At 30.7% G+C, this 72,089-nt stretch overlaps 1 long non-coding RNA gene across 1 annotated transcript; it reads left to right on the forward strand.

Annotated features, from left to right (window-relative positions):
• Positions 1-3,210: 3,210 nt before the first annotated feature.
• LOC139427023 (uncharacterized) lies at positions 3,211-44,608 on the forward strand. Its single transcript, XR_011638155.2, has 2 exons — positions 3,211-3,350; positions 44,137-44,608. It is a non-coding gene; the product is annotated as an uncharacterized LOC139427023 (long non-coding RNA).
• Positions 44,609-72,089: the final 27,481 nt, after the last annotated feature.

Consider the following 72,089-nt stretch of genomic DNA (forward strand, 5'->3'; position numbering starts at 1 on the left):
AGAGCAACCAGGGGGGATGAGAGAAGATAAAAACGTGGTTATATGATAAAAAGACTCTGTGACAGTTTTACGTACATAATAAGCTCATTGGATAATGATATACTAATATTTGATTAAGAGATGCAAATATTTCCAGTTGCTTATTAGCATCTATAAAGCAATTTCGGGAATGACATCCAAAACTATAAATCGATCTTCATCGGTAGTCACTTTAAATTCATGTTTTTTATTTACTACTACTAAAAGTAAATTGCCAATATTTAATTCATTATCTTTTTTTTACAAGGTTGTTACAATTGTATTATCTTGATACATATATACATTTTCTGATCTAGGTATATGTGTTTTTTTTTATGCATAAGTATTTTAAAATTGTAAAAATAATGGAAATTACAAATTATCTATGACGAATGTAAAAAGTACTTTTATTAAAGCTTAAAAATTTAAAATATATAATATAAAGAGCCTAAAACATAAGGGGAATCTTCTTAAAAATGAAAACTCTGAATCATGGTATCCGAAATCGTTTAAAATAAAATATTTTTTCCCCAATCAAACTATTCATTCAATTTTATTTAAAAAAACAACAAAATATTTTCAAAAAAATATGTTGTTAATACCTTGAAAAATTTAAAGAGTTTAAATAATATTTCAGATGATCACAGACACAAAAATCTGTTATGGATGGTTGACTGAATGTAAACAAAAACAAGATTCCTAAAACCGGAAGAAATTTAGAAATCTTCCGGTGTATCCTTCCGCTTATGAGGCGGAGTGTGAACAGGCTTAATATTCCAGGAAGTTTTATTATTATGATTTGCGTTAAATTTGAGAGTTATTCTTTATTTGGCTTTATTTGTGAACAATCGCACCGTTTGTTATTCTTTGAGCAGCAAAGCTTGCGGAGTTTCCCAAATTCATTTGTAGTTTGCTTCGTTAAAAGTTGGATTGTATAAACGTGTTATAATAAAAACACTATAAGTATAATAATATAGGATGGAGCGTTTTTTCAAGCTTAGGCGTAAAAATCAGTCGGAATTAGTAACCCGGGTTTTTACGACGAATTTTAACTCCTAGCGCCATCTGAGCTTAGCTTTACACGGTCAACCAACTCACAGTTAAAAGTTCTTCCCCAACCCATAGTTGAGAAAACCGTATGAATTTTTTTTTGTTGGTGGGGAAAGAATATAGCACACGTGGCATGCAGAAAAAGATAATTTTCTGGGACGGGTGACTGCGATAGTGATCTAATGTTACACTTGCATTGGGCAATTGAATAGTGATCGAAAGGGTTTGAAGAAATCGAATCGAAGAAACGCGTTTAAGCCGATCAAACTACTGGTTTCTGCTAAGTTTATTTGAAAAAATGTCTATTTTCTGATTGAACTGTAACGTTGCGAACGTTTTTTGTCATTTGACCAGCACGGTTGTTTGAATTCGAATGCTAAGTTCGATAGAACTATTTCTGACCAATCATAGAGTAGACAGTCTCCGTTTAATGACGGTGCTGGAGAGAAATCAGGGAGATAATAACTAGATTATATATTACAAGCACTCCGTGAGAATTTTATGTAAATAGTCAGCTAATTAAACAATGCTTTTGATTAAGAGATGCAAATATTTCAAATTACTTTAATAACAAATTTCCGGATTGAATGCCGAAACTATGATTCGATCTTTATCAGGAGTTGCTTTTAATTTCTTGTTTGTTGTTGCAATTTATTGCTTATAAATTACCAATATTTGATTCATTATAGTTTTCTACTAGGTAATTGCAATTATATTGTCTCCTTACAGTTCTTGATATGAACTTAATGCTTGTCGATCTGATTAGATGCATGTGCTTTTAAATGCGTTAGTATTTTGAAATTGTAAAGAAAGAATCAGAAATTACAAATTTTTACCTAAGAAGAATGTTAAAAAATAATTTTTATCCTAATTTAAAATAGGTAATCATAATAAAAAGCGTTTAATAAAGTGAATCTTAAAAAAAAGGAAACTCGTTATCATTGTATCCAAAATTGTTTAAAATAATTATTCTATATCAAACTAACTATTCATTCTTTTTCAATAAATATTGCTTTTCTTTAAAAAAAAATATTGTTAATACCTTGAAATATTTAAAGAGTTTTAAATATTTTAGATAATCACAGACACACATATGGAAGGTAAGATCGCAACTTAGCGAGCAGCCGCTAATTTCAAAGTCTCAGTTAAAAATTCGCTTCCAACACATAGTTGAAAAAACGCGTATCCTTATTCAACTGCAAATTACAGTTGAATTAAGGAAACCGGTCACCATCGAATAGCGATCGAAGAAGCTGAAGCAGAAATATCCAAATATGATTGAGAACTTGGATAACATGGTGTGGAGACCAGGTGATTACTACCACCATCTGCCCTGCGATTTAAATAGTGGTAGTGTAAAAGTGTGAACGTGAACATTAATTATATTCTTATTACATATTTATTATTCCATGTTTTGGCAACAGTAGTTCTTGTGTACGATATGGATTTTGAGTTTTTAGAATAACGGTGTGCGTAAATTTTAATAAAAGTAAACAGTAAATGAACTGCGTTTGTTTTGTTTTTCTTTTAAAAGTTGTTTCTTACAGTAGTGCACTGTGCTCATGCGCTGGAATTGCCTTCGTGTTATTCTAAGAACGAATGCCAGACTGTTACCAATAGCCCATTAGTGTATCTGTAGCCTATTAGTGTAGCATATTTCATGTTTTACAAAGTTATTCAAGGTGCAAAATGCAAATGTTAGTGACGAAACATATTAAAAATGAATAGCACTGACTTGACCTGCATTGTTAAATAACTCATTCAAAATTCTCTTTCCTTATTTTTGCATAACTATCTAATAGGTCTAAAATTTATATAGTAATGCTTTGATTACGTTGTTAAATAGCTCACTCAAAACTCACTTTCCCTAGATTCATATTTACCTTTCTAAATCAATAATAAAACAAATGAGTTTTCAATTGTATTATAAATTGAATGAATGCACGATACAACAATTATTCATCAAAATTTTAAATAATTGTCATAACACTATAAATAAAGCAAGTGCGATTTTAATTCAATTGAACAACTTTTGTTACATTTTCTACATTAATGTCACGAGTCATCATCGATTTTTCCATTGTTTTATTTAATAACCTTCTTTTAATTATTTTACGCGTGCTTTTGAAAATGTTTGCATTTCACAAAGCGTGTTCCTAAAAATAACTTTAAAGCACGCGTCGGTGCAACGTGCTTTCCATAATCTCTCAGGGATTCGATTTTAATTTTACATGAAGATGAAAATTATTTCTACCTGCCGCCATTTTATATCTTCAGTTCAGGTAAGTTTTTAAAATATAAATACAAATACGCACATAGAATTTTATTCGATGATTATATTTTGATGCAGGTTGAAATAAGATTATTATTCGTTAACTTGGATTTTTGACTTTTTTTAAAAACCCTTTAGTGTAGTAAAATTTTATTAAAATACTTAAGCTTATAATTTGGAATTAGGAAATTAAATGTATCTAATAATTCTGAATTTAAAATAATAATGTTAGAAATATTTTTCTGACTATCAAAGCCTCTTATCTTGAATTGTTTTGTTGCTAATTATATTTTATTTTAGATTTATTGAAGGTTTGAGCAGTACGAAAACAAAAGAGAGTCACTTCGAATAACTTTTGATCTTATAAAATGATCTTCATGTTCTAGAACTCAATGTTTCGAGGGGGTCTTCAAATATGCTTATTAATTAGTTCTGACGATATTTAAGTTACGATATCAGACACAAAAATGTACTTTCTCTGAATGAACATACCTTTTTTATGATGGATTCCGATTTTTGACCTCCAAAATTCAAGGGGGTAGCTGCTATTTGGGAAATATGGCTCCCATAGTTTGGTCAGGAGAGAGACCCAAAGTTTGAACCTCTTAATGCTAATTTTACTTGTTGCGTAATTCGATATATCTCGAGAACTTTTTAAGTGAATAGAAAAATTTTTGGACACAATTGTAAAATCTGTCCAAAGATAATTCCATACAAATATAATTTTTAAAAAAATATTTATTATTTGATTTAATAATAAACGAAAAATTTTAAATTGTAAAGTATACAATTTGTTACATTATTTTAAAGAATGTAATTTTACGAAGCAAAATGCCAAGTTTGATTGAAATCAGTCGCATATTGGTCTTGAGAAATCTAACTTTAAAAAAATCGTGTATTTAGAACGTTCTAGAGCGTGAACATCATTAGATCAAAAGTTATTTAAGATGATTCATTTTTTTTGCGTACCGTACTAATCAGTTATAGTTCTCATAATTAAATCAAATTTTTCATGAGAAAGATACCTAATGACACATTTTTTACCTTCGTCGCCTTGGCAACTATGTGTCCCGCAGCAGCAACGCTATTCTTTTTATTCACACGGCATTTAATGAGTATCTATAACTCTTAACTGTATATTATTATTATAATAGTCAGCGGTGGACTGCACTCAGTAATTGCCCCAATTCTAACCCCCACTCCTCAAGGTATGCGCATTGCGCTTCTAGGTAGGTCTCTCTACTCATTGACACGTGAGGGGTGCAATTTATAAAAATCATGCACTATCTTGACGATAAGCTTCTTCCTGGGAAAGAAATATGGCGAAATATAATAAATCAAGTTATGCCAGATTTAAATTTGTGATATTGCAGTCAGGATTAGATTTATAATTAGATTATAATGCATTTCGAATAGAATCGTGATTTAAATCATTTGATTTTTTAAAGACAAATTACTGATTTAATTCAGCTGCGATAATTTTTATAACAATTAATATAAACATACCGAGTAAAAAAATATTAATTTAAACTTAAAATATTTTCATATAATATAATTAACATTCTTAACGGTGTCATTTTTTTAAGAGTCTGATTTCATTGATAATGAGCGTTTTTTACTGAAGCTATTTTTTAATACGAAATAATAAAAGGCATATGCCTTGAAATTTATATATTAGTCCTTTCATTATTTCCTTAAAAAATTTATTAATTTAAATTAATAGTGATTCGTTTTACTAAAAACAAATCAATAATTTAAATACAAATATTGATTGAAAAAAATATATTTTATGCATAAAATATTTTTCTTCAATAAAATTAACAAATACAATCTTTTGGGGTGATTTTTTTAAATCTAATTTTATTGATAATGATGATTTTTTACAAAGAAATATCGAACGGGATATGCATCTAAATTATTATGTTTCAAAATAGAGTAAATGCGAATAAGAGTGATATGAAACTTTTAAATTGTAATGTTCTATTAAATACCTTTAAAATATTTTTCTGTCTAAAAACGCATTTCAATTATACCCATTTAGTTTTTTTGCTAATTAAAACCCGGAGCTTTTATATCTTATTAAATATATAGTTAACGTGTATCACCACTTGCTCAATCCAGAGTGACATAATTTTTTTCCTTCCAATTACATTTTCGCATCTAAGCGAATTTACTCTTCATTAGGTATCTAGTTGACAAATTGTCTCCCAATTTTTAATAAACATCAGCAAGTTGAGCTTGTAAAATACAACTATGAATTTTCTTAACTCGGGGATTAGTATGTAATAATTTAATAACAATTCCATCTATTTTAGTAAAAATTTCAAAAATTTTCTGCTCATATTTTTTTTCTAAGTAATATGTGCAGAAGTTTGTTTGATATATAGAATGGTTAAAATTTGTTTGAAATTCACTAAAATGTAACTACTTCGAAAGTATCTTGCCATCTTAAAATTAAAAATTTTTTTTTTCATTGTTGAAATATAGTTTGTATTTTAAAACTGTAGAAGAATGTTTTTTTTTTTTTTAATGGCGGGCACTTGGAGCTATTGTCCATTGGCCACAGAAAGTGCCAGAACTGCTAATTCTCTTTTCGTTACCCAGTGGGCACCTGTGGCGAAGCCACGGCGGTGGAACAGCGTCGCCCACGTCACACTACCACAACCCGTTTATAGGGCGGGTCACATTCACACATTCACACACAAAGGAGAAAGGACATAGAACACAGAAAGAGGGAAAGAAACATCCATGCCTTGCCCGGGATTCGAACCCAGAACCTTTCTGATGCAAGGACAGTTCTGTGCCCCCTACACAGACTGGTCGGCAGAATTACAACACATCAAAAATGTCTATCAAATGAAAACTGCATAATTGACCGATTATTATTGGCGAAGCCATGATTTTATCAGAAACCGTTTTACTGCATGATTGGAGTTGCTGTGAGCGCAGTAACACCAAGGGGATCATAAAATGTTAGCAGTGCAGCCCACTAGGTATTAAAAAACCATTAACACAATCAGCTATCACCGATTATAATATTATAATAATAAAGTACTAGCGTAGGGGAAAAGTGAAATTTCTGGCTAACATGGTAACGAAGCGTGGAAAAGTGGCGCACAACTGTGAAAAGCTTATTCTATTTTCAAAAGCGATAACACTGCATAACACGAAAAATGTTCTTTCAGTGATAATATGTGTAACTTATGTATTTTTGCCTGAAAATAATGAATTAGTAATTATTTTTTGCTTGTTACGTACTATTTCCCACAAAACCCATATTTTATCTTGGCAAATTTACGCATTATAACAGCACATAATAGAGACAATTTGCGGAGTTACGGTTAACATTAACGCTATCTGAACTTCCAAGCGCATGCGAAAATTTCGTATCAAGTCCCAACATCTCTATGGGGTAGAAAATGAGGTTATCGTAATGCTTTTGGTAAGACAACGGTTTGTAAAATCTCTAAATGTATAACTTGCAAACTAGTCAAGTGCGCTCTCATTGCCAGAATGTCCTCAACCTGGCAACTTTAGTGACATTTTCAGCGATGTCTACTTTTCTTCAGTTTTGAGGCTCTCGATGCACTAGGATGTGAGAATTCACTAGAAACTTGGAGAAATTTCTCTTACAAAAACAGTAAGTTATGGATCATTTTAGTTTTGATATACGAATCAAGCTTCTTCCGTTTAGGCAGAATCATGTAGTTTAATCGAAAGAAAAGAAAAAAAGACGTTCATAATTGTTGCAGAATGCTATCGAGGTTATTAAATCAACTCAAAAACGTATTTTTTGAACCATATCGCATCAACAGATTTAAATTTTTGATGCCCTAGATATAGGAGTCAGAAATACCTTCAGGTTTTAGTCATCTTAAGTATTGACGCCCTTGAATTTCATTTCTATTGTTTAATATTTAGTTTTATTTTATTTTATTCGTTGAGCTTTATTTTACACGATTCTCTAATAAATGATTCTTTTTCTGTCCTATTCCAGTATTGCTCATGGCAATGTATTCCGCTTTAATCTACTTATTCCAGGCACCATCGCTTCCTCGATTTCTTTCATTAGTTTCTCTTTTCAGTTTTTTTTAATTGGAAACTGTGCCTCTTCTTTTTTCTAACAATATTGCAACTTTGCCTTTTTTCCCTTTTGTTTTCATTATTCACGTGGTGTCGTACTTCGGTTCTCGAAGCATGTGGTCTTATCTATTATTTCACTATGAAGTAAAGCAAGTTTTTATTTTTATTTTTTATTTTCATGTTTATATGGTCACAAGTTCAGTCATAAGCTTGGACCGATACTCATACTTCTCTAGCATTTCGACTTACATCTGGATCTAATTCTGCCAAAAGACAGTAATCTTTGCATCGATTACGGCATTTTAGCGCCAATAAATAAATAAATGTTTGATTAAATTTGAGTTTATTCTAAAGAAAGTTTTGCGATTAACTGCAAAAGTGACCAAATCGAGAATATGATAGAGTTTCGATTGGTGTTTCGGTATAACAATAGATTAGAAACTTGGTTGTAAATCTAACAAAACACTCTACGGAGTTAAGGGGAAATGTCTATATATATTCATAACATTCATTATTTAAACTGTTCGCGTCATAGCCTTTGCATTTTTGAATATCAATTTTCGGCTCAAAGGAGAGATTTAATTTAGGCTATTCGACTATTCGACAATTGTTCGTTGTCAAATGCAGTTAGAATTTTTCTAATTTAAAAATACTTCCAGATTGCCACCAACGGTTCTGAATTTAAAGACTTCGAAGAAAATTAATAATAGTTAAATAAGAGTAAAACTAGGCAGTCTTAGAAAACTCAATTTCAATATGCCATTTACCATATGTCATTTACCAAGTCCATTTATTCTAATTATTCTTTCAAAATTTCACGAAGAATTAACTATTTAAAAATAGCACAATAAAAAGTAAAATCATCATACAATTTTTATTAAGGTATTTTTTTCTTTAAACAAAATGTTTATGTTGTATTTAATTTCAAATTAATAACAAAAAGACTCTCAAGAAATAACAATTAACGCCTGACATTTCAGTAAAGTCGTGGCAACAGCTTGTAAAACCACTTTCTGTCGAATCAGAAAACTGTGTGAAGAGTAAAAACGATTTTTCTCCGTTGCCAGTACTTTCTGGCTTTTCCATTACTCTGGCTTCAAATCCTTTAGATAATCGCATTTGCAAAATGTAACAGTCAGATTTTTCATTCTACTTTTCGCTTTTAAAGGTTATTTTTGAAGAGGAAAAAAAAAATAAAGATTTCTGCTAGCAGAATTTAACACAGGAACTTTAGTGCCGTCTTAAAATGAATACGTTTATTAACATTTCTCTCTTACTATTTTTTGTTGTTGATATTCTATGAGTAATATTACGGACATATTTAAATAAATTAAATACAGTAAGGCCTTTTTAAGAAAATTTTCAAGGAAAAAAAAGGAAACGTTTTAAACGGTAACACTTTTTAAGCGTTAAAGCTGAAATTATTTAATGAGGAAAATGCAGAAATTAGTTATTCTACAGATTATTTAGTTAATGTGCAAATTAACTAAGGTTATTCGTTCCCCTTTGCAGAGGATCAAAATTGCTGCGATTGCATGCCTTCGGATCATCCTCAGGGATGATCCGAAGCCCATAGCCCTTAGTGCAGCTCTAGTGCAACGTAAATAAAGTACGTACCTACCTACCTCGTATAGTAACGGTTTACCGGAAAATCTCATTTTCAAAATTATAGTTCTTGTTACTCTTTGTACTTTTATTTACGTCGCCCTAGAGCAGCACAGTGGGCTATTGGCGATTGTCATAGTTCTTATTACTACACATTTAGTAAAAATGCAAAAATGGAAAGTAAATTTTTTCCGAATAAATGGATTTTATACCCATGTTCTAAAGGTATCATGATAAAACTACCAAAAAGTTTTTCATAACTGCCATTCATTTCTTATATTTATTTGATAATTTCAACTTTTTGATGTCTATGCCTTTTACCAAATAGAATAGAAAATTTTTCCTAATACATATATTTACCAATCTTAGAGAGAAATCTGCCTAAATAATGTTTTCGAGAGTTTTAAAAATATTATTCTCGGAGAGATGAAGCTATTGTGTTTTTTTATGCATCTTCTAGTGAGTCGTGGGATATATTTATTTATTTACTTACATATGAATTCAAAGAATAGTTAATATTTTTTCAATTTTAAAAACGGATAACTCAAGTTTAAGAGAGACATCAGTAAAATACATCCCGTGTTATAGAAGGATTTGATCCCACAACATCCACGCTCCACAGCGGTTATTAGAACTGCGATATCGCACGTAGGCCCCTGCATTTAGGTAGGTTCTTTATTTACGTCGCACTAGAGCTGTATAATAGGCTATTGACGACCGTCTGGGAGACATCAATGAGGATAATTCGAAGACATGTCATCGCAATTTCGATCATCTGCGAAGTGGAAGGCTCCCCTACTTCGGTAACTCGACGATCTGAATACGAAGTCGAGTACTTTACAGTAGAACAATTTAACGAGGACTGATATCGCGCACCCTCGGTCTCTATGCAGGAGGATCAAATTGGTAACTCACCCGCTTATTGACCGCAGCCAGTGACGATTGACTTCGATGTTCTACTGGGAACCGTGTCTTAATCAATCTTTTGTCAATGCGGGACCCAATATTTTTGATAAGAAAATTTTTATGATCCCAGTAATCTAGTGAAAAATTCCTATCAATTAATTAAATTTAACATATGAAAGTAGCTCTCACATAAAAGTCGTGTTTGCATAATCAAGAATCAAATGTATCACCTTGAAATGTAAAAATAGACAAACAAATGTTATTAGTCATTATTTTGTTTTAAACTAGTAAAACTCTCAAGCTTATAAATGTTTTATATGGATCGAATTAATATGCGAAATTCGGGCTGATGTAAATGGAAGACGGATGGGCACAGATTCGATTTTCTAAAATAATGCCACGGGGCCTTTTAACTGAAAGTGGATATTTTAAAATTCTAAGAGAAAAAAATTTAAAAATAGTTTTTTTTTGTCTGACAATGATTTTTATGGAAATTATAGATTGTAAAAGTTTGTATCTAAGGGCTACTGAGCATATTTTACAGAAATGAAAGAAAAAAAAGATTTCTTTAAGAAAACTGGTTTTAGTATATATATTTCAGAAATTTAATTTAATATGAATTATTGAAAGATGTAAATTACAATTGTATGTCATTCTGTATGGAAGTTAAAAGGTAAGTAATATCGAGTCATAAAGCTTAGCTGTCACTATCTAATCTATATGAAGTTCCTATTGAAGCACCATACATCTGGGAAAAACATACAATAATTAATGTTTTTATTATTGGTACTTTCATAACTTTACTTTTACTTCAGTTTTTTATGACGCATCTACAAACTATGCATTTAGTGAAATCCTTTTAAAATATTTATTGCTCGTCTCACCCATAATCAACAAAAAGGGCAATATTATAAAAAATGTTTATACAGGCTAACTTCGTTAACGCAAAATCGGTGAAACCATAATTATTTCGTATTAACCGAATTTCGTCTTATCCGATACATCACGAAAACAATTTATAACGCACTATGCACTGCTCAATACATTTTTGTTTTGTTTAATGTGCTTTACTTTTGGCCTCTTAACTCTTAATTTCTTGTTTACGAATTCCTGCTCTTAACTTCATTAACGTTTAATTTATGATACTAAAATCTGTTATTAATTTGTGTAATCCCTTAACTTCATTAACGTTCAGTTTATAATTAAATCTATTATCAATTTACAATGTATATGTTTAAATACTGCGTATTTTTATTAATTATTAACTTTTACAGATTATTATTATGCTTTATATTTTAATTATGCAGTATTAATTTATTTATAATTGTTTATTACCGCATTTTCTTTTTTTCAGTCATGCACTGCCTTAAGATATATTCCCAAATCTTTTTCTTCACTATCAGTAACCTGATACCATTTTGGCACCCTATCCTATTACTCCCGTTTCTCCGCAGCTGACACCTGCATCCTCTGGTCAAAAAAAGCGTGGGAGGAATAGGGTCCTTTTGCTGCAACTGGACCCCTTTGCTCTTCACTTTAAAATTTTATGTCTTGTCCCCTTAACCTTGTGACTAGGACTGGGCGATATTAGAAATTATATATCGTGATGCATCGTCAGTTTTGCATCGCGATATAGCGATGTATCGCGATATAGTACTTTTGAATTTCATTTACTTGTAAGGCACAGAAAGTCAGATTTCTATCAAAACTCCATACTCAGATTGATTTAAATCAATTTATAAATTTGAAGATATATATGTTTTGCTTAGGAAAGATATTAAATAAATTGACTGCAATGTACAAATCTTACTTAAAATATTTATTGAAATGTTTGTCTAGAAATTCATAATACGCTTAAAACAAAGTGTTAAAAAACTTTTTTTTAAAGCGTTTTTTACAAATTAATATTTTCTTGTACTATTATGCATAAATAATTACATAATTATTAAGTTCGATCTTAATGTTCAATTTCTAAATAAAAAAGTAAATGCAAGTTTTGTTACATTTTCTAAAAATGATCACGCAAATAAATGAAATATTTCTTAATTTGAAAATAAATAATAAAAAAATAAATAAAATTGAAATTTATCAATATATTTACGTAACAGTATAGAAAGAAAATTTAAAAAATAAGTTCGTTAAAAATTATTTGTATGCTTAAAACAACGTGCTAAATAAATTTTAGAAAGAAAAACGCTTTTAAAACAGTATTTTTCATTGTTATTATTTCAGATAAATAATTAAATTAAATTGAATAATGACCTAATTATGAACGAAAAACAAAGTAAGGTTTAATTTCTTAAAAATAAAAACAAAAGAATTGTGATATTCGATAACATATTTAGCTAATTAACAAATAATATGAAAAGAATATTTTTAAAAAAATTATTATACTTTTTAATAAAACGAAGTGCTAAATGATTTTAAAAAAAATATTTGAAAAAACGAATAAAATACGCAAACCTTTCAAATTTTTTTGAATGAACAAAATTTTTTTGAATAAACAAAGTTGACTGATTTATGTCCAAATCCAAATGACAAAAAATAAGTTTTGTTTTAACTTTATTTCTAAAAATAAAAACAACAAGATTTATAAATTTAAAATCAGTAATAAAAACCTATTAAATTATTAAGAGTTTTATCCAAAAAGTTTTTAATTAATTAAAAGAAAGTAAAAAAATAACCTAACAAATTTAATTCTTTATGGGCGCCTTAAATTAGATTTTCGATAATTTTCTCATTTAAAAATTAAAAAAAGTTTTGTTAAAAAAAAACTTATCTAATTAATGAAGAAACTCCTCTTTATATATTCTTTTCAATAATAGATTGCCTTCAGAATATCGGTAACATCGGCGATCACGAAGTTAGTCCCACTGAAAATAATCTACAAGAAACGATATCAAGTCGCTACAAAAAAAAAAGAAAAAAAAAACTAAGAGGTGCGAAAACGAACATACGAGATTACGATATATGTTCTCAAAACTCTGATTCTGATTCTACAGCTCACCAATCAAGGCCATTTCAACATAACGAAACGAACATCGTCTTCCACAGCGCGAGTCGACATCGAAACGTAAGAGAAGAGTCTTATATCGCTATATTGTTTTCTTATATCCTTGCGTGTCTTTTTTCGCTATATCGTTTCGCGCTCGTTGTCTTTACTCGACGGCTTAAATCAGATTTCTGATGCATCGCCTTGAATGAAAGTCGCTGTATCGTCTTGCCGATATATGCGTTAAATCGATATGTCTCGATACATCGATTTATAGCCCAGTCCTACTTGTGACTTTTTCTCTCACAGAGGGTGAACTTTTAATTGCGTACTGGACGGAAATAACTTTTTTTTTTAACCTTTTAGCCCTTTTGACCCTTTTCACACGGGAGTGTGGAGCCACGTGTTTGTTGCACTGTCCCTTACTAGGTTCTCCTGCCAGCCAATAATTTCTTAAGGGAACAGCCTACTTTTTTTTCTTCATTGGCCTATCTAGTACCCCTTTTTTCCTGTTTGACCCTCATCGGTTATTTTACAATGAGACCAAGTTTTCTTAAGGCGATGCATGACGAAGAAAAGGTGACTGACAATCCTTTATTATTAATGAGAAGATACTTCTTTTGGTGGTGCAAAATGTTTGAAAATACCTTGTGGAAAATTTATGAAAAACTTGTGTTTATGGTTATGCTTAGTGAAATGTCCAAATGATTTCGTTTGAGAGATGAGTGTGAAATTATACCGAAATGTCACAGCAAAAAGAAGAATAAACAATATATATAAGTACAAAATCTTGTGTGTTTTTTTTTCCTCCCATGCAGCAATCACTGTGTCATCGCCATGTTGGATGAGTAGCCATATTTTACTTAATAGTTAGTACAGATAATAATTAAACTCACAGGAATGTGTTTACCTTAGTTTTTGTACATGCATTTCTCCTTATTATTTTGTTTCTCTTCTTTATTTCTAAATTAATGACCCAATGGACCTATTGGGTTATTCGGTGTTTAACAATGCTGTACCACCACTATTCGGCCTATTTAAACGCAATTTAAGAAATAATATATAACCTTACTCTATTGATTTAATTATTAACTTGTTTTTATTCATCATACATTCTTGTGGGTTTACCTCTCCACATACACAATCTGTTTGTTTTTCCTTAAAATTTCATGTGTCTAAAATTCAATTATCTCGCCCGCCATTTTTCGAGGGTTAAACATTCATTTTATAAATCATTTTATTCTTAACAATTTTTTATTGATCTTAACAATTATTTGTTTTTTAATTCCTAGCATGCACATCTAAATAATCAAATATTTAAACCCTTAAGACATTCCTCAAAATGAATGATTGGAATTTTATTCGCATGTGTAGTTTCCTTTCACGATAATCAGCTTGAAAATTTCAAGTTAAACATGTAAAATACAACAATAATTGATTGTTGACTCACGGGACAAAACATGCGTTTCACGCAAAGCGGTTATGCGTTAGTGAGGTTCAACTGTATAAATATAGTTGTTTACTGGTATCTTTAAAATGTGGAAATATATAATCTAAGGGTGTTTGATTTTAGTTTTTATTAATCAGTAATGGTTTGTATAAAAGATATGCCAGTGAAGATGGATGGATGGATGGATGGATGGATGGATGGATGGATGGATGGATGGATGGATGGATGGATGGATGGATGGATGGATGGACGGATGGATGGATGGATGGATGGATGGATGGATGGATGGACGGACGGACGGAAGGAAGGAAGGAAATAAATAAATAAATAATTAAAAAGTAAGACGTTGACCACGACTTAATGATACTCATCATTACATTATTAAAAGATTCACTGAACTTTATAAAGGCTAAAAAATATTCGCTTGGAAATTCCAGGGAAGAACGTAAAGTAAGTTTTAAATAAATTATTACGGAAATCACAAACTGTAGCAACGCTATATTTATAATAAATAAAAAAATGAAAATAATTTATATAAAAATAAAAAGAAATAGCTTGAATTTTGAAAGGGAAATAAAATCTTTTATAAATTCGTGGTGTTAAAGAAAAATTTTTTTTTTCACGAAATAGCAAGCAAAGTAAGAGTGTTATTTTCACGACTCCATTTACACTATGCAATTTCGAACTATACATTTTTGTGCACAATACAATTGATTTAAAAACGCTTTACTCAATAAATTGCTATATTAATAAATTTATAAGATGGTGGGGAGTTAAACATGCAAATAATTTTCCAATGAAAAATAAAGAAAATATTAATTTTAAAGTATGCTGACAATTTATGAAAAATTTCTTTTAAGTTGTTACTGATCATGTAGAAATTCCTAATCTCAATAGAAGTCTTCAGTCCCTATGATCTAAAGACTCAATTCAATACAAAATAAAATAAATTACTTGATGGAATGTGGGAAACAAACTTTTGAACTTTAAACATTCGTTAATGAGCACATTACATTGCGGAAAACTCTTGATTCCGTTTTTCAGCGAACTACCCTAGTTAATCTGTAGATTAGTTTGGTAATATGCATATTAACAGCTTTCGAGTTTTAATGGCAACATATATATTTTAAGATTCATTTACAGAAGTTCTTGTATACGTAATGTTGGGTTGTTCGGAAAGTAGTTTCGTTTTTTCTCCACAAAGTCTAGAATTAGGTTGTTTCTTATCCAATTCCGCTACTAAACCGCTTATTCATTATACGTTTTGACAGCTGATATAGCAAGGTTTGTTATTGAAAAAGTTTGAAAAGTGAAAAGCAGAATTTTCTTCATATACTTTTTTACCTCTTGCACAATCGAAAAGGTAAAAAAGTGGCTCAAGCAAAAAAATTTATTCTATATGGAGAAGATGTATTGGCAGTACGCCAGTGCCAAAACTGATTTGAGAAATTTTGATCCGGCGAAAGTTCGATTATGCTTCACGAGCTCGAAGGTGCATCACACCAATTTAAGCTGAAGAAGACACAATAGAGGCATTAATTAATGCAAAACGGCGAATAAAAATGTGTGAGATAACTGAGACATTAAATTTATCGAATTTCACAGTTCTTGATCATTTGAAAATTCTACGGAAAAGTAAGAGCTTGATATATGAATTTTTCATGTTCGTAAGGAAAGATATTTGCTCCATCGCGTTGATATCCGCGATTTGCTTCTCAAACGTCAAGAAAATTATTCATTATCGGAGAGCATCATCACTGGGGACAGAAAATGGGTTGACAATAACAATTATCTGGTCTCCATAAATTGTTTTCAGACGGTTAAATCTTTACTTAAATGAAGAAGACAAAAGACACCTGAATCAGTTTTTTGCCATCAAAGGACAAAAGTTTTATGCGCGTGGAATCATGCGTTTGCCAGAAAGATGGCAACAGGTATTAGACCAGATACGATTCAATAAAATATTCACTATGAAAAAATCGCCTTTAATTTTCAAAAAAAAAATTTACTTTTCGCACAACCCAATAATATTATACACATATTGAAATTTAACTTAGATATTAACAGACATCAAGTCCCTCGCCTTCTGACGCTTTCTTTCTATGACTCTATATCGTATACTCTTTATACTATTGATTCACACGTTTTTTGAAACAGGTGTAAAGGTTAATAAAGAATAAGTGCTGAAAAAAAAATGGCAAATTTTTTTTTTTTTTTTTTTTTACATTCACTGGAAGTTACTGTTTGCAGTCTAATTATGACCTTTTAATAAAACTGCTTCCAAATGAATCAAAATAAAAAGAAAGTATAATAATAACATTAAAGTAATATTTTTTTAAAAAAAGTGATTTAACGCTGAAAAAGGTGCAAAATATAGTAAATCAGAATAAACACAAGATGGTACATATCGGCAGTAGGCACCATTTGTAGGGTCCTGGGTGTTTTGGTAAAGGTAGTTAGCGTGAACAAGTACCGAGAAGGAAATATCCTCTGATGATTCATTTTTTATTCAAAAAAAAAAAAACTTTAAAGACCCACAGTTAAGCCGCTGTTGCTTACGGGGTAGATGGTTTGCCTCACAATCAGGTGACTGAGGTTCGAATCCCAGAGGCTGCTGGTTGATACGAGTTCTGCTCCCGCCTCTCACCAACCATCAGTGCTTGCGTGAAATATCCTCAGTGGTAAACGGATCATGTGTTAGAATCCTATTGACGTTGGACTAACGTGGCTTTTCGTGGTTTTCCTCTCTAAGTAACGCAAATTCTGGTTAGTTCTATCAAAAAGTCTTCTACGAAGACTAGTTTGTCCGAATGCTTGATCCAGAAGTTTCCCTTGTCTTTTTTAAGTTGGGTTCGAAATTAAAAGGCCCTGGAATTGAACACTGATAATCGTAAACTCAAAATTGGATCGACTGTTTGACGCCGGTTGTAAAATAAAATGAAATGAAAACCCAGAATTTATGATTTCGGATTGTTTTTGGTAATAATTTAGGTATTACGATTAATATACAATTTTTTCAATTGCTACGTTGTTTACAAAACCAAATTCTTATATTGAATGAATAAAACACATCAAGATAATGTTTGAGTAGAAAGTCATTCGACTAGGAATGTTTACAACTCGTTTAGAATATAAAAACATTTATTTCATTTCTATCTGAAAATATAAATGCAGAGATCTTTGATTGGTAAAAAAAGGAGAATATATACATATTTTTTTATATTCAACGGAAGTTGCTGTTGGAGATGCAAACTCATTATTACCTTAAAAAAAAATCTTTTCCAAGTGGAAGTTAGATTAACTCAAATGAGAGAAATTCTATTGTCTCGTTATTTTTGAAAGAAAGAAAAATATGAAGAACTGAAAAATGCATAATTAAAAGAAAAAAAAACGATATGATTCTTTTCGAAAACCTTATTAGCAATGGAATTTGCTGGCAAATGCTGCTTTTTAAACCAGAAATTTCGAAAATGAAGTTCATTAAAATACAGAAATTTAGAAAAGAAATATAGTTGGAGGGAATGTTTGAAAATTTCTGGATTAACGCAATATTTTCAACGAAATATTAAAAGCGAGTTTATTTCTAATTAAATAGGAATAGACAATATTAAAATTGTAATAATCACTGTCAATTGGGGTTAATTATATCATTTTTCTGGGTAATTTCGCTGGCTAGTTTTAGTTGCACTGTTTTGAGTTTGATTGCTAATTTTCTTGCTGTAAGTTCTTATTTTAGAAAAGATTTGATTCATATATTTTAAAATTGTGTGCGTTTTAAAGGTAAGGTTTTAAAACTTTATTCATATTTAAACTAATATCACTAAAAATTTATGGTATAAAAGTAAATCAACAAATTTGTACGGTTTTTTATCTAAACATTTTTAGACATAATCTGAAGCATTCTTTTTATGATAGTTTGCTTCCACTGATTATAATTCCTTTTTGATTTTTTCTTTGTTATAAAATTATATTTTAGTTTCCTGTACGAATTAACAAAACCCGCAAATGTTTTCCATGAAACTATGCCTGTGAACATTGAAGGCACTCTTGCTTCTGTATGGCCAACAACAATTAATAAAGAATGCCATGGTTTAGCATTGGAGCTTTTTTAATTTAATGACTGCAGTTCTGATAACATCTTGAACATTTCATTAGGAATTTAATATCTGAAAAACTTAAGTTGCAAAAAATAAATTCTTTTATTTTACACTTTCATTTTAATAATTAATGTCACGTGCAGTATATGAACATTACGCAAAATGAAACAAAAAATATGATCGATTGATCAGATTTTTCAAGTTCAACCAATTGAATTCGACTTCCTGTCGTTTACTGAAGTCAATAATTAATCAAAAACTATTTTCTAATGCAAATATTTAGAGTTATATATCTTTGAAATTTGATTAGAGAGTATTTTTAAATCATCCCAGTTTATATGATCTGGTAAATCTATGTTACCATACTTTTAACATCTAAGTTCTTATAACTCCATGTTATAATTCTACCATGCAATAATAAAAGCATTTTAATATTTCCATACAACCAATTAATTGGGCCATTTTTCTTTGTTTAAAATATCTAATTAATCAAATAGAATGTATTATTTTATTCTATAATGTAGGTATTTAATTTGTTAATGCAGGTATTCTATTTGTTTGTCTTTGAATTGGAGGTAAAAATTATGCTGTTCATTTAACTCATAGATTCTCAACCTTTTTAACGTTGCCGCCCCCTTAAGGAGCAAAAAACATTTCAACGCCCCCCTTCGTGAAAATGCAGGGAGGTGTGCTGAATTATAAGCAAAATCTTAATTTCTTTACGCTTTAAATTTGTTTGGTCTCTTTAAAAAATATAATGTGCTCATTAACTCGATAATTTTCTCGCGGCAGGTAATTGCAGTCTATTTGTTATAATAAAAATAAATACGTTTAATGAAAAAAATACAACAAAGAAACCTATGCTTAGAAAAATAATTTATTCTCAATTAGATAATTAAAAAAAACAACCAAAATGATTTTTAACACTAAAAAGTAGTATCAGCGAAACATTCAAGTAACTATGCTAGTGGGATGATTGTACTTAATGGTTCAGAATCAATTTCTTAACGATCGGCTCAATACTTTTAGTGAGATGAAGACGCTAATCCCCTCGTAGCACAATTTTGAGTAGATTTCGCCTTTTTGTGATAAGATCTGTAACAACATTGATTCCACGTTCGACAAGCTAGGGGGAAGGGGAGGCAATTAAAAAATGTTTAATGATAGTCTACAGTCCAGGATAGAAACGACTGATGTTACCTTTAAGCAGAAATTCTGTGAGACGATCATCATTTCAAAGTTTACTTAGTTAAAAGTTCAACCAATTCCTCGTAAATCTGAACCTCTGTTGTTTCAATATTCACAAAAGGGTTCAGAACCCATAAACCCATTGAGGCACTTCTAGAGAACAAAACATCTTTAAAACGGTCAGAAAAGTTCATGTGCAAAGAGTCAAGGTGTTGACAATATTCTTGTGCGTCATCAGAGTGAATTTCTCCTACTTGGCTGAACTCATTCCAACCAAAATTCTGCCTCCACGAAATGAGTTTTTTTAGAAAGGCAGAAATAACTGGTTTTGTAGGGATCAAATTGAGCTCGTTACCTTTAAGATGTAAATTATCACCCTTAAATTTTGCAGATAAATCTGTCAAAGTCTTTCTTAAATTCCAGCAATCTGTCTCTCAGAGCTACATCTCTGTTTTCGAGGACCTCAAGCATAGAGTCGAAAAGATTCCAATACCTATTGAGACAGAAGCTTTTGGAAAGCCAGCGAAGTATCGGCAAGTGATTGAATTCTTTATCGGTTTTCTTTCACAGCTGTCTGAATAATCAATCGTAGAGATCATTTCAATGAATTTTGTTCACAGCAGATATGGCATACTGCAATGATTGATGCAAACGGTTGCTGAGATTTTCCCCTACTAAATGCTTTCTGTGAATCACGCAGTGAACAGCTAAGATATCTGGTAACTTCCCTTCCAAAAGAGCAATGTCGACCCACCATTGCAGGAGCCTATCAGTGGTAATAGACATAATATTCTCAAGAGGAATGTTTTTCTCTTTAAAATAATCTTTGAAAGTATTAAAAATAGATTTACCTTTGATATCTACAATCAAGCTTCTTGCAAAAAGCATCTCTTGAATAATTTTTCCTACCTTTACTAACCGGACCTATGCTTACAGTAAAGCCTACATTATCTGGCAAGGTTGATTTATCAACTTTAAGGGAAAATTCGTTCGATATCAAAAGTTTGCGTAAAGAAATTTCAACGTCTTCAGAAAATTCATCATTTCGTCGCCGCACTGTATCGTTGCTTACGGGATATTTTTTTATTACAATGGATGTGACTGGATGGTTTAAAACTGTTTCTAAAACATCCTTGACAAACGGCAATATCAACTCTGCTCCGATGGTATGAGCTTTCCCAGATTTAGCAATAAATTTTGATATATTATAAGAAGTTATTAAACCATCGTCGAATTTTTGTGATGAAGTTGCAAGTAACCCAGAGACCGAAGGTGCCTTCAGAAGCGTGAAAGAAGATGTTCATGAAAAATGTCAAATCTTTATTTTGTTTGTCAGGATAAGTTTTTTGCAAATGCTCCTGATAACGGTAAGATTTCATTACCTCATTAGATAAAACTTTATTACTAAGTAAACACATGGGTAGTTGAGAGTTCAACAGTGATTGAACAAATCCCAACTTCAAGTATGTGGCACTGTATTGATGACACCTCTTTTTATTAACCAACATTGTTGGTGACAGGGGAAAAAACTGTAATGAAGCTAAGAAAAACCATTATAAGAAACACGGGTCAAATCAAAAATTCATTCTGAAAGAGCAATGACTTCAATTTTCACCAAATGGCTTGAATAAGTCAAAGGCAAAAGGTACAGACTCATGCGCTGAGGTGTGTTGGTTCGGATCGAAGAATAGGTGCCGTATAAGTTCGTTTTATTGCTGGTACAAATGGTGTATCGGATAATCTTTATTTATTGTATTAATTTAATTTTTTTCTCCTTAATATTAATTTTAGATTAATTTTATTTATTAAATAAATCTTAATTTAATAATTTTATTTCTAAGTTTTAAATTTGAATGACAAAACATGCTCATCGCCCCCTACCGCCCAAAACATACCCAACGCCCCCCTACTGCCCAAAACAAGTTCACCGCCCCTCAGCATACTCCCAGCGCCCCCAGGGGGGCGGTATCGCCCCCGTTGAGAACCAATGATTTAACTCAATTTAAATGTTATGGTGAAATTATAGTGCAACGGGGAAGTTATTTAAGATTCTATCTTATACTCCTCAATAATAAAGAATAATATTCTTATTTACCTTCAACTACTCTAATTGCTTCTTTTACACTGAAATCTACAATTTATCAAATACAATAGATACTTGTATACTTTAATGCAGGGTATTTAAAGCTTTACTTTTTGCCTTAATTAGTGATATAGTTTATATGGCTCAATATTGTACTATGCAATAATTCGCATTTATTTTCAACTACTCTATCCGATTGCATCTCTTACAGTAAAATCCACAGTTTACAATTTATCAAATACAATAGATACTTGTATTCAGGCTATTTAAAGTTTTATTCTTTTATGTTTTAATTAGAGATATCATTTTTGTTATTATTTCAACCCAATTTATATGTTTTGAAAAATTTCTGGTGTGATACTTTCAATGAGGAAATTATTTGTTACTCCATGCTACAAATACACCATGCAATAATAAAAACATTTTCCTATTTGCTTACAACCACTCTATCTGACCGTTCTTCTTACACTAAAATCCACAGTTAATCAAATAAAATGCACGCTTCTATTCTCTAATGATTCCTATTAAGAATTTCTATTCTTTTGAGTTTTAATTAGAGACCCTAATATTAAGTAATCAATTTTTACAGTGATTTAAATTTAATTGACTTAGAGACGTATAATTTTAATGAAAATTTACTTTTAATTACTTTAACTTCGATTAAATTATTTAGCCTGAGTAATTAAATTTCAATTGCGATGGGATTTTTCTTTATTCGATCTCCTCATGAACTATTATATTATTTCATTTAATTCCGTTTTCCTGAGAGGCTTTTATTTTATCAGGAAGTAAGCCAAATTTCTTTTTTCTTTAACTCTAATGAATAACATGATTAAGAAATTACGTTACGCAGCAACTTTATTTTAAAACTATTATTTCTCTTTTTTTTCTTTTGTTCAACAACTTGAAACTTATCTACTCTAACAATGTAGAGATCAATTTCCTTTTTTAGTTTTTTTTTTAGTCAGCATTTTTTTTCTTGAATTTCTTTAATTTATCATCACAGCGTTTTAGGGAAACTTTATAGGTTATAATTAATTTGCTGCAAGTGCATTTTTCCTTTCGCAGTAATTGCTTCTTGTTACGTTAATTGCGTTTTTATGCTAAAAATCAGAAGTATAGGAGCTAAAATACTAGGGGATGCTTTTAGAAAAGATTGATCAACTACAAAGAAAAAAGATTTTTTTTGTAAAGAAAAATTGCTTACTTCTGTTAATAATAATTTCAAGTCAAGTTTATTTTTTCGATATAGGATTTAATAAGATTGGAGTGAACAAAGTGCTTCATTTTATAGTTTGATGTGATGATGGCATTAAAATAATTGCTATCTAAATGAAATTTAAATTAAATTATGATTTTATATATATATAGAAAATGATTAATTAACAAAGTTAAATAGATATTTGTTTGGTGAAATAACAATTTTAAAGTAAAAACTGTAAAGAAATGGGAATAATAATTAGAATTTAGAAAAAAGAAAATGAAAAAAGGAAGTTCGAAGTCTATGCGGAAACCATTCATAAGTTACGAAAAAGTAAGTTTTATTAAAAATATGTTTAATTTTTCAAACTATCAAATAATTTAACACACTATCAAATAATTTAAGCTATAATCATAAGTCAGATTGCCAATCTAATAGGGGTGAATATGTCAGATTAAAATCCGTAAATAGGTCAGATTAAAATCTATAGGATTAAAATCGAATAATAGTTCAATAAATTAAAAAAGAAGTTTTTATTTGAAATAGACGAATTGAAATTATTATTTAGAATTATTTTTTCCCGTGGAAGAAACTTGAAATGAAATAATCGAAATGTCACAAACACAAGTCAAATGTGTTAAATAAAAGTGTTGGTGTTATATTCAAAATAAATATTTCTCTAATAAATCAACAGAGAAAGATATCAATAGTGAAAGATATATGTGTAATCAATGTATTTAAAATATTGATACTTCGAACAAGAATTTTCAATTAATTAATAATTGAAAATTAAATAAATTGAAAACAGAAATTGATCTTCAACTGAATCGAAAATGATCTAAACATTTAAAATGGTTATAGTTACTAAAATATAGTATCTAAATTTTTAATGTTTAAATAGACTAGATTAAAGATCTAGAAGGCCGAGTTAGAAAGTGCATTAATAGTTAAAGTGATATCATGCATGTACTCTAATCAATATACTGGCAGTTACACATACCATTTAGTTACTAGTTAATTGACAAATAATACAAGCAGTTACATATAATGTTTAGATTAATATTTTAAGTAATATTCCTGAAAATGATTGGAAAGATTTCTGGACTAATATAGATTAAGCTAATTTTGATTTCAGGCAAACGCGAAATGAGAGAAGTACAATGATTACATAAAGAAATGATATAATTGTAATTAGAATTTAAGGTTTTGATAATTACTTAGATTTATTTTAAATGGGAGAATTTAAGGAAGTTTGTTAAGTACTACACATCTAATACCAAATTAGTTTAAACGAATAGTCCTTAGAAACCAAAGCACAAAGATGTACTTGATGCTTTATCAATTATGGCATCATTGGAATTGAATTTAAATATTGAAATCTTGGGCATAAATTGAATGAAAATAATACCAAAATTCTTGCCACTCCAGTTACACCAGCTCATATTGTTGCCTACAATGTTAGAAATTTCTCGAAAAAATGGTTAAATAACAATTTATTTAATTGTTATTTTACCATATTTAAATAAAACAGTCAAATGACCATAAATACCATATATATGTTAATGGTGTGAAATTTTTCTTACTGCTTTCCTCAGTTACGGTTAAACAATCGAAATTCCATCGCATGACCAACTAGACCCACCTAATGAAGTCGCATAGTTCCACGCAGATGGGTATATATTGTTGCCGAGGAGGGTAATATGTCAATCTCATGACCGACAGAACGGGATTTAAAGTCCCAGCGTTGACACCACACTATTTATTCCATTCCCTTCACAGTTTCAAGTGTCCTGCACTCGCCAATTTGTGACCCTGGATTATCAGTATACGATAGAGTCATTCCCGCGTAAATGACAGCACTATGAAACTGCGGAATTATTTCCTATGTCCAGTTAAGTTTCTTTTACAGTTCTGAAGCCATGCTAGTTGTAAATGGTTAAGAAGCCTGTATAGTTTTGTATCCATGGTTTTTCAGCCACACTAGTTGTAAACGGTTTCAAAACAGTAAAAGGAAAAATGTTATTTACCGTAAGCTTTACGGTTAATTGGATGGGTAGACTGCCGCCGGTTATTTTACCATAATTTTAAAATGAAAATTTAAACAGTGTAGAGCTATTTTACGATAATTTCAGAATGAAAATTTAAACAGTGTATTAGAGTTATTTTACCATAATTTTAGAATGAAAATTCAAACAGTGTAGGATCTTGTTTTATTCATATGAGTCCTTTGTCAGCAGCATGAGTTACTCACCATTTCACCATAGCGAGGGGAAATTCACTTTGCCCTGACTTGCCTTTCTGGGTCATTACCAATTACAGTGTTTATAATGGAATATTCTAATATATTGAATCACATAAAATTTTATTCCAATATTTTAATCTTTTTTTCAGAAACAAATGTTTCAACAATTAATTTTAAAAATTTTTTTTTGATATTTCAAAAGACTTTGAAATAAGTTTAGTTTACTCATTAAATTAGAAATGTAATTAAAAAAACTTAAAAAGATTAAATGTATCTAGAAAGATTTTTCTTTCAACGGAAACTTTTAATGATACTTTAATAGTCTTTAAGTACTTTTTAGATTCTAAAATTAAGCTTAGGATATTAATCGAATATTTAGAATAGAATTTAATAGTACGTTGATGAAATTTTAAATCTGGACACAAATCGAAATGCACGTTTACGAAAATTGACACAGCAAAAAATGTGCCTTTTAAGTTTTCCTACCTAAGTTTTATAGTTAATACGAAGAATTATATACTTACTTTTGAACATAAAGCATAATCATTATGGGGGAAAGTCATGGCATTCGAGGTGGGGGTGGCTAGCTATATTATAGACGTCACTTTTCAGGTGATGTCTTCGTATTTAGAACTCTAAACGATGAAGAGAATTTTAAAAACTTTAAATTCTTTCAAGGTAAATTGATATCTCCCGTGAAAATCTTGTGAAAACAACTGTTGATTTTTGAAGTCTTATTGAAAATACTAATTAAATAAAATGTACCAAGTGTTTTGCTATTTATACAAATGAACGATCTCACATTACTAGTTTATTAGGATTCATTAGTTTATTCATTAAAAAAAAGAACAATACTCACAAAAAGTTTGAAAAACGGAATTTAATGCTATGTCCATTTTCTTAAATAGATACGGCTACTTTCGTAAACACGCCTTTTGAAGTGAGTTCATTTACTTAAAGCACAACTTCAGTTGATTCCTCTTTTTTAAAAGTGCATTTTGAGCAGTGTCCATCTTCTAAAACGCGCAATTTGAGCCGTATCCACTTTCGTAAACACACGTTTTTAACAGTATTCATTTTCGTAAACACGAAATTGTAGACACAAACTGTGTCCACAATTGTAAACAAGCATTTCGAGCTGTGTCTACTTTTGTAAACTCGAATTTCGAAGTGTGTCCACTTTTGTAAACACGAATTTCGAGCTGTGTCCGCTTTTGTAAACACGAATTTAGAGCTGTGACCATTTTCTTATACACACATTTCGAGCTAATTCCAGTTTTAAATAACTCATCAACGAATAGTTTTGACGTTCCATGTTTAATGATATTAATGGCTTCAAGCTAAAATAGCTAACTGTCCCTATTCGTAATATCTTACATCCGAACACAAAATGTAGGATTTCTAATCATGTATGAAATTATAAAATCTCAAAAATCAGCATATGAGGAAAATATAATCAGCATTCTAATGTAATTTAGAGAAATCAAAGGCTACCTACTCATTATGGACTTTGATTATTGAAATATAGAAATCACCAAATGTGGTTACAAGTTATTCATTGTGACATTTTATTACAAACACTGGTTATTATGGAGTAAATCGTCTTAAAAATTGTTAATATTTTTCGTAAGAGTGTGTTAACATTTTCCCAACAGACAGCCGTTTAAGCGTGCGAAAAATTCGGGAAATAGAGCGCTCTCCTCTTTATGAGGATACACGGGTTCAAATCCCAGCGATGACTTGTCGATATGAACTCCGCACCCGGTTCGCACCAACAGCAGTTCTAGCGTAAAATATTCACAGTGAAAGACGGATCATGGGTTAGAGTCCCCTTGCCGTAAAAATGTGATTTTCGGACAATTCTGTAAAACTCAAAAATAGTTCTTAAATCGGAAGCTATCATTAATAAAATTGGCAAAAATAAAATGAAATGTTTGTTCTAACAATTTAACCAGTTCTTCAACCTGAAACGCTACATTTTGTCTAAAAATTTGTATTTTGAAGCAATGTAAACTTAAAAAAAGGCATCTTAAATCAAATCACCTATTGACTGTTTTTTTTTTACCAAGACGAATATCTAATTAATTTATTCGAGAAATAATCCCTCTATGTTGCAACACTTAAGTAATTAAGTATAATTTAATTTAGCGATACTTTTCTTTCAACTGTTTTAATTGTAGACAATAGAACCAATAATTTCTACTCGTATGTTTAAGCAAACAGTTTATTGCATTGAAATTGTAGAGAATTTAAAATTTATTCTGTTGGAATTTTAATGAATTTAATGAAATAATTTTTAGACGAAAACAATTTTCTATATTGAAATCAGTAGTGGTCAAAGAGTGAAGCAATAATAATTATTATTGAATCAAAAAAATCTTCTGATTTTTTTCTCAATTCTCAGCTTATTTAACATAGTAAAAAATTTTTCAGTTACATGTATGTCGTTATTAGTAAGTTCGTTGAAAAGATCTTGTGAGGCGTTTGTTTTGTTTTTTTTCTTTTTATTATTAAATTTGATGTGTTCTCATAATATATAGTTGCGTTAAATGTCATTTTCATATTTTAATCTTCATACTATCATATTCTGTGTTATTGATTCTTCATCGCGTGTTCTTTACACGCAGCATATATTTTTAGAATCCTTTAAAATATAAAATTTTAACAATCTACGTAGTAAGGGTATAGATTAATTATAAGTAAAATCCAGAATTAAAAAAAAAACAAATTTTGAAATTTGTTGTAATATTATTTAAAGCTTTAATATTATAATTGACAATTGGTCTTCCAAATTACTTAATTATTAGAACTGATAGAAACTAGCAAGTTCAATTTTTTTAAGCACATCATTCAATTTTATTGTCTTAATCATTGACTGTAACAGTAATTCGCCCCATTATAATAACATTTTTTTAAAATCCTATTTAACTGTTTATTTTAATGCTGAAAGATTCTAGGATTAGGACGCTGTTTAGAGAATACTCTGTAGCTATCGCAAACTTAAGCAAATATAATTCTTACCAAATAATATTAAAATGGACTGCCGATCGGCCTGTGTAGGGGTTAGGGGACTGCCCTTGCACCAGAAAGGTTCTGGGTTCGAATCCCGGGCAAGGCATGGATATTATTTTCTCTCTCTCTCTGTGTCCTATGTCCTTTCTTCTGTGTGATTGTGTGAATGTAACCCGGGTTTGTGGTTGTATGACGTGCGCGACACTACACAGCCGTGGCTTAGCCATAGGTGATCACTGGGTAACGATAAGAGAGTAGCAATTCTGGCATTTCTGAGGCCAATGAGAAATAAACCCAAGTGACCAACATTAATCCAAAAATATTAGAATGGGAAAAATATAAAGTTTTCAACTAAAATATTTTGGTCAATCTTCATTTAAAGTATTCTTACTATAAGTTATATATGGAAATATGTTTGTATAAGTATAATAAATTGATATAAGTATAATAATTTGAGTTCGTGTGTATGGATTATAGGGAGAACTAAATATGGGAGAAATAGATGCAATGGTGATACGACAACTGTGATTTGTTCTTCCTCATGTGGAGATTGTAGCATAAATGATTCAGTTCTGTTCAATGTTTTCAATTCTGTGATAATGTTCATTGTCCTCTCCATACCTCCGTGAGTACCCAGGAGATTTCTACTTTTCTTTTTGCAAAAATTTTAGTTTCGCTTGAGGGATCGATTCTGGATAAATGTCGACCTCTTCTGGAAGGATCAAGCATTTGGTGCATGTCACTATTAAAACTAAAACTGAACTCAGTGGCGCGACAGCCCATAGAGGGCCAAGGCCTACTGTGCCCATCTCAGTTTTCTTTACCATGGACTCTGGGGTGCAGGAGCTGATGTTCCGGTCCGGTGGTCAGCTGAACGCGGAACCCCACAGTGTTTAGTTTCCAAGCATCCTTGGTACTCATATTTCGACCCAATGAAGGGATGAAAGGCTGAGTCAACCTTGCTCGGCCCGAGGATCGAACCCAGGACTTGTGGCACGGGAGCGCAAAGCGCCACCACTCAGCCACCCATCGTCACTATTAAAACTCCTCGATAAAAATCTGTCTTTGTGTATTTTCTAACTCTTAGATGAACACTGTAAGGACTGTTCAAATATTACTTAAGCATATGTTTGACAATTTTGGATTCTATCTTGTAAGCAAAACACTGACTAACCCATGCTAACGTAAGAAATTCACAACCTTCCCCCTCGTTTTTTGTTTTAACCTTTATTGTAAAAATTTCAGAATTAAATCGAAACAAAATATACAGCTTATCATAGAACAAAATTTATATTTTAATTCATTAAATAAAATGATAAACCAACAAAAAAATTTTCCAAGGTTTTCTTTCCCAAATTTAACTGTTACTTTTCTAAATGAATATTCCCCCAAATCTTTAGTTAAATGAGTTTTAATTTATTAATTAATTTTTAGTTTAGATTATAGTTTTTTTTGAAAACGTAAAGAAATTTAAAAATATGTTTCAGGATTTTACGTAAGCATAGCTCATACTTCATCTTCATCCTTATTACAAAATAAATGAGTAAATTACGAACTCTTTCCTCACTTTAAGCTCTTACGTAATGTTTCATCGCACAGTGGGCCAGCATCCAAGGTTTCGTGGCCAAAATTAGTATTTCGATAAAAAAAAATTTCAAAATTTTTATTTAGGAGTTTTTATGTGCAGGTTAATTGAATTCATAGTTGAAATTTTGAAATACACTAAAAATACCCGAAAAACAAACAAAAGGGAGGCTGAAATATGGCGAGCAATAGTAAAAAAATAATATTGAACCTTTAAATAATTAAATATAGCAGTAGAAATATAATAATTTTCGTAATTTTAAATTAAAAAAGAAAAGCATATTATATTTTCGAATAATATCTATAATAACAATCACTTAAAATAATTATTTTTTTATTAATATATAAAAAATACAACTTAAAATTAGTAAAACAATGTTCGGTCATAAAAATTGAGCAACGTAATCAAGAAATTATTTATTCGTTGATTGTTTAACATAAGAAATGAAATATTTCACTGTTTTTGCTATCAAAAATGTAAAAAAATGTGATTATTATGCGATATTTAAGTAACCAACATTCAATCTCCATCATCTTCGTCTTCAGAAGCTGTTAACTCCATATTATCCGTCCAATTTTCTACTCCATCTTCATCTAGCAATTCTGTATCGCAATTTGTTTGTGGAATTTTAGGCAAATCCAATACAGCTATCACCTCAGGAGAAAAAATTTCTTTTTTTTGCTTTGAAACTCGCTCCTGCAAATCCATACTCGATAAAATGGGGTCTGAACAATCCATTGCATGATTAAAAATATCTTGTAGTGTTGCACGACGACTACATTGTCTACTATGATGGGCTCTGAAACTTTTGTAGTTTTTATTATTTCCCTCTGAGGTTTCTTCTGCTAATACACCTATTGGCAATGTACATGATCGAATGACTTCACTACTGTGAATCAAAATTTTGTGCAATGTAGCTGACATTGGAAACCATGGATATAAAAAAATATAAAGCTTAGCAGTTGCTAAACAATATCGTTCGATGGAATCTGGATTAATGGGTAAATGACAAGATAGAGACACTAAAATGTTTTTCAAATGGCACAATAATTTCTTATTGATATCGAGACGAGCAGCAAGTTTTTTAGGATCATGAAATGCTCTGCGAGCGGTATTGCCATCGTTTGTGTTCCCAAAACCACCAACTTTGGGTTTGTCGACTTTCAAGCCCAGATTTTCCCACAGAATTCGCTGGATGTCTATCCTCTTCTGTGCAAATAACTTTTTATCAACACCAGATCTGACTTGCCATTTTTTAAATTGAATGCGGTAAGAGATGTGCAAGCAACACTCGAATATTCTGATCCAAGCATGTAGAGGACTTAATCCATGTTGCAATGATGATGAACTCGTAGAAATCTTGTCAGTATTGATGTTGGATAGATCATTAAAAGATTTTGGGGTAGCATGACAAAACGGACAAGATTGCATAGATTTTCTGTTTGTTTGTTATTATATTCAAGACCTTGCCATCAATCAAAGTTAAATATAATTTAAAATGCACATGAACAATTTTGTCTTCCATAGAAATCGTACATTGATCTAAATTCCTTATTTGTTCTTCAAAAGCGATCTTGTTTTGCAGAATAACTTCTTTAGATTCTTTAATAAACTGAAGCTTAATGGGATGACAAAATCTTTTGGATTGAGGTGTTCTATTATATCATAATATCTCACCATTTTGGTTTAATAGTTGAAGAGGAATTAAAGTAGTTACGAATAAGTGCTCATCATCTAAGTGATCAATTTCTTCTTCATGTAATTACTTGTATGAAGAATATCCACTACTTCCGTCAAAACCCCATGAGCAAAATAATAAAACTTCTGTTTCTGCTGTATTTGCTGTTTTCATGAGTTGAAGAATCACTTCTGACTGATAACTACAAATTCTGCTTACGGTGTGGTTTAATAAACCTTGAAGTGATACTTCTGCAACTGTCTCAGTTATAATGATTGAGCTTGATGGTGGTCTACAAATAGTTTTAGCTTCTCTGACAGTATTATAAGCAGGCCAAATATCAGCCCCACTTTTTATGCTGGCTAATCTCATATTTGTATACTGAGCTTTAGAAAGTGAATTGCTTAATAAAAAAAGTAAAGCTTCTTCAGGTGTTTTTTTTACTATTAAATTCCTGGGCTCATCAAACATTTTCCTTGCTTTTGCTGACTGTTCTCGATCTTTTACAATTTTGTCTACAAATTTCACCGTATCTTTACCTCCCGATTTTTTAGCAGCGTAGCGACACACTTGTAATAATTTATTTGGATCATTTTTAAGTTCTAAACTTACTGTAGCAATTTCTCGCCTCTTCGATCGTTCCGATTTTTCATAAAATTCGAGACTTGGTCTTCCTGGACGTTTTTTCTCGGTAGAAGTAGACGTTAAATCTTTAATCTTGATTCTCAAGCTTCCCACTTTAAAAGCAGATTGCAACCAATTCTAATTTTGTTTCAGAAATCTGTCTTTCATCCGATTTGATGCATCCCATTTTTTTTGAATTTGCATAACAATGTATTCACAGACTTCGTTAATCTACTTAAGTCATCAGACTCTACCATCTTTATATCTGCATTTCTTTTTTCCATAATATAGTTCAATGCTAAATTTGTGCATTGTGACGCATAACTGAATCTTCCGTGGACTAAATCAACCAATTCTTGTTTTAAAATTATAACCTCCAAGTCCGAGCTCATGTTTGTTTAGATCTACCAATGGAAATATTGCATCATTTCTATGCATTTCACCTGTAACTCACCTGTGAAACGTATTTATTCAATACATTTATATGCGATAAATTATAAATGATGCTAAATCCGAAAATTAGTAATAAAATCCGAAATTTAATGAGTTATTTTCACTATAAACATAACATAGTTCGTTTAGAAGAATCGATATCCTCCATTGCATTGTCATAAGATATTAAGGAATTGAAAAACAGCGCCATCTATATAAAAAAAATTTGAAACCATTGTGTAAAACAAATATTTCAGACAGTAGGATGCAATTTTCACAATAAATAAACTTCATTTAGAACAATAATAATATTTTATATGAATATCTATACAAAATAACGCGAAAAAATGAAAAAAAGAAAATTTTTGTTTTTCGGTATATTTAGTCCACCTTCGCAATATAGGCAAAATGGGGCAGGTTTTTTCGAAAGAAGAAACATCAAAGAAGACAACAAAAAAAAGTTTAGCTAATTACCTCGTGGAACTTTTTGGAGATAAGTTTCGAAAGTGACTCAAACATTGTAAAATATCAAATGATAAAATATAAACTATAAGTTTGTCAAGAGTATTAACTAATTCAACAAATTGAAAAATTGTACTATATTTTCAGACTAATTACTCTGATAAAACTGTAACAGAAAGGTGAAATTTATATATATATTTCTGAAATATAAATTTAAAAGTTATATTAAAAATTTTTTTTTAACATATTTTTCACTACATTGCACTCTCGTCAGTCCAAAAAGTAAACTAAAATGTTTGGAATGATTATGAATACTTAATTTGGGCGATATTAAAGCTGACTAAACACGTTTCAGTTGAAATTAACTTTTTGACTTTTGGCCAAAATTCAAGGTCTTCTGGCCCACTGTGCATCGGTCTCAACCTGTGTTAAATGGAACTATGCTGAACTATGAAAATGAACCATAATTTCGTGTAATCAAGTTTAGTTAGCAGAAAGTAAATTCCATGTTTACTTACAGAGAATCCGGAATTTATTAATCCGAAATTTATTTATTTATTAAGTAGTTAATTACTATTTTGTTCACTGAAATATGTTTTATTGAGATTAGTTACCAGATAAATTTGCTATCAGCTTAAAAACAACTTACACTTTGAAATTTTTTAAATTTGAAAAAAAAAAAAATTTAAAAACAACTACAACCTTACTACAAATTTGCAAACTAAGTTCAATAGCTTCAAGTTCTTTTTATTCATTGAAATGAGGGATGCTTCATTTTAATGAATAAATGAAACAAAAAATATTCATAAATAGAATAAAAGAAAATCGCACAAATAGAAAATTCATGCAGGAATCCTTTTCTTGTCGCCTTTTTCAAAGCTCTTTCGGCAAATAAAATTAAAAAAAGCTGCTGTTTAAGAACCTTATACTAGAAGTAGAACTACATATACCATCAAACTGTAAGGAAGAATTTTAGAACAGAAAAGTAGTTTAAAAATAGGAATCATTTGCAAAAATCAGCCATTTGATGAGATTTTCCAATTCAAAATTCTAAATTTATGAGCATCAATGTTGGTATATTAAGAAATTAGATTCTATACATTTTTCCCAAAGTCTCATATTGACATTTTGAGTCTGTTTCATTAACATTGAAGATAGCCAAAACTAAACCTCAAAATCATGAATAACTCTTATAAAATCGCAACATTTATCAAAATAGCATATTATTCGTTAAAAGAAAGCGTTGCGCAACAAAGCTGAGAGGGCTAGGTCATAGAAAGGATGACGGTGATCCTGTTCAGAAGTAGACTTTTCAAAATTTACTCAACATGAGAGGGATTGATTCTGTGATCTTAAAACCGTGGGCATCGATTAGTGATGAAGCCTATCGAACTAGACGATAAATGTTTTCTTTCTTTAAATAGGTACTTTATTTACGCCCCATTAGAGCTGCACAATGGGCTATTGGCGACGGTCTGGAACACATCCCTGAGGATGATCCGAAGCCATGCCATCGCAATTTTGATTCTCTGCAAAGGGGATGGCTCCTCTTCTTTGGTAACCCGATGACCTGTGCGAAGAAAGTCGAGAACTTTATGGTAGAACAGTTTAATGAGGATCGACACTGCTCACCCTCGGTCCCTATACAGGCTGATCAAAGTGATCACCCACCCACTCACTGACCAGTTATGTTTGACTTCGGTGTCCTAGTGGGAACCATGTCCTTACAATCAGTCCACTGCTGTAGATAGAAACAAAGCTTGTTGGGACGGCTCTGGTCTGTACTAGGCTGTCATGTTGACGGGAGAAGATTTTTAATATTGCATTTTTTACAGTTTTGCATTTTTTAAATAATATTTATATTCAATTTTTTTTAAAATTGTCATATGCAAACAAACTTTTTCTAATTTTAAATTTATGCTTAAAAATGTTTAAAATGAGGCAATATTTTAAATCATCTTATATTATGAATGTTTCAATCATGTCCATTAAAATCTTATTATTGGGTAGAGAATTATTAAACAGTTTTATTTCATTTAGAAAATTATAGATTTTGTGTAGTGTTATTGGGTAGAAAGATTAGAAATTAAACTTAATTAATGCGTAGTATATATGAAAATTTAACTAATTATTAATTATCTAAATGAGAATTAGTAATGGTAAAGCTGAAGATGAACTATTTAAATAACAAGATGCTACAGTTGATTTAAACAGTTTTTCGTGGGAGCAGTCCACAAGTTGCGAATATGTAACTGTATTTTAATCAAATACAAAAAGTGAATTTGATTTATATACTGATCTCTGGTTCTAGTTTTTATTCTATCTGGTATACATATCTAAATAACTGTTTATTTTTTATCTTAAATAAAAAAAAAACTGAATTTCATTTTTAATATGGCTTGATAAATGACTAATTAGTCATTTTTTGTCGTGATACTTACTTATAAAGAATAAAAAAATTAATTCTAATTGCGTTTTAGTTAAAAACTTGTTCTCAAAAAAAAAAATAAGACTAGATAATTAATATGTTTTTCTATCGCAATTTTTTTCGTCAGCTATTATTTTTATTTCAGCCATTTATTTTTACTAATTTGTTTTCTCTAAAGTCAATTAAAAAAATAAACGGCTTATTTTTCCTTACTTTGCAAATTTAATAGCAAAAGAAAATTTTCATAATTTTTTTTCGTTTTAAAGTTTAAACTTTAGGAGAGAAAAATACTTTACGTCATTTGTATTAAATGCCATATTAATACAGAAAAAGTATACTAAAGCAAAATGTTATAATATAACCGTCGTTGAAAGGCCGATCTATTTTTTGGTTTACGAATACCATGTTGCCCTCCGTAAACTTGTAATTTTGAACCCAATCCAGAAGACAAGGGAACTCCTGGATCAAGTATTGGGAGAAATTGGCCTTCGTGGAGGACGTTTTTGATGGAACTAACCCGCGTGGAGAGGAAAACCATGAAAACAATCCACGGTTAGACTGAGGGGACTCTAACCCATGATCCGTCTGCAACAGAGGATATTTTATGTCAGCACTGTGATCGGTGAGAGCCGGATGCGAAATTTATATCGACCAGCCATCGCTGGGATTCGAACCCGATTCTCCTCATTGGGAGGCGAGCGCTTTATCTCTTGAGCCACCACGGCTCAAAGCACAGTGTTAGAAGTAAATCGGGAAATTTATGAATTTTAATGGTAATATTATCGTACATAATTTATGTAATGATAATTTTATGCTTTCAAAATCGTGTACTTTGTGTGTAATCATGTATAATCGTTTATTATGGTTTGAAAATCGTGAGTTTTTAAAATGTGTATTTTGAAGATTCCTTATGAATAATCATTATTGGGTATTTAAGAACGGTAAAAGTATAATTCATCTTCCGAAAATCTGCAGAGTCATTGAAATTGATAAAGAATAAATTTTCACTTTTAATTAGAATATAATAGTTTAGAAGTGCGAAAAAATAACATCGTGTTTTTGTTTGGTTCAAAGGGCAAGGAAAGTTTGTAGTAAGTTTTTTTAGCTTATAGATTAGGACAAAGTTCTATAAGAGCAACAAACATCGACTGAAAAGATAGAACTGCATCGCATGAAAGTTTAGAAGAGAATAAGAAAAATATAAATATGAAGTAGAAGTCAGAAAGTTACTTTCAAAAATTGGGATAAAGTTATTATGGGTAAAAATGAAAACGTCAAAAAGAATGATTTTGTAAAATACGAGTATGTTTTGATTTTCCACAGTTCACTTCGCATCGATGAAAAGAGCGTCCCAAAAATTTGTATTTTTAAGATTTCCTTAAAATGTAATCAAACATATCAGAATATTTTACCTGATATCGCTATGAAAAATCGCTATTGCATTTCGTTTTTTAAGTCAGCAGCTTTACATTATCAGTGAACAAAAAGTTTTTTTTTTGAGCAATAGTATTTTAGGTCAATAAATTAAGTTCCTTCGATTTTTTTGGTATTTTATTTAATATTTGGTTTCGTAAGATACCATTGGTTTTTTAAACAGAGTAGGGCTGATTTTTGAATAAAACTTTATTTAGAATTTTAAGTGCTAAATACAACAACAAGGAGATTGTTTTGGTTTGTTGAAAAAGATTCGTCAGCCTGCTAGCCGCGAGGTCAGCTTGACTAACTGCGATGCCATTGGTTGCGGGTACGAATCCAGCTCAGGGTAAGGATGATTCTCCCTGTGTGCTGTCTTCGCTTATGTGGGGCTGTTTTTAGGTTCACTGGGAAACGTTAAATCAGCGTTAAAATAAAAATAAATACAAGTAGTTAAAATAAAAATAAATACAAAAATACGTTAAAAATAAATACAAATGGGATGTAAATATAAATTCTACTGAATAAAAACTCATTACATGAATATTTAAATATAAAAGTATTACATACAAACTCGAACAAAATATGTAATTATTAAAAATCTACATTTCGTCTAATTATTATAATATACTAATATAATACCTGATGTAATAAATATTCTATATTTATATAATACCGGCCTGTGTAGGGGGCAGGGAACTGTTCTTGCATCAGAAAGTTCCTGGATTCGAATCCCGGGCAAGGCATGGATGTTTCTTTCTCTCTCTGTGTGTTCTATCCTTTCTCCTTTGTGTGTGAATGTGACCCGCCCTATAAAACGGGTTGTGGTTGTGTGAATGGCGTGGCAGAAGTCGTATTCCTAGCCACAGATGGCGCCACTGAAAAACAGGAACAATCGCACCCCCACTGCCTAAACAGGCATACAACAAAAAAAATATTGTTTAAGTCATCCAATCGTCAAGTTTATATTATATATCGTCAAATTTAACCCATTGATACACGAACGTAAACAAGTACAAACCGGTTTCAGTCACGTAAAAGCAATAAATCTGTATAGTATCACCTGATAATTAAGATTTTAAATGAAATCTTAAAGAGCGTCTAATGATTTAGCCGTATTTGGGACTGTATAGGGGAGAGTGGGGTCAATTGTAACATTTTTTGCTTAACTATTTTTAACTAACAAAAAATCCAATATATTATTAGTATTAATTGACAGACGAGTAAAGTAGACTATCCTCTACTAGAAAAAAAAATAAATACCTTATTTTAAATGTTATTATATTAGTGATTAACAATTTTTGACAGTCGCGCACTTGTTACAATTGTCCCCACTTACGGGGTCAATTGTAACAGTTCATAAATTCAACTAAAACATAGTTAATTATACATAGTATCATAGTTGTGATATATTTCTTTATTGATCAAAATAGTAGTGATATTTTAGGAGTAAAAATAATAATGAGCAGAGACCTAAAGGGTTAAACTTTTAACTTTAGGGGGTTAAAAATTTTAATTTATGCTGTGAAAGGTGACAAATGAAATAATGCACATGCAACATAATATAAATGATATAGGAAACTATTGGTGGTTCTTAAAGAGTTAAGTAATGGTTTGTAAACATAAGATTATTTATTTTCAGCTGTTACAGTCGTCCCTTTACTTATTGTTACAATCGGCCCCAAGTCGCCATTTTAGCTTCATTTGTTAAAAACAATGCTAGTTAATTAACAAAACTAATCTTTTTTTTCTTAAAATGTTAATTAAGGTGTCCACTTACATATTCGGTTAATAATTTTTATTTGTTTAAACAAAATTACTATGTTACAATATAATATTCTAACACCAAAAAAAGTACTTACGTAGCGTGAAAATATCTTTTGTGATATAACTCTTTCAAAAGTATATAAAAATGGTTGCCAGCAGGGGTGTACATGTAGATTTATTAAATACACCTTGTGCGCCACGTAGGAACCGAATCTAGAACCCGACACTCGAAATATTTGCTCTGTTACAATCGTACCCTGTTACAATTGACCCCACTCTCCCCTACATATTCCATACATGTCAATACAATTTCAAACAAATATACTTGGGTCATATTATTTTACAACTTATTTGTTTTGTTTTGTTTATAATTCAATACAGAAGATCGAATGATTCATTAAAACTTGTTACAGCCATGCTAATCTCGAAATTTACTTAAAAGTAATAATTTTTTCCATTTCAAGACACTATTTTATTGGGAAAAAAGAATTTTTATTTCATCTTTTGTATTCTGCTTCAAGAAAATAATTTTAATGGAATGATATTTTATCTCTTGCATTTTCAAATATGTATGATGTTCTTCAAATATTATACTCTTTCAAAATATTTTAAAAAAATTGAGAAATATCTCGTGAAGGAAGTACGAGATGTTGAGAACCTTCAAAGAGTCTTCAAAATTTTAATATCAGTTGACGTGACAGAAGAATCTTTTATGCAAAAAATAATCTGTCATCATTTTTTGAGCAGAGAAAAAAAAAAATCTTTTACACTTTATGCTTCGATTGAAAAGAAAAGATCGAAGGATAATATTTGACTTTCTTCATATTCTCTTCTTAGATAAGACATCTTACACGTTTCACGAATTAAAATGGGAACTTACTTAAGAAAAACAAGGGATAATAATCCGACACTATAAAGCGAAGCAATATAAAAAATAGTTAGACATTGCAAAGATTATATGTATTTAATTATAATTTTTTTTCTTTCTATAAAATAGTAATTTCAACTCGGTAGTCTTGTAACTTTAATCTCAATCTAGAAGACAAAGGAACTGATGGATCAAGTATTAGGAGAATTTTTGTAATAGTAATTAATTATATATATATATATATATATATATATATATATATATATATATATATATATATATATATATATATATATATATATATATATATATATATATATATATATATAGCATTTTTTTTGCTACAGAATCAACGGAAATTGCGAAACATTGAATCAAACAATATTTCTTAAGTAATATAGCATGAAATGAAATAATATTGACTGGTCAAATCAAATAAATTTAAAATTATTTATGTTATAACTGGCTTTAGACAGCTGACTCAATTATGGACGTACGACTATCAATGTTCAACTCCTTAGCCTTGTAGGTTTGAACATAATTCAGAAGACAAGGGAACTTTCGGAGCAAACATTGGGAGAAACTTGTCTTCCTGGAGGACTTTTTGATCGAACTACCCCGAATTTGTGTTACGCAGAGATGAGAAACACGAAAACCTACTACAGTTAGCCCAATGGCCAAGAGATTCTAAACAGTGATTCATCCATCTATGAGGATATTTTACGTGAGCACTGTAGTCAGGGCAAACCCGGAGCGGAAAACGCTGGATTTCAAACCAGGGTCCCTTCTTTGGGAGGTGAGTGCTCTAGCTCTTGAGTCACCGCAACTAAAGATATTAAATTACGAAACTTTTAAAGTGGGACGATGGAAAAGAAAGTTCCTGCTCGAATTATTGCACAATTTCTTCCACTATTGTATTTTTAATACTCACGGGATCTAATGTGGTGACGCGACATTTTTTTAAACTCCCTTTTTCACTATGGTTTTAATCCTTAATTGTAATTAAGGAAATATTTTTGAGATATTGTAGCTTTGAGATACTTTGAAAAATACTAAGATAGGAATAAATTAAAATTTTTTTAATTTTATGGCTTCGAAATTGTTTTACGAAAATTCCACGTTTTCAGAAAATTGACGATAACTAAAGTCTATATCCTCTTCACTCAGGCATTAGGTACGAATTTCATTAATAGATTTATCTACCTAGAATGAAAGTTTTAGGACATTAATGTAATTCTTCTACTAAATTGACATTAAAATGATGAAGATTATTCACAATTAAATGGGTTTTAATGATTTTCTACGAACAAAAAATTATTTATCAACGTATTTGTTCTGACAAAAATTTAAAATGTATTTAAAAGAAAAGCTTTTTAAGATATTGAATTGAAGGAGGAAAAGAAGGAATCTTTTACCAAACATAGAATCCAATTATACTTAGTGAAAGTAAAGAAATAAAAGTTTCGATAAGAAAAAATTTCTTTTGTAGTTGATAAGACATGAATTGGCAATAAAAGTTTAAAAAGGATTTTAAAGTTTCTAAGGAATTCGGGGTTTAGCTCTCAATATTAAATTCTAAAGATTGAAGATTATAGTAATATCCACAATAATAGAAAAAAAGTTTTTTCTTCCCGAATATTTGTAATTTTTTTAGTGTTAATAATAATCTTTTTAAATTAAGACTAGTGTAACCAAAAAAAAATATTAAGTTTCTCTTGTACAGAAAGCAATCATATAAAAAATAAAATAATGTAAAACTTTATAAAAAATAAAAAAAATAATAAAACAGAAATAAAAAATAATAAAAAAATAACAAAAAATATTTAACTTTAAAACCTTTGGAATTTCGGTTCAGAAATTATCAATAAATTTAACTAAGAACATAGTTCATGCCTTCTTTAAGTCTATATCATATTTCTGTTTTGAAATAATGATTGCTTAACATGCATCAATGTTATTTTAAAATTTATTTTTGAAATAGTGTTTAGTAGTTTACAAGCTGTTGTTATTCATCACAATGCTATGTCAATATATCCGACATCAAGAACCAAAGTTAAAATAAGGTAAAAATAAAAAACTACAGCCGAATTGAGCTGCTAGGATGTGCTTCGTACTTCGAATGAATAAAACGAAACAACATGAATAAAGTAGAAATAATGCACAAAATAAACATACACTGCTGGACAATTGCTAAGGACAGATCATAAATTGCAATGTAGCATAACATTAAGCGAGACATGAGGCCTAGTAGGATAAAATATAGTTGCCACACTGTTCAGACATTAGTATAAAGAATATTCATTGTTCTGGAAAGTACAAAAGCTATGAAACATCTGAAAGAAAAAGAATGTTCATTTGATGCTGCTTACGGAAAAATGGAACGATGCATCTAAATGTCAGCAGGCAGCTTGAAGAAAGGTGTCAGTACGGGATATGTCCACCGTGGAGTGTGACGTAACATTTTACACGTCGTATCATACTTTGCACAACATTATCCAGCAACTGTTGAGGCAATTTATCCCATTCCTCTGTCAGTGCACGGATGAGGGTGTTCTTGTTTGTCGGAGGATAGTTACGACCAGCATGTTGCCTCCCCAAAGCATCCCAAACATTTTCAATGTGGTTTAGATCTGGAGAACGTGATGGCCATACGAGGCGTTGAATACCCTCGCTGTCAAGACAATCCTAAACAGCGAGTGTTCGATGACGTGTTGCGTTGTCGTCCATAAAAACAAATTTATCACCGACAGCACCACGGAAAAGACGAACATGAAAGAGTAGAACTTCATCAATGTATCGTTAGCCCGTCATAGTCCCATTCGCAACCACATGCAGGAGCGTGCGGCCATTGATCATGATGCCGGCCCACACCATGACACTGCATGTCGGATATCGGTTCCTTTCCTGGATATTTTCTGGACGATAACAAGTACCACTCTCGTGCCAGATCAGTTTCCGTCTACAATCCGATGACAGAGTGAACTTACTCTCATCTGAGAATAGTGCGCATGCCCAGTCCTGTTCAGTTCAATTGTGATGCTCACGACACCATTGTAAACGGACAGTACGGTGCTGTCTGGTCAATGGGATACACACAACAGATCTGCGGGCGTATAGTCCTCCTCCCCTCAAACGTCTGGCAACAGTTTTTCGAGAGATCTGATTTCCTGTGGCAGCAAGAAACTGATTTGCCACCTGCTGAGCTGTGGTGCGCCTGCTCCTTTTTGCTGATAGGACGATGTATCTGTCTTCTGCAGGCGTCGTACTGCTAACACGACCTCCCCCGTGCTGCCTACTACACATTCCAGTAGTTTTAAATGATTTCCACAGCCGTGAAACAACGCTGTGAGCGATGTCGAACTCCCTGGCAACATCTGTTATTTTTCGCCCTTTTTCGATCTTTCCAATAACTCGGCCACGCTTAAAATAATCTAAGTAGTATCGGGAAGACATGCCGAAAATTTCAAGTTCGTAAACTAAATCTTTCCTGTAAAACTTTGACTTGAAACAACAACTCTCCACACGCGTCAAAACCTTTAAAGCTCTTATCAGCGCTATCACGTGATGAACAGACGTGGAAAAAAAATTTGCATACGCATACCTCTTCTTACTATATCCCGCACTTATTCTAATTTTCCACATTTTGCTTCCTTTCATTTTGTGGTTGCTATGGATGATAGTGTCATCCGTCCTTAGCAATTGTCCAGCAGTGTACTATAGTTTCGGTTTATAAACAAGAATTTCCTTAGTTTCAAAGCACAAAATGACAGAAGAAAGCACGAGAAAAACTCCTTTATATCCCTACTTCTATTATCTTGTTATTGCTTGCTTATCTTCCCCTATTGGTTAAACCCCTTTTTCTCATATTTAAATGTGGTGGTTTCCTGTTTTTTCCCCTCTCATTTTGTGTTCAATGATAACAAGCACAATGTTACAATAAAACCATCGTTAAACAGTCCACCCAATTAGGGTTTACGACTACCAAAATTTAACTCCGCAGTCTTTTAACTTTGATCTCAATCCAGAAAGCGAGGGAACTGATGGATCAAGTATTAGGAGAAGTTTGCTTTCGTTGAAGACTTTTTGACCGAACTAACCAGCATTTGCGTTACACGGAGAAAATTATCACGAAAACCTCTTACGGTTAGCTTGATGACAAGGGGACCTAACACATGATCCGTCAACCACTGAGGATATTTAATGTTAGCCCTGTGTGTCGAATTTCTCTAATATTTTAAATTAAAGCACTGCAACCTCTTACAACTAATTCAAAATTTGTTTTTGAAGTTATACTTCTTATGCGACTTCCAACAGGGTTGCGTTAAACGTTTAACGCTACATTTTTATTGGCCGGGAAATCACGTGGTAGGATCCAGTTTTCCCTCATTTATTTCCATATTGTTTTGGTTCTCACTAGCATAAAAATAATAAAAGTAGTGTTTTTCTATAAATATTTTTTTTAGTTTGTTTTGATACACATATAATTTAATAAGGTAGTATTTTTTATTTTCAAATTTAGTGGATAACAATTGTAAAAAAAATGAGTAAAAACAATCCCACGGACAATGCGACGGATTTAAGGTACGCCTCTTGTGAATATCAATTGATTGTTAGGTTTTCTCTTCTGAAATTACATTATGACGCATTCACATACATTATTAATGCAAATACATTTTCCAGGGCGAGACGATGAGGCAACCACAAGCACTTCCACTAGTTCAAGAGGTCCACGAGGGAAAAATGCACAATATTATCGTGATTACAGAGCACGGAAGCGAGCGGCGCAGGAAAAAGAATAGAACTAGTGATCCTTCTACGACTGCTGATTCTTCTACAATTAACGTCGCAGGTTGCGAAGTTTAACTTCTTCCGCAGAGGGACTCCACGCACTATTTTTTCTTGAAGAACTGTTTTTAGCCAACGTTTAGTAATTAGGAATCTACTGAACCTTGTCACATTATTATTATTTTTCTTTGACAGCAGTTTTTGTATTTGAACAGTACGCTGTATTTTGCATGATTCTTAAAGTTTTTGTCGAATTTCACTCATTTAAATTTTAAGCTGAAATACTTTTACTGTTTATAACTCATTAAAAACTCATATTCTTGAAAAACTGTTTTAAACCGAGATTTAATGATTAAATGAATATACATTTTAAAAATAGTGTGTACTTTTGGTTTTTATGGATACTGTTCAGATAGTTATTAATGCGAATCTGGTTACAGTATCAATTAAGCGTGCATTCTAAAGACAGCTCTTAAGAGAACTCAGAAGTCACGTGTATGAAAGTGAGTAAGATTAATAGCGGAGTATCTTCGTGGCTGGGAAACAAACTTCGATTTCACACTCTCTCAGTTGCTTACTAAAGCGTTAAGTGGGATGAAGTGAATAAAGTACTCTTTCTAAAGCAAACCCCTATTTCTCTTTCAAGCACGCACACGGCATTTTTATTTAATTTTAGGTGCAGATCTTATTATTTTTTTTAAAGGAAAGAAATACGTTCTGAAAATGTAAGTAATGAAGATGATTTTATCCTAGTGGAAAATGTCTTGAAAAGTGTTGAGGAATTGTTACTGCAAATTTGTTATTCTATGCTAGCTTTAGTTTTTAATTTATGGCATTTTTCAAATTTCTCCAGAAATATTTAAAGCATTATTTTCTAACTTTTGGGATGTTTATGTCATCTGATTTCGCAGATGGATTAATAAAGTTTAAAATTTTCGGAAGTTTGAAAGACAGACAATAAGTTACGAACAAAAATAAGTGTTTTTTAATACCCTAAATTAGACAGCGGTACAGTAACTTGTACCGATTTCTTCGGTTATTACATGCAATAACTGCTTATAATTTCGTAAACCTATCTTAAATATTAATGCAAATATGAATATTTTTATAAAAATTAAATTTTTTGCCTTATGTTTTTTCTTGCTGTTATAATATTCGAAAAAAGTAAGCAAACTTTTTCAGTGCAAATTTCTTTGACAGTACTGATTTAAAATGTTCTCAGTGATAGATAGAAGTGTGAGAATGCCATGGGTGAGAATGCCCTTGTTGTCTGGCTAACAGAGACAGAATTTCATGGTTTTCCACTCCATGTGACGCAAATGTGGGTTAGTTCCATTAAAAAGTTCTCCACGAAGGCTAGTTTGTCCCAACGCTTGATCCAGGAGTTTTATTGTCCTATGTGGGGTTCAAAATTATAAGGCTACGGTGTTGAACATTGATAGTAGCAAACTCAGAATTGAATCGTCTGTTCAATACCAGTTATAAAATAAAATAAAAATTCTAATAAAATAATATCATATTAATAATATACTATCATATAAAATCAAACCAAACAACCAGGTATATAGAAATAAGAACCTGTGATCAGACATTACAGTCTTTCGATTATTTCTTCGATATACTAGGGTCTTCTGGGTCGAACGGTATCACCCGCCAAACGCTCTGTAGAATGGAGGTAGCGGGTTTGAATCCCAAGGTAACAAGACGAATCGTTGTGCTGTCCTTCTCTGAATCTGTCTTCTTACTTGACAAAAGCTTATGAGCCATACTTATGTAATTGAGCACACAAGCCTGCATGTGTGTGCACCCACAAATAACTAAATTTGACATACTTTCATGCTATAGCATGAAAACTTTGCTCTAAGATAAATAAAAAAATATTTTCAAATTCATTCTGGTGCTTTTAAGCGTTTTCAACTTGTAATCAATGAGCAGACTACACACAGAAGAGACAAGTGGTAAGTAGAAGACATACGAGAGTCAGATTCCCACACTTTTGCATTAGAATGCGCACATCGCATCTGCGCATCCCAACTCAAAAGTATAGGAATTCGCTACCTGCCTTCGCTTTTCTGCCTTCTTAGTGTGTGGTCTACATTAGGCGAGATTCAAACCCAATATCTCCAAGCTACACAGCATTTGGCTACTTAGCTGTATTTATTTATTCAGCTAGTGTTAAACATACATATATGTAGGCTTGTGGGTTCATTACGAAACGGTTTATAAGCCCATCTCAAGATGAAGAATAGACAGCATGTGATAAAGAAGGACATTACAAAAATAAACTTTAAGGCAGGATTCGAACCCGCTACCTCTGTGCTACAGGTCTGCGAGACGTTCCTGGCCACGGATGCCAACTGCTTATCTGTAGTTACTTAGCAACACACAGGGTAGAAAAACCTAAAGGAAGGTAAAATTATTATAAAATTGAATCAAATAAACAATATGTCCCGCAGTGGACTGATCGTTAAGACACGGTTCCCAGCAGATCACCGAAGTCAAGTATCACTGGCTGCTGTCAGTGTGCGGGTGGATGACCACTTTGATCAGTATGCGGAGGGACCGAGGGTGTGCGGTATTGATCCTTGTTAAACTGTTCTACCGTATAGCGTTCGACTTCGCGTGCAGGTCGTCGGTCTACCGAAGCGGGGGTGCCATCCCCTCTGCAGACGATCGATCAAAATTGTGATGGAATGTCCTCGGATCATCCTCAGTCGCCAATAGCCCATTCTGCAGCTCTAGTGCGATGCAAATGAACACAACAACAACAACAACAAATAAGCAATAAAACATAAAATTTTTATGTATCTGAATATTAAAGTTTTAAAATATTTAAAATGAAAAAGAGTTTCCTGATTACAATTATAAAATTGATGAATTGCCGCTTTTTTCATTCTTTCTTACTTCATAATAAAATATCAATCCATGCTTTATTACGATTCGATTGCATAAACATTAGAATGCGCAATAATTTAATTAGTGATAAAAACTGTCTCGACAATTACAAAATTATACCGACTAAGCAGCTTCATTTTGGAGAATTAAATATTCCAATTGGCAGATATAAGTTTAAAGTTTATTTTATTATTAAATTTAGAATAAGTTCAATTTTATTTTCAAGTATAGTGTAAGTTGAATTTTATTTTTAACAGTTAAAATCATGTTGTTGTTGTTGTTGTAGTTCATTTGAGTAGCACTAGAGCTGCACAATGGGCTATTGGCGACGGTCTGGGAAACATCCCTGAGGATGATCCGAAGACATGCCATCACAATTTTGATCCTCTGCAGAGGGGATGGCACCCCCGCTTCGGTAGCCCAACGACCTGCACGCGAAGTCGAGCACTTTACGGTAGCACAGTTTAACGAGGACCAATACCGCACACCCTCTGTCCCTACGCAGACTGATCCAAGTGGTCACCCACCCGCACACTGACCGCAGCCAGTGATGCTTGACTTCGGTGATCTGCTGGGAACCGTGTCTTAACGATCAGTCCACTGCGGGACCAGTTAAAATCATACCATAGATCCTGATATTATGGGAACACACATTTAAAACATTGGGTTCACACATTTAAAAAAATATCCTGATTTTCTGAGTTGTCAGTAGTGAACTTGTAATTCTGACTCAGAATAATCTTTGCTTAAGATTACTTACAGACACGATTACAACAGTAATTGTAATTTATGATTTCTAGTAATCAATTACAGAGCAATCCCCTGTATTCAAATGTCATTGTAATCGAGTTTAGAAATCTCTCATTTTAAGATTTGTAAACTACATTAAAGTTTATACGTAGCAGTAGTTCTTATATTACATTGCTTTTCTTACAGCTAGCCTGCTTTGTTTTTGTTGTAATAAACTGTTTGGTCAAATTTACATTTATTAATTGATACAATACATGTTGTTGAAAAATATATGGATTTATACAGCGTCATAAAAAAAACCTTTGTAGCATGACATATTATTTTAGTTTAAATATAACAGTGTTTATAAAAGTTATACATTTATTAAATTTTAGATTCAGCTCACAAAGAAAAATATATATAAACGTTTCAACATCAATAACTTTTGATCTAATAATCAAATTTTCAAGTTCAAAGACTCAATCTCAATAGTAATTATAGTCTGTTTGATAAAAAATTAATTTATGAAATGCTGGAAATTAAATTTGCATAATTTCAGCTAACACCCGAAAATTCTCTGAATTTTTATACTTCCTTTTTTCCCCTTTAAATATATGCTTTGTAAAAAGAAGATTAGCTTCCGAAAAAAATTATGTGAAAGAAAATAAAAAAAAAGGTTTAGTTTCAAGTACACGAAGGTATGTATTTTTTTGAGATATATAAAAGGAAAATATTTTAAATGCCTGCCTGGTTTTGAATCATTAGCATTTTATGAACCCAGTTTTCTTAAAGCATCATTAATTTTGTTTTAGTTCTAAATGAAACAGTGCGGAGGTTATTTGCTCAGCAAAAGGAAGAGGAATTCTCTAGCATCAAGACTAAAATAGTTAAGGTTTTATTTTCTTCGCCTTTCAAAATATTTATAATAAAGAAAATATTTCTTCGAAGATTATTGATGATTTCGACCGTCCTACAACGTCCTATGGAAGATCAATAGAAGGTGATAAATACTTTTATGGCATCTTTTTTTTTTTTACAGTACACAGTGGGCCAGAAGACCTTGAATTTCGGCCAAAAGTCAAAAAGTAAATTTCAACTGAAACGTGTTTAGTCAGCTTTAATATCGCCCAAATTAAGTATTCATAATCATTCCAAACATTTTAGTTTACTTTTTGGACTGACGAGAGTGCAATGTAGTGAAAAATATGTTAAAAAAATTTTTTTAATATAACTTTTAAATTTATATTTCAGAAATATATATATAAATTTCACCTTTCTGTTACAGTTTTATCAGAGTAATTAGTCTGAAAATATAGTACAATTTTTCAATTTGTTGAATTAGTTAATACTCTTGACAAACTTATAGTTTATATTTTATCATTTGATATTTTACAATGTTTGACTCACTTTCGAAATTTATCTCTAAAAAGTTCCACGAGGTAATTAGCTAAACTTTTTTTTGTTGTCTTCTTTGATGTTTCTTCTTTCGAAAAAACCTGCCCCATTTTGCCCATATTGCGAAGGTGGACTAAATATAACGAAAAACAAAAATTTTCTTTTTTTCATTTTTTCGCGTTATTTTGTATAGATATTCATATAAAATATTATTATTGTTCTAAATGAAGTTTATTTATTGTGAAAATTGCATCCTACTGTCTGAAATATTTGTTTTACACAATGGCTTCAAATTTTTTTTATATAGATGGCGCTGTTTTTCAATTCCTTAATATCTTATGACAATGCAATGGAGGATATCGATTCTTCTAAACGAACTATGTTATGTTTATAGTGAAAATAACTCATTAAATTTCGGATTTTATTACTAATTTTCGGATTTAGCATCATTTATAATTTATCGTATATAAATGTATTGAATAAATACGTTTCACAGGTGAGTTACAGGTGAAATGCATAGAAATGATGCAATATTTCCATTGGTAGATCTAAACAAACATGAGCTCGGACTTGGAGGTTATAATTTTAAAACAAGAATTGGTTGATTTAGTCCACGGAAGATTCAGTTATGCGTCACAATGCACAAATTTAGCATTGAACTATATTATGGAAAAAAGAAATGCAGATATAAAGATGGTAGAGTCTGATGACTTAAGTAGATTAACGAAGTCTGTGAATACATTGTTATACAAATTCAAACAAAAATGGGATGCATCAAATCGGATGAAAGACAGAATTCTCAAACAAAATTAGAATTGGTTGCAATTTGCTTTTAAAGTGGGAAGCTTGAGAATCAAGATTAAAGATTTAACGTCTACTTCTACCGAGAAAAAACGTCCAGGAAGACCAAGTCTCGAATTTTATGAAAAATCGGAACGATCGAAGAGGCGAGAAATTGCTACAGTAAGTTTAGAACTTAAAAATGATCCAAATAAATTATTACAAGTGTGTCGCTACGCTGCTAAAAAATCGGGAGGTAAAGATACGGTGAAATTTGTAGACAAAATTGTAAAAGATCGAGAACAGTCAGCAAAAGCAAGGAAAATGTTTGATGAACCCAGGAATTTAATAGTAAAAAAAACACCTGAAGAAGCTCTACTTTTTTTATTAAACAATTCACTTTCTAAAGCTCAGTATACAAATATGAGATTAGCCAGCATAAAAAGTGGGGCTGATATTTGGCCTGCTTATAATATTGTCAGAGAAGCTAAAACTATTTGTAGACCACCATCAAGCTCAATCATTATAACTGAGACAGTTGCAGAAGTATCACTTCAAGGTTTATTAAACCACACCGTAAGCAGAATTTGTAGTTATCAGTCAGAAGTGATTCTTCAACTCATGAAAACAGCAAATACAGCAGAAACAGAAGTTTTATTATTTTGCTCATGGGGTTTTGACGGAAGTAGTGGATATTCTTCATACAAGCAATTACATAAAGAAGAAATTGATCACTTAGATGATGAGCACTTATTCGTAACTACTTTAATTCCTCTTCAACTATTAAACCAAAATGGTGAGATATTATGGTATAATAGAACACCTCAATCCAAAAGATTTTGTCATCCCATTAAGCTTCAGTTTATTAAAGAATCTAAAGAAGTTATTCTGCAAAACAAGATCGCTTTTGAAGAACAAATAAGGAATTTAGATCAATGTACGATTTCTATGGAAGACAAAATTGTTCATGTGCATTTTAAATTATATTTAACTTTGATTGATGGCAAGGTCTTGAATATAATAACAAACAAACAGAAAATCTATGCAATCTTGTCCGTTTTGTCATGCTACCCCAAAATCTTTTAATGATCTATCCAACATCAATACTGACAAGATTTCTACGAGTTCATCATCATTGCAACATGGATTAAGTCCTCTACATGCTTGGATCAGAATATTCGAGTGTTGCTTGCACATCTCTTACCGCATTCAATTTAAAAAATGGCAAGTCAGATCTGGTGTTGATAAAAAGTTATTTGCACAGAAGAGGATAGACATCCAGCGAATTCTGTGGGAAAATCTGGGCTTGAAAGTCGACAAACCCAAAGTTGGTGGTTTTGGGAACACAAACGATGGCAATACCGCTCGCAGAGCATTTCATGATCCTGAAAAACTTGCTGCTCGTCTCGATATCAATAAAAAATTATTGTGCCATTTGAAAAACATTTTAGTGTCTCTATCTTGTCATTTACCCATTAATCCAGATTCCTTCGAACGATATTGTTTAGCAACTGCTAAGCTTTATATTTTTTTATATCCATGGTTTCCAATGTCAGCTACATTGCACAAAATTTTGATTCACAGTAGTGAAGTCATTCGATCATGTACATTGCCAATAGCTGTATTAGCAGAAGAAACCTCAGAGGGAAATAATAAAAACTACAAAAGTTTCAGAGCACATCATAGTAGACAGTGTAGTCGTCGTGCAACACTACAAGATATTTTTAATCGTGCAATGGATTGTTCAGACCCCATTTTATCGAGTATGGATTTGCAGGAGCGAGTTTCTAAGCAAAAAAAAGAAATTTTTTCTCCTGAGGTGATAGCTGTATTGGATTTGCCTAAAATTCCACAAACAAATTGCGATACAGAATTGCTAGATGAAGATGGAGTAGAAAATTGGACGGATAATATGGAGTTAACAGTTTCTGAAGACGAAGATGATGGAGATTGAATGTTGGTTACTTAAATATCGCATAATAATCACATTTTTTTACATTTTTGATAGCAAAAACAGTGAAATATTTCATTTCTTATGTTAAACAATCAACGAATAAATAATTTCTTGATTACGTTGCTCAATTTTTATGACCGAACATTGTTTTACTAATTTTAAGTTGTATTTTTTATATATTAATAAAAAAATAATTGTTTTAAGCGATTGTTATTATAGATATTATTCGAAAATATAATATGCTTTTCTTTTTTAATATAAAATTACGAAAATTATTATATTTCTACTGCTATATTTAATTATTTAAAGATTCAATATTATTTTTTTACTATTGCTCGCCATATTTCAGCCTCCCTTTTGTTTGTTTTTCGGGTATTTTTAGTGTATTTCAAAATTTCAACTATGAATTCAATTAACCTGCACATAAAAACTCCTAAATACAAATTTTGAAATTTTTTTTTATCGAAATACTAATTTTGGCCACGAAACCTTGGATGCTGGCCCACTGTGCAGTAATAGAACTCTCAAAGGAAATTCACAACATTCCTTACTCATGCATGTGCGTCCAATTAATAATTTGTGAATATCTGCCCAATTAATAAAAGGAAGATAGCAATTGCAAATTTTATAATTGTGGAAATGTAAGAAATATATACTTATTGAAACTAGATCTTTTTAGACTGAGGTTTATTCGAAGCTCTTCCGAAAGGAAAATGAAAAAAAAGGTACAGTTTAAGGTCAATTTATATTTTTTATTCTATGTTATTGAAAAGAATAGACTGGCATTAAAGCGGACAAATAGCTTATAAATACGCTATCTGGCTTAAAGTGTCGGACACCCAATGGTATGGATTTACAGCTTACTGAGGCACTTACTAATATGGTGTTGGTACCTCGTTTTCATCGATGAAAACCTGCACACGACTGGGAAGACTTCCCACCAGTTTATGATAGGTTGCCATAGGAATTGACTTCCATCACAGCTGAAGTGAGTGATTGCAGTGAGAAGGGTCGATTTGGCTGGCTACGTAATCTGCGTTCCTGTTCGTCCCAAAGGTGATCTATGGGATCGGGGCTCTAAGAAAACCAGTTCAGTTTTTGAACACCCATTTCATCAAACCACGTCTGTCAAACCTCGATGGCACAGTTATCATGCTGGAAGAGAAATGGGCCGAAATATTGCCGTAGAGTTGGGTGTCCACATACAGCTCGGAGTTCCAAGAACGACGAGATACACCCCACACCGTGATGCTCCCCCCACCCTAACAACCCGGATGTCCGGATACTTTTGGCCACATAGTGTATATTAAATGTTTTTTCAATCACTTAAAGCAAACTACTAAATTGGCAAGTATTCTCGTCTTAATTCAGAATCCCCTTCGAAAAATGTAAGGCATTTTCGAGGTTGCTCTGAGGTTAAAAGGAGTAAAGAAACACAAAGACAAGTGCCGAGGTTTACTGATGAGGCCAGAAATAACCTCATCAGCAAACCTCAATTTCAACCTCATTTACACCTCATAAATTCAACCTCATGTGTAGCTCAGATACGCTAAGGTAGATTTCTATCAACCTCAAGTGTGAATAAAATAACATCGCCCACCATGATTATAAGCCTTGGAGGTTGATTTTTTTAAGGATGTTCTTGCAGTCAACTTCAAATAAACCTCAAATCTTCTTTAACACCTAGAAATAACCTCAAAAACGCTTTACATTTTTACATCATTTAAGTGTTTATCGAAGTTCTTTTTCCAAGGAAATTAAAAAAGCTTTTATTACTAGAAGGAAAGTTGTAATTTTATACTATATGCATTATCTTATTTGGTTTTTAGAATCTAAATATTTTAATAGCTTTTAAATTTTTTAAAAAAATTACTAATTTTCCAAAATTTCTCTCCCATGTTAAAATTACCAAAATCAATAATAATTCTTGATTTTTTTGAGTTATTTATGAGCCCAGATAATCAAGCGTTAGAGTAACTTTCAAAACTTAAAATTGATAGACAGCAAACGGCGAGGGCTCAGATAATCAAAAGTTGGAGTAACTTTCTAAAAATTAAAGCAAAATAGTCACAAAACTCAGATGTCTCTCCGTTTTGAGACATTTTTTACATTAACATATCCCAAACCAATTTACCAGGTATGCAAAACAAAAATAATCACGGTTACAATAAAGTGCATAAACAAATATTAAATCTAGTTTAAATAACAGCCGTAGACAAGATAGAATTAAATTTTTATTTAATTCTATATGGGATACGGCGTAGTATTTAATTAACTTCACATTAAGTCGCATTCTAACTTATGCGGACAAATTAGCTTCACCCAATTCAGAAGACAAGGGAAATCCTGGATCAAGTATTGAGAGAAATCCGCCTTCTTGGTGGACTTTCTGATAGAGCTAACCCGCATTTGCGTTACACGGTGAGAAAAACTACGAAAATCTCTCACGGTTAGCCTGATGGCAAGAGGACTCCCATGATCCGTCTTTCACCGAGGATATTTTACGTCAGCACTGTGGTCGGTGCAAGCCGAGTGAGGAATTCGAATCGACCAGCCATCGCTGGGATTCGAACCCGGTTCAACTCATTAAGAGGCGATCCCCTAAGGCACCACGGCTCCATTCAGCAATATTCAGAATATTTCGAACAATATATTTCTGTACTTTCTCTCCAGATATAAACAAATTAGTTCACTCAACATATTAAACTTTTTTCTGCCGATTTTTCCACAGTTGTTGTTTTTTCAGTTGAGTCGTGCTGACGAAATTTAATGAAACAAGCACATCTGAGATACTAATAAACTATTAAGGATAGCACAAAACTTTAAACGGGAATGTATAATTGCTTTATTTTAGTTATTTAAGCTTATAAATGTCTTTATAAAACCATTTTCCTTAAAAAAAACAAATTTAATCTCAATTTACCAAAAATCATTTATTTTCTCTTAAAGACTCCTTTTTTATAATATTTCTCCTCCAAATATTGCATAACATTAGATCCAGTTTTTCCGAACATAAAAACAGGTTTCTCTACAATTTCCTAAAAAAAAAAACATCAACGAAAGAATTCTTTCCACACATTAAATTAACCTCCGGTGACGATTTTCTCTCTAGCAGTTGTTCCTCTTCCGCTAGAAAGTCTTGGCTGCAGGCAATCTGATTAAACAAGCACATCGGGGATACCAATAAGCTACCTGAAATAGTAGGCAACTTCTAACACGATTGTATAGTTGCCTCTCATTAGTTATTTAAAAGGTGTAGTTGAAACTCAGAACTGGTGGCATTACCTAATCCGATTAACCAGAATGTCTACTCTAATCCCTCAGACTCCTAGTCGTGAAACGTAGTTAACTTCCCAACAGGATTTCACCCGGCTTTCTGAGATGGAGATCTCGAGGGGTAGCAAACGTAAAAGTGCATTTATTCTTAATCAAAATGTGAAAAGAATTTTCGATTGCGAATTCCAGGAGGAATTCTATTGTTCCGAGAATAATAGATATAAAATTTGATTCGGAAATCGATAAACTCTAAAGGATATTTCTTTATACGAAGAAGGGTTATTGTATGGTGTTTATCTTAGATTGCGTTACCTTGTGAAATACTTTGAAAAATGTCTTTAAAATAGAAGTTTCCTTCATAATCCATTTAAAATTATTTCTATAATCCTTGAACATTTCAGTTCCCTTTTGGACTAACCAAATTTGCATCTTGGTAATAGCTGATTCGTATTCCATTTTCAACTTGCATCGACCGCAATGCTAGCTCAAAATAGTATCCGTGGTAAACCGATTGCCGTATAGCTTAGGGATACGGTTCCGTTGAAAGCAACTCAGGTTCGACTCCAGCTGATTGCTGTTCAATGCATGTTCTTTTCCTGACTCAGTGCTAAATACTGAACCGTGATCTTGAGTTTAATCGGTGATTTTGAGTTGGGCTGATCGTGAAATGTTTTCGTATTTTCCCTTTAACGCATTACACATCCGAGAATTTATTACATCTTTGTGGCAGCAAAGGTGGGATCTCCAAACTGTCAATAAGCTACATAGTGTTAAAACCAATTTGGACCATTTGCCTGTGCTGCACCTGACGTTAAACTTACTCGACTGCGAATCGGTCACACCCGGTTGACGCATCTTCATTTACTGCTCGGGGATCCTCCACCTACCTGAATGCAGTACTTGTAACGTCCCTCTCACAATTCATCACATTTTAATTACGTGTCCAAGCTTTAATCAACATCGTTTAAAGTTTTTTGGGAGTTCTATTTTATGCAAACAAGATTTACTGACTTTTGCATCCTAACATTTTTGCATTTTACGTGTCGTTGGTATTTTTAACTGCCTATAAAAGTTTTAACGCATCTACTGTTTTATACACTTTTGTAAATATCTTACCATCTTCGTACATTTTACTCACTTCGCGCGTTTTATACTGTACTCATACTTTTTATCTGATTTTATTTAGATCATTTATATTGTCTTATTCCCTTACTAGTAGGGGAGAGTGGGGTCAATTGTAAAATTTTTTACTTAACTATTTTTAACTGACAAAAAAATCCAATATATTATTAGTATTAATTGACAGACGAGTAAAGTAGTCTATCCTCTACGAGAAAAAAAAATAAATACCTTATCTTAAATGTTATTATATTAGTTATTAACAATTTTTGACAGTAGTGCATTTGTTACAATTGTCCCCACTTACGGGGTCAATTGTAACAGTTCATAAATTCAACTAAAACATAGTTAATTATATATGTTATCATAGTTGTGATATATTTTTTTATTGATCAAAATAGTAGTGATATTTCAGGAGTAAAAATAATAATGAACAGAGACCTAAACAGTTAAACTTTTAACTTTAAGGGGTTAAAAATTTTAATTTATGCTGTGAAAGGTGACAAATAAAATAATGCACATGCAACATAATATAAATGATATAGGAAACTATTGGTGGTTCTTTAAGAGTTAAGTAATGGTTTGTAAACATAAGATTATTTATTTTCAGCTGTTACATTCGTCCCTTTACCTATTGTTACAATCGTCCCCAAGACGCCATTTCAGCTTCATTTGTTAAAAACAATGCTAGTTAATTAGCAAAACTAATCTTTTTTATTTTGAAATGTTAACTAAGGTGTCCACTTGCATATTCGATTAATAATTTTTATTTGTTTAAGCAAAATTATTTTGTTACAATATAATATTCTAATACCAAAAAAAGTACTTACATAGCGTGAAAATATCTTTTGTGATGTAACTCTTTCAAAAGTACATAAAAAATTTTGCCAGCAGGGGTGTATATGTAGATTTATTAAATACACCTTGTGCGCCACCTACGAACCAAATCTAGAACCCGACACTCGAAATTTCTGCTCTGTTACAATTGACCCCACTCTCCCCTACTGTTTTATCAATTATAATTGTGCTACAATTAAATTTTGCATGCAATTAGGCTTTTAAACTACTTTACCGTACTGTTTGGTGCAGCATGTCCTCATTTCGACCTTGTGACACTAAACCCTACATTCAATCAATCAATTCCCTTTAACGCAAATGTGCTCTTCTAAAAAGTTCCCCGCGAATATAAGTTCAACCCAATACTTGATCTAGGAGTTATCTTGCCTTTTAGGATGGTTCAAAACTGGAAGTCCACAAATTACTTTAATTTTACTTACAATAGACTATACATTTAATTGATTTCAATCTATCTAGAAAGATATCCAATAACGCAAAATGAAAATAAATTGAAAAACTTATGTACATGTTTGTAATGGCCGTGCTTAAGGCTGTTTTTGTATATGCCCGTCGTCGCATGAAATGATGCTTTTTCTTGCAAATAATAAGCTATTTTCGTAACTGATTTGAGTTTGCAACAGTTTCTCATGACTCTTTGGACAAGTTTAAGTTATCTTAAGTTAGCGCTGTTTATGTTTATTCTGAAAATGGCGCAAAATGGGAATATGGTGAAACGCCACAGTTTTGTGAAAATGAAAAACGGTTGTTTTCTGATTTTTTTAATATTTAAAAACTTACTCCAGTGCTGCCTTATCTGGGCTCATAAAAATTTGTAAAAAATGGAGAAAAAGGCAGCGATTTTGATAATTTTCATTAAGGTGGGAAGATGTCGCCAAATTAGCAATTTTTAAAAATGTTTATTACTTTATACAATATTTAGTTATTTGTCCGTTCCAAATCCCACATAATTCTATACAGCAGGATGGCATATACAGTTTAAAACTATAGCTTTGCTGCAAGTGTAGGGCACTTAAATTGTTACTTTTTTATTTTCTTTGGCGACAAAGCTTCAAAAAACCATGTTAATTTAGATTTTTTTTTGACCCTTGTCAAAAATTAGGTAACTTAGATCACACATTAGGAGTCATAAACCAATATTTAAGTAGGCAAAGAAAAAACAGTAACATTATCAAAATATCTCGAATCGCTACTAAGGAAGGCAGAACTGAAAACAAAAAAAATATCAACAATAATCTGAAATGAATGATAATTAGTTTGCTTTTTTTCTTAGTAGGTAATTGTTTTTTCCAAGCAGGTTACAACTAGTTGGATTCCAATAAGTTTCATAGGTATAGGTTATGAAGTGGGTACTGGGTTTTAAAATGACTAAAACCTGTCTGATTGCTTGAAGAAACTTTGATTGATTGGTTATTCGATACGTAGAATTAAATGGTGATTGATTAAGCAATCAAACTGATTTTGATATTTTTTAAAATTTCTTGTTGTATTAGTGACGCGACGGGTTTAAAAAGTGTTTTCGATTCATTTTCGCATTAATTTCAATTCTGCTATCCTTTATGTTTAAACTTTTTTCGACTTCATTATTTGTGTATGGATACATTTTTGCATTTCATATATTACGGAATTACATGAATTTTAGGTAAATAGTTTACATTCAATTCCTTATCAGCAAATGTTAGAATATCATGTATTCTTATCATTCATGTATTCTCATATTGAATTATACTTGAAATACAATAAATGATATTTTACTACAAGTAATGGATTTTCTTTTAAAGAATATTTTCAGATATTAATTAAACTTAAAATAACCAAATAAAATTTTAAAATCAAATGCATATTATCAGTTGTTACACATTGTACAGTATTGGTTTTCGTAAGTTAACATTGCAGTTCAATTTGACTTAAAAATATAATTGCCACATTAACTCAAAAACTAACAAACTAATTATAGGAAAGTTTATAGTTCCACATCCCTATTAAAACGGCAATTAGAGAAAACTGTTTTCCTACCAACGTGCCTCAATTTAAAATTGAAATCCTTACAAGGACAAAACAGACATTCTGATGTAGTCTTGTAAATCATTAAACAGAGGGTTTGTTTGTGTGGGACATTAGAACAAACCATAGAGAAAGCTCTGATTACTAATTGGAGAATGAAAGCTCTGATACTATATGCCGTTGGAGTTTACCTTGTTCGGAAATGCACAGAGGAGTCTCTTTGAAATTTGCAAGTAAAATTTAGAATAAATTCGGAGAATGTTGGAACTTGCTTAATTACGCGTGTTAACGTTTTTGAAAGAAGCATATGACCAGTAAGGTTCTTTTTAAATTAAGATATATCTATTATATATATTGATGAATTAAAAATACTTTTCTTTTCTGTAAGTTTCTGCTTAGTTTAATCAAGTAAATTTGATGATGAATGGATAATCTATTTTTAGTAATAAAAAAAAGACTATTCTTAAAGAAAATACTTTAGTACTAAATTTAGACTAAATTTAAAAAGGTCAAAGAAGTATTTTTTCTTCGTCTCTGTACAAAAATACAAGTATCAAAACCTACTTTAAGTTTAATACAATTTAAAATTAGTTGCAAAATTATTATTGTAAAATTTGATAAAAATTTGTTTAGAACTGCGCAAGGTATGATCAATTAAAGTAGTTCTTTTATACTATGCATGAAAAATATCGATTTTTCTTTCTTAAATTTGATCTTTAAAATTTAAAAAGTTTGAAGCAATTTTCTCAGTAGTTTTTAACAAATTTCATTTTGTACTATTAAATAAGATTTTTAAAAATGTCCCTGGCATTATTGGCGATCCAAAAAAGTATCTTTTGCATTTTTCCCCTTTAATCACATTTTGTTGTATGAACGTTTATTGTAAGGTATTATTATTTATTATTTAATTTTGTCTTATGATAGAAAACTCCTTATCGTTTTAAGTTTCTTTTTAAAAACTACAAGAACTACTTAAAAAATTGATTGAAACATTTTAAATTTTTAAGACTATATTCAAATTGGACTTTTTTATTAGCTGCCAAATACGATTCACTACAAAATTATGAAAAAAAAATTAAAGTTTCCGCACATGCACATTATAACGAACTATTTTAATTACTTATATAATACCCAGTTTTTAACATATTTTTTTTCAAATCTTAAAGAACAAAAATTTTGTAGTTAATTTTGAATTGCTCTAAAAATTTTGTTTAATTTTATTAAATATTTTTAAATATTTATCAGAAAGGGAAAAACATTAGTTTTTTTTCCACAAAATATCCATATTTCCAAAAATATATAAGCTAGGTTTTACGAAAATTTGCATAGTTATAGCATATAATGACCAAAATAACTTTTACAAGTTACAAACTTACCGATTCATTTTCTGACGTTGTGTTCCAAAACACTTTTTTCGGTTTGTAAATTAATGTCGCTCCCTCAAAGCTATATAATGATTCTCCAAGTATATCTTAAAAAATATGAAGACATGTATCAGTATAGAAGTGTTCCATCATTTTGTTTTTTCATTATATGTTACAATAATATAAATTGCAACTTATACATAGTTTAATTATTTTAATTTCTTTATAAACTTTCGAATTTTGCATTTGGTTTCAAAATTAACTTTAAGCAGAGCATTGATGTGATTTCTAGAATAATTTATCTTAAAAAAAATGTTTATTCGTAAAAATCTTTCGTAAAAATTAATTTGACTCCTTTATTCCCTATAAACTAATTAAGAACTTTTAATTTATTAATGAACTTGAAATCAAAGTCGCATTTTAAATTATACTTTAGAAATGGAGTTAAATACAGTTTTAATAATGCATATTTTAATTTTACAGAAAATAGAATATTAGATCTCGCTCTATAATCAATTTCAGAAAAATGTTTGCAACAAGAGTTAAGGAAATTATTTAAAAATATTTCCATAATTCATGAAGTTCATTTTAGATAAATAGTATTATTATGTTTTATCAGAGAAAAAGTTTTAGTAAAAGAGCGAATGTTATAATTTTTTTTTCTAACTTCATGGAAATGACATATTTTAGTTAACTTGTATTATCATATTTTCGCCTATTAGTATTTGAAATTATGATACTATTTTAAATCTTAATATGATTTTTCTATTTCACCCTCTTTGTAAGATTTTCCTGTAAAACTAAAACATCTTTTATATCATTTTTCCTTCATTTTGACTGTTGTCACATGTATAAAAAAATAAAAACGCAGCAGTAGAGGAAATCTAAACATGCTTAATTTTTCAAGCAATTATCTTTTGCTCTGCTATAAATATTATTTTCACACACATGAACACACATTTCTTTCTTTATAAAGGAAAATATTTTCATTTTTCGAAACTATATTTTAAAACTAAAAAGTACTTTTGAAAGGTTTTAGTTTCTTATATTTTCTACTGCTCTTTTTTAGATTTTTAACGATTTTCTTGCGACTGTTATTCCTAAATTTCAATTTTATTTTTTACAACAGTTACTTTTCAAATCCTTGTAATTGTTCATTTCACTGATCGCGATTAACATATTAACAAAATATTCACGATTAACACATTAACAGAAAGCTCTTACTTAAAATTAGTATAACAAATGTATACTTGATTAGCAAAATGCTCTATATTTTCGAGGTGCGATCGATGTATAGTGAAGATATCGATGTATATTGAAGATATCGATGTATATTGAAGATATCGATGTATATTGAAGATATCGATGTGTGCGAGAAAAACACTGATGAATGCGGAACAGCTTCTGTTTGTTAAGTTGAGCGAGGAAGTAGCGGAGTTTCCTAGAATGTGAGCTAAAAATTCTTATTTTTTACTAAGTAGTTACCGGTAATAAGAGCATCAGACTTTGATGTCTACTTGATCAATACATTTAAACATCCATTTTTATCCTTCAAAAATAACTTAAAAATGTTTGTCTTCGTTCGTATTATGTGTTAAAACATGCATGAAAGAAACCGTAATCTCAAAGAAATCGTTAAAAAGCTGTTAAAAGCAGCAGAGAGAGATGAACAGCCCCTTTTGACTCGAGACTTACGCATTTTAGGCGAAGACATGTCAAAGTAATGTTTGTAAATCTCTTTAAGACGATTTGAGCTTTTAAATGTCATTTTAATGCATTTAAGAATTATCGGCATTCTTCCCATTCTCATCTATTTTTGTACATTTTGTATTCAGACTGAAGATTCAGCCACAGTTACAATACTGTTCAGGGTCTCACTTGTGATCTTAATGTAACAGCTTATTGTTTTAAAGTATTAATATTGGATTAAAATGGCATATGTATGTGTATTTTTAGTGTTTCAATTAAAAGTGTCGACACTATACATGCTTAAGATTATGAAGAATTTTAAATTTGTACATTAAAGTGAGATTTTTTTTTGAGGTAGAATTTGTAATTACTTTCCAATTTTAAAAATTGCTATTGATTGTTGTATTATTACAGAACAGTGACTCCTAAATGGGGATCAGTGGAATCCTAGGGTTCCTAGGAAAAGATAAAAAAAAAACAAAAGTTAGGGCTTCTTTTAAACAATTTTTTAAAACCTGCAATTGCATTTAGATCTAATTAATAAGCTATTGTTCAGTTAACATTTCGGTTGTTTTCATAAAATGTTACGCCAATGCAAAAAAAATGGCAGGTTCTTATTTTTTAAGAAAACATAATTTTTCTAATAATAACGAATAGAATTGATTATATAAAAGACAGGCTTTAAAAAAATGAAGTAGTTTTTTTCATCGCACTTTTTAAATTAAAAAAAAAAAAAAATTGTTAACAAAAAAATATTCTTCTCTAACATTTCAACTTCCATTGTACTCATTTTTAGTTTTGATTTTTAACGAAAATCATAATTTGGATTATTTAATTAATTTTCAGCTTATATAATTTTCAGCTTTTTGTAATCCAGGGCCGGATTTACGTATAAGCTAAATAAGCTGTAGCTTGGGGCCCCGATATGGCAAGGGCCCCCAGATCCAACTTCTTCCTTCTTTTTTTAAAGTTTTATTCGGAGCTGGAGCCATCTGAAGACTAAAATACATTTTTTTTTCTCTTTTACATTGGCGAACGCTTTTCAAAATCTAATAGAAGTGTTTACAAATATAAAATAATTGTTACTCTTCACTTTTCTAACCAAAAGAGCAATAAAAAGGCCTTTTGACTGATGAAAATATCCTGTAGCTTTCGTAGCTACCAGTGATGGGAGTAGTCCATTGATCCTAAAAAGCGGTACTCTAGACTCCATGGAGTAGTCAAATAGCTGCCTCAATTTTACACTGTGGGAAATGTTTTCAGCTTCTTTAAATTGCTGTGGGCTCTTTTGTCCTTCTCCACAGAAACACCCTTTTGTCTGATTTCTGGGCAAAAAATTTCTAGGGCTGTGAGAGAATCTTGTTTAGGGTCATTCGGTTTCGAGATTTCCGTTGTGTCTCATTGTCGTTAAAGAGCTTCTGGTTTACTTTTAACTTTTCTTTTTTGCAAAATATATTTTTTCCAATTTATTATAAAAGCTTTTTTTCCTTTTAATTATCCTAAATGGTTTAACTAGCTTAATTGTTTAATTTACTTAATTATTGTAATTGATTTTAATTTGTTATTTTCCAAATTAATCGTACATGAATCCGTGAACTCCTTTCTTTCTTTATTTAAATGGTGGGCCACTATTCAATTCCCTCTTTGACAGGCCTATCTGCCAAAATTCTTGATTTGGTCTATTTTGGATGAAATTGAGATAACAGATGTGGTTTTACTTTAATTTTACTTACTGCTAATAGACAGAAGCAACATGTGATATTGCTTGATAGAGCATTGAAATCAAGTGATCATCAGCTAAACAAATGTTTAAATATATGTAAAAAATATTGTTCAAACCTCCTGTCTGACCAAATTTTCAATGTATCCCCGAAATATGATATTTCGTACACAAAATTCATTTATTTAGTTAGTACTGAAAGAAAACACAAATAATTAAGATCAAAAGGAAAAAAACTTCTTTGAAAAAAACGCGCTAAAAAGCAGCAGAAATTTCAGAAAAAAGTATCAATACAAAACAAATGAAATAAAACAAAAATACGACCACCGAAGCCGACGTCTTCAGGGGGTACCGGCCCCGGTAGCCATTAAAAACAAAACCATTTCTATTTGAGGGAGAAGCAAAAGCTTAAAATATCTCCCTCAGTACCCCGATGGTTTTGTATAGAGGTCCAGGAAAAACAAGATACATTCAAAAGAATAAACAAATTACGAAAAGAAAATCAATAAAAATCATCAGAAAATTAAAAACTCACAGTCACAGGTCAAGAATCAACTTCAAAAGCGGAGGAAAAGAAAACACTAAAAACTGAAAAACAACGCCCCCTATAATAATGCGCAGTAAAAGTTTAAAAATGATATGAAAAGGTCAGGAGAAGGAGATACGTAGATAAATTAATAGAATGCTTAACTGGGGCTGCTCAGTTAAGACTAGAATTGCGCCCTGTTAAAAGAAAAAATATAAAAAAACCTAAAAAGCATCAATCATTTTTTTAATTAAAAAATTAACTTTACAAAAATTAAAAGGAAAATCATTTTTACTCAAATTATTTAAAAAATTATCCACAGCTTCTCGAAAACTTTCAACATTATTACAAATTTTCTTGATCCTAACTAATTGCGAAAAAACAAGATTTTTGAATATTTTACTACACAAATTAGTTTTAAAGTTGCAGAAAAAAATAACATTAAAATTAAAGGCTTTTCTTTTATCAAACACACCAATTTTAATAAAATTGTTAACAATATCAATTTTAAAATCTAAATATTCAATATTAAAGCAATTTTCATTAGTTTTTTTCAGGACCAAATCACCAGGATAAATTGTATAAATAAAATTAAAATCGTCACAATTAAACAAAATCAAATCATCAATATATCGGAAAGCATTAAGTACTCCATGTTCAAGAAATTTAGCCTCAAAAAAGTGCAAAAAAAATGCAAAAAAAACGTTGTGGGCGTTGTTTTTCAGTTTTTAGTGTTTTCTTTTCCTCCGCTTTTGAAGTTGATTCTTGACCTGTGACTGTGAGTTTTTAATTTTCTGATGATTTTTATTGATTTTCTTTTCGTAATTTGTTTATTCTTTTGAATGTATCTTGTTTTTCCTGGACCTCTATACAAAACCATCGGGGTACTGAGGGAGATATTTTAAGCTTTTGCTTCTCCCTCAAATAGAAATGGTTTTGTTTTTAATGGCTACCGGGGCCGGTACCCCCTGAAGACGTCGGCTTCGGTGGTCGTATTTTTGTTTTATTTCATTTGTTTTGTATTTATTTAGTTAGCTTATGATTTTATTGTTTATTGATCATACTTGTTTCTATTTTTAACTCCCTGATTTTTATTGTTATTATGTGTTTAAAGTTAATAAGGCATCTAAATTTTTTAATTTATAAGGATTTCAATTTTTTAAAGCAAAGTCGAAGTAACTTCTTAAAATTGCAAATTGAAACTATTTATAAAATTTTGGCAGATTTGTTTTTATTTCAAATCTGTGCATTTAATTTAATAAAATAAAAGCAAATAAAAAATAAGCTTAAAAAATATAAATAAATGACTAGATAAAATATAAAACTGTGTTGTCAATGTAAAGGAACACATCTTTTAAACATTTTGAGTATTAATAAATTATTTATAAATAAACAATTTTAAAAGGTAGAAAAATTTTTTGATTTTTTTTAAAAGGCAAATTTTGTCCCATCATTTGATCAAGAGGCTATTTAATATCTGTTTCTAAGAAGCAATCAGTCGCGTGTGGGTGTGTGAATGATGTAAGTAAAAGAGGCATACAAAAAAATCCAATTTAACTTCAGTTAATGGCCTCGATATTATATTTTTAAACTCCTCCCAAAAATGTAGTAAAAAAGTTATACAAATTAATTGTCGCAAACAAATTAAAATTAAGTAAGAACGAATCAAAAATGATATCAAATATGCTAAATCACTAATGAGACAGGCGGGATGAAAGACATCGAAACAAATTTGATTAAATACTAGAACTAGAAAGTGTTTCAAAAATCCGGACATGTATCAGGCTTCAATTTTTTTTACTGCCACAAAATTTATCAGGGACAATTCATTAGATTTCAATACGGGTTATGCTTTTTCTTTAATTAAATATTAAACATTAACTAATATTTGTCTTTCAAAGCTTTTCATTCTGTAATAACGAATGTCAAGCATTTAAAGCATCCAGTTCAAGAATGTCAAATATCCAAATGACTTCATTTATTAAATTAGAAAAAAAAATAATAATAATAAAAAAATATCCGCAAGGCAGGTGTGTATATTTGGGGCTGATGATTACGAAATCTAACACAAAACTGTGAGATTGCGGGTTCTATTCCAGCTGATGACAGTTTTTAATTATTATTTCTTAATACTGAAAAATGTATTTCTTATGTTTTTTAAAGTATGCATGTTAAAAACTAATAATTTAACAAGTATTTAAAAAACTAGAAAGCAACAAACCCTGTTCATTTTGCACACTAACCCTCATGGTTGCTTCTGATTAATCATTGCAGATTGAGAGGAAAAACGGTTTATTTTCATATTTTTATTCTACCAAAATTACGATTGAATTTCTATTTACATTTTGAAGATGACTAAAATTTGACAAATCAATAAAATTGGTACCTCCTGCAGAGTTATTACCCAGTGAAGATGGACTCAAGGGTACCGAGTTCGAATCCCAGTGTTGACTGGTCGATACGAATTCTACACCCGGCTTACACCAGCCATTGTGCCGAAGTAAAATATCCTCAGTGGTAGACGGATCATAGGTTAGAGTCCCCTTGTTGTCAGACTGACAGTGGAAGGCTTTTGTGGTTTTCCTCATAATCTAACTTAAATGCTGGTCAGTTCCATCAAAACGTCCCCCTCCAAGACAAACATTTCTTCCAATGCTTGATCCTGGAGTTCCCTTGTGTTCTGAATTGAGTTTAAAATTAGAAGTCTAATAAGTTGAACATTAGTAGTCGTAATCTCGAAATTGGGTTGGATGTTCAATGACTATTATAAAATAAACTAATAATTTGGCCGGGATAGCCTGGTTGGTAGGGTGTTGAACTCGTGTTCGTGAGAATAGGATTTCGAATCCAGCCGGCCGAAGAATACCCATGTATAAAATGGTGACTGGTGCATGTTAAATCTGCCGTGGTCACAAAGTCCTCTAAGTTCTCATATCAAATCAATACCTCTGGGTACTGGTCCACTTCTTTTGTCTTCTGGATTGAGTTCAAAATTATAAGATCCTCAATATTATACGGAGTTAAACATTTGTAGTCGTAAACTCAAAATTAAGTCGGTTGCTCAACGGCGGTTATAAAAAAAATAAAACTAATAATCAAGCTGTATTTTCTTATGTTCTTTCTAACTCCTTGCTTATTTTTGACACATCTTCATAATTTCATGTTTCTAAGTCATAGAGCAGCAAAGCGAAATGTAACGTTAAAAAAAAAAAAATAAAAAAATAAAAAAAAAAACAATTCAGAAAAAAAATTTGCAAAAAAAAAAAAAAAGAATCATTTAAAATTTCAAATAACATATATTCAGAATTTCAAGAAAAAAAAAACTCTGTTAAACATATAATGGTTCTTCTAACATGCCAAATTTTTACTCGGTGCTTAAAATGTGCTTATGATGTTCTTAAAATGAGTTTCTATTTTTTTCCTCGTTCAAAAAATATGTGCAATAATAGAAAGGCTCTACATTATAGTCCCATCACAACCAATATATTTAACAATCAAGCAATATTATCAAATTTTTGATAATATAATGTTAATATTCAGCAATAAAAAATACGACAGTTTACTTTAGGTGTATAGAAATAGAATTGAACTTAAAAGGGCCCCATCATTTTCAGTATCTTAGGGCCCCCGCCAAGCTTAAATCCGGCCCTGTATATATCAAAAACAAATGGACAGCTAATTCAAGTGTCCGACATAAAACGTAACTTATGATTATTAATGATAAAGCAATGAAAAACTTTCTTTCGCTTATTAAATATTTTATAAATAAAACAGTGTTTTATTTGATAATGCGTTCACAATTGTCTTTACATAAAACTTTGTTTAGAAATTAGGGATTCCACCTAAAGTTGGTTCGTCTTTTAGGTTTTCATAGTTGAAAGAAATTGGAAACCATTGTAATCCTCTAATTCATTAGTTTAATAATTTACTATAATAAGAATATTTTTTTATTTTTATTGTTTTCAGTGACCATGATATTTTATTTCAATATATTAAAATATGGATCCAAGCCTTTTCCGTTTTTTGTATATACGTTAAGAAATCTTTTGATTGATTTAATGAAATATTAGAATTACTGTTAGAATTAATTAAATAGTTCGTTATCTCTTTAGATTAAAAATAACATAATAAGACTGTTATTTAAAAACATTATTTAATCTAAGACATTCACTTAAGACACTAATAAAAAATAAGAGATCAACTTAAAATGTAATAACATAAACCTAAATTGAGTACATTGAAAAATGCAAAAATGCGACTCAAAGAATAAGAAGTCCTGTTCAAGGGCAAAAACTTTATTACAATAAAAATTTCGTCCCATTAAATTATATTTCATGAAAATTTAAAGTATAAACTATTTTGAAATTCTTAATCTTCGCAATACTGCACTTACATAATAATCAGATGCAGCACAATAAACATTTGAGCTTTTTTTTAAATATCAAAATTGGATTTTGTGAAGATTGGATTATGTAAAGATTAGGTTTTGTCAAAAATGGGTTTTTATCATACCCCGATTCTGTCATAGTCGGGTTCCGTCATATTTAGGTTCAGTCATAATTACGTTCCGTCAAATTCGGGCTCGTCACATTCAGGAATGAGGTGAAAATTAGGTTTTGTCCATAATTGGACTAATTATCCACATTCTGGGTATCCTAACTACGCACGTAATATAAAGTTTGTGTTATAGTTCACCACTCTTTAGAACTGTCACTGTGGAAATCTCCGAAAGTTCACAATCCGGCTAAAAAAAATGTCCAGCCCGAGAGCCAAATCTCCATTAAGAAATCGAGTATTTTATTCCAGTCCTTTTCTACTGTATTTAATGGAAATTCTAACCACATATATTATATAGTTCATGGGTCAGACACCATTTTAAAAACTGTCCGTAGAGAGTTTATATACAGCTCAATATACAAAATGTCCTGCAATTGAGCTAGTTAAGTCAAAATTAGGTCTTGTCAAAATTGGATTTCAAACATAATTGGATTTGTCACACGTTTTGCGACATGACACGTTATATCATATAAAGTTAAGTGTGTGTCATGAAAATCACCACATAAATGTTTATGCAGAGTTTTCGGACTCTTACAATCCGGTTCAATGAACAAAATATCCTGTTCAGGAACCAAATTTTTCATCGAATCATTTTTTTTCAGTCTGTATCGTTATCCTGTTTTATGAAATTTTCAACAATGATTCTACTTGAATATACGAGAAACTGTCTCATTAAATCCATTTCACATTTTTCCATTTTTGGAACTCTTCTCTTGTGTTACTTCAAAATTATTTTTAATCTAGACCTAAAATCAGACATTGCTTAAAATTTGACTGTAATAAGTCTGTGTATGACTAAGTCTTTCCTCACTGCTTATATGCATAACGATGCCATCAAATTACGATTTCAATACAGTTGCTAGGCAAAAATCGCTCTAATGTAACAGTAAGTCCATAATGAAACATATCACAAACAAATTGTCATTTAATTTAATTATTTATATTTAGAGTTTGCACCGAAATCTTAAAAAATTAATAACAATATGATAATGCAAATACATGTTGCAAAAAACTATTTAAGTGTAAAGTGAAGGCCAATAAAAAGAAAGGGGTATTCTTTTTATTGTAATATTGACTTAAAATTTTTTTACATATCGTAAGAAACCTGTTTATATTATAACATTATTATTTTTTCTTCTTTGCATTCGACAAATGTTTTATTAAGTACATTTGTAGGAATACGCTATTTTTCTTTCAGCCTTTAAATGAATTTTCAATTTGACAGTATTTTTTTTTCATTTTATAATATTTTTTTTTATCATTTCAATAGTAATAGCTTTGATTGCATTAAATAAAATCTCTAATAACAATAAAATCTCCAATAGAAATTTTATGAAAAAAAGCTAAAATTGACTACAATATTAGTTAATATAATAATAATAATTAGTTGATAGTAATAATATGGAAATAAATATATTTAAGCTTGAATAATTATTCTGTTGATTGTACTTAATGTGCATTTTTAAAATCAAGTTTAATTGGAATGATGAAACCCACTGTAAAAAATTTCAGAAGTGGTAACTAAGATATATTTATTAAACAAAAAAAATATACCACTAGTTATTGTTGCTTGAATGACGTATAGCTTTTACACGGTTTTATTTTATGTTAAGATGATGCAAATATTTTTATTTCAGTATACAAGTAAATTTATTTCAATTACTATACAATTATAAAATAATCAACTATACATTACTTACAGCTTTTTACGAATGTATCTGAACAGTTTTGACATTTTTGTTCAAAATGAATCACAAGAAAATCAACCAACTTTCTCAAGAGTTCAAGAACAAATGACACTTTTTAACTAATAAAAATAACTTTTATCATATCATGCATTGTTACTACTTTAGCAAGAATAGTAATACCAGTGTTGCAGAATTTCTTTACAACAATGCTTACTATAGTATTTTAGCATTCCTTGTCTGTTTGCGACAAAGCTTTCTGATTGGAACTGGAACTACATTAATTTTTTGGGGCACCTACACAATTGTGTTTATCCCCAGTAGAAAACTTGTTGTACCTGATAAGATTAGATTTCTTAAGGTGGAAATATTTTACATGGCGTAATTAAAAAAATTCTGAGAAAACTTTGGGAGAATTTGGAGAAAGATCTAAAGCAGCTTTCAGATTACAGTTGTTAAGCTTTACGTTACAATTTTATTGATTTGTTCTAACATTAAGATTCATCTCTGTTAGAAATTATTTTTTTTTGTCTAAAACTCTATAACAATACTGATTCACTTCAATTCTTTTTCAAATAAAATATTAGTCTACAACAATTCAAGTTAATACTAATAAATATACATTTTATTCATAAAAGATTATAAAATATAGAATTTGATTTCCAAATAGGATGAAGTAAAAAAGCAAAGATAAAATATATATTTGAAATATTAATACTTAATACTTAAAAATTAATACTTAAAATATATTTGAAATATTAATACTAATACTTAATACTTAAAAATTAATACTTAAAATATATTTGAAATATTAATACTAATACTTAATATTTAATACTTAAAATTTCTTAATAAAATACTTATTTGAAATATTGAAAAAAAAATCGATAATTTTTCTCTAATCAAGATATTTGTAACAGTTGTAAATGATTTCTTAGCGAATGCTTCGTAGGATTTGATTGACGTATGTGACCGTTGTGTAGTTCAATGAATGAATCAGTTGATATAGTTCTTATTTGGAAATAACTGAAAACGGCGTACCATCCAATACCTTTAACTGAAACCATTAGATTTTAATAAAAATACCTTTTTATTAAAAATTTTGGTAGTTCATAAAGCATTGATGTTGAATGTTTGGCTAATAAATTTCATTTTTAAAGTTATGGCGCATCATGTTTAGGGCCTAAAATGTCAAAACTTTTGATTTATTAATTAAATGTTTATTAAAATCGTAAAATACAAAATAAGCAAAGTTCAACAGAAACTATTTAAGTTTCTTTGGGTGTCCCAAATTAGTAAG

This window comes from Parasteatoda tepidariorum, chromosome 3 (genome assembly GCF_982258835.1).
Source record: "Parasteatoda tepidariorum strain Cologne lab strain chromosome 3, Ptep-v5.0, whole genome shotgun sequence".
Classification (NCBI taxonomy): Eukaryota; Metazoa; Arthropoda; class Arachnida; order Araneae; family Theridiidae; genus Parasteatoda; species Parasteatoda tepidariorum.